A 72,089-nucleotide genomic window follows, 5' to 3' on the forward strand; every position below is an offset into this window, starting at 1 on the left:
TGACTCGATCCTTAAAAACTCATTGAATAATAAGCAGACAATGGGGAACACAAAATAAAGTGCATTGCACAAATAGCAGGTGACCAAAGAATTACCACCAAAAATGAAACACTGAGTTGCTGCAGGTACACAAAAGAGACAGGTTAGAAATTAGCAGAGATTTCTAGAATTCAAGGAGGCTGGAATCTTAGATGATTTTCCTTCTTCTTGAAATAATTTGTATGTTCATTCTGTAAATCTTTGGAAGGCATATCCTAATTTTCAGATTTCTGTAACAGAAAATAATATGCATGAATGAAGCTGTTTATTGAAATAGCTACATTCAAACAAAATAAGAAACAAATTATTTTTCTCACTACTGACTGGGGAAACTTGAACTTCTCCAATCCTACATGATAACCCTGATAAAAAACATACAGCTTTTCTAGCAACTTTTAGGCAAACAAAGAGTCCTGTCTAATATAACAAAATTACTTGCAGCTATTTGATTCAAACTTCTCCCTTGCTCCAACTAAGAGCACTTAAGGGAAAGTTGAGTTGGAATCTTCATCTTTATTTATCCACCTTGCTCCTCGATTTCCTCATTCATTGTACTGAATCTGGTCTGATTAATATTGCAACAGGAGAAGGCAAGGGAAAGAAGGGTCAGAAAGTTCTTGTTTGACAGACTGGGTATCTTAGATTTCAAAGGTGACTTTATTTTTTGTGGAGTAGTTTGTATCTTCTTGAGAGACACGTACAATGCCCCTGACCTACCTGCCACTCTTAGCTCTGTCAAAACAGACAGATTCAGCCAGCCAATGTCACTGTTTTCACTTCATAGAGAAGCACATCAGTCTGCTGCCAAAAGCAAGGGAGTTGGCATCAGAACAAGAATAAAAATCCTTTCTCTTCTACTTTTTACCCATTCAGATTGTGCAATCATTTTACCTGTTTACACCTCAGTCTTCTCTAGGAATATTTAGGGATTACTGTGAAATATAGGATTATTACAGGCAAGATAAATAAAACAGAGTCTGTGTGTAGGGTTTCTTTTCCTTTCATCTATCCTCTCCCTTTCTAATGACTAGTATCTGTAGTTAGATGATCATGTTGATAAAGCATTCTGCTCCATTTACATTATTTGCCTAAACTTATAAGAGAATTGCCAAATATAAAATTAGTTGATTTTAAAAGAAGAATATTTAAGAAAATTCTGAAATGTTATCAGAATTTTTTATTACCAAATAATTGAAAAGAATACTGGTGGATATTTTAATTAATATTTTTTATCCATTGCCCCGATTTACAAGAGGCATAAACATGCTGCAAAAAGATTTTAAGAAACTTTTTAACAGTTCTTTGAAAAAAAAATACCAAGATACTAAAATAACCAAATGTTTAACATAAAGCTTTCTTTTTATAAGCATAAGATCTTATTAATTCATGGAATTATATTTTTCTCAATAAAGAACATTTTAAATAGTCTTATATATAAGTAGAAAATAGTTGACACAACTTGTGGGCTTTGTACCCAACTGCCTATATTTGAACCCAAATTCCAGCATCCACCAGCTAGTGACCTTAGGCAAGTTACTTCACCTCCCTGTTACTCACTATTCCCCTAGAAAAGGGAGACATTTCAATACTCACCCACTAGGCCTGAGTCAATGCATGTGAAGTGCTTGCATGAATACCTCACAATGAGTAACTGCTCATAAATGTTAACTATTATTTTTTATTTAGAAATATTTTTGTTTTAAATATATGTCAGCTAATAATATGAGGAAATTAGTATCAGAACAAAATTAGAACTCTGTTTTCTTAAGGCAAAATATAAGCACTGTTTTTCTGTGCCACAAGAATGTTACTCTAACCCTTCATTAAGCAACTGAAGAAAACTAGAAAATTTAACTTATCCAAAGTTACCCAATAAGTTGGTGTCAGAATAGAAAAAAAACATCAAACCACCAACTGAGAAGGTATTAGTTACTTTATTTAAAGCTAATAAAAAAAGGTAGTCCCCAACCTGGATTCCGGCTGTAAAAGAACACTACAAAACAGAATATCCAAACCCTGTGGGACAACTCCAAAAGGTGAAATGTACATGTAATGAGAATAACAGAAGGAAAAAAAAAAAAGAGAGAAATGCCCAGAAGAAATAATTCAAGCAATAATCACTGAGAATTTCTCCCAAATCAATATTAAACATTAAACCAGAGAATTGAAGATCACCAAGCAGGATACATGCTTAAAAAACGACACCTAGGCATATCATAGCCAAACTTCAGAAAATCAAAGATAAGGAAAAAGTCTTGGCAAAAGCCAAAGGGGTGGGGTGCGGGGGGGTGGGGGCGTGGTTAGAAACACCTTACCTATAGAGGAGCAAAGCTAAGAATTACATCTGATTTCTCCAGAAATCATGCAAGCAAGAAATTAATTAAGTGAAACATTTAAAATGTTGAAAGGAAAACCCCACTAACCTAGAATTCTGTACCTTATGAAATTATTCTTCATAAGTGAAGGCAAAATAAAGACTTTCTCAGACAAACAAAAATTGAGGGAATTTGTTGCCAGAGATCTGTCTTGCAAGAAATGTTGGGAGCAAAGAAAAAGTGGATCTCATGGAGGTGAAGAATCAATGATGGTTAGAAGAGGCTGGGAAGAGTAGTAGGGAGGGCAGGAGGAAGAGAAGCTTTTTACAGGGTATGAAAATACAGTAAGATAAAAGGAATAAATTCTAGTGTTTGATAGCAGGATGACAATAGTTAATAATAATTTATTGTATATTTCAAAGTAGCTAAAAGAAAAGACTTGTAATGTTCCCTAAACAAAGAAATAATGAATGTTTGAGGTGACAGGTATTCTGATGACTCTGATTTGATCATTACACATTGTATGCATGGATGAAAATAGCACATGTACTCCATAAATATTTACAATTAATATGTATCGAAATAAATAAATATTTTAAAATGTGGTATATATACACAAGGCAATACTATTCGTCCTTTAAAGGGAAGAAAATTCTGTCATTTTCAACAGCATAAATAAATTTAGAAGACATTATGCTAAGTGAAATAATCCAGGAATGAAAAAACTAACAATCCTTTATCCAACTTATATGTAGAATCTTAAACAGCATAACTTACAGAAGTAGAGAACAGAATGGTAGTTAGAGACAGGAATCCCAGAGACTGGGACTGAGGGGAGAGCAGGGAAAGAAGACACAGTAGTCAAAGACTAAAGCGTTTCAATTGGGAGAAATAAACTCTGGTGAACTATTGCACAGCATGGTGACTGCAGTTTTAATAATGTACTGTATATTTCAAAATTGCTAAAAGTATGGATTTTGAATAGTCTCACCACAAAGAAAAGATTAATGTGTGAGGTGATGGCTGTGTTAATTAGCCTGACTTAATCATTCTATATTGTATATGCATATCATAACATCATACTATAGCTCATAAATATATATAATTATTATTTATCTATTAAAAATAATGAACTTAGAAAACAATAAGTCATTAGCTAAGCTAACTAAGAAAATAGAGAGAAAACACAAATTACTAACATCAGAAGTGAAAGAGAATATCACTATAGATCTCATGAACATTAAAAGGATTGATAAAAGAATAGTATGAACACTGTCTTTGCCCACAAATTTGATAATCTAGATGAAACAGACCAATTCCTTGAAAGACACAAATTGCAATAATAAGAAAATAAACATCCTGATTTAAAAATGGGCAAAAGATTGAAACAGATGCTTCACCAAAGAAGATACAAGCACATGAAAAGATTTTCAACATGCACTAGGGAAATGCAAATTATGAACACAATAAGGTATCACTACACACCTAATAGAATGACTAAAATTTAAAAGACCCTACCAAGAGTTGCCTAGAATGAACAGCAACTAAAATTCTCATGAAGTGCTGGTGTAACTTAAAATGGCACAATCACTTTGTTAAACGGTTTGTCAGTTAATAAAAAATATAACTGTACACCTATCACACCACCCACTCAACTCTTAATTATTTACTCACAAGAAAAGAAAGCCAGTATCTACAACAAGACTTGTAAAAGAATATTTGTCTTTATTTATATTAGCCAAAAAACAGTAAACAAACTAAATGGCAAATGGATGAACAAATTTAGCGTACCCATACAATAAATTACTACTGAGAAATTAAAAGAAATGGAGTGTTGAGGTGGGCAAAAACACGAGTGAATGTCAAAATAAATACATTGAGTTGAAGATGCTAGACAAAAAAGAGTGCATACTATATGATGCCATCTATATTAAATTCTAGAATGTGCAAACTAACCCATAAAACAGGGGTTTGAATCATCATTCTGAAAGATACAATCCTGAACACCACAATCCCAAATGCTGAAATTCCAGAAGATCAAAAATGCCTAAAGTCCAAATTCCTACAGTCTAAACTCTCTAACGTCTAAAATCCCCCAAATCACAATCACAAAATAGTTGCATCACGTTTGATTGACTTATTACCTTGTTATTGTCTAAATGCAGAAAAAAAATTCAATTGAGTCCCCAAACCATAATGACGGATTTGGAATTAGATGTGATCAAAGCTTCTAAAAGTGAGTTTCAAAGTGTTGTCAATAAAGTTTGTTTTGCTCCATTCAACCCAATGCATTTGTTAGAAAATTCAGAGAAGTGGATTGGCCATGAGATAATGGCAATGATAAAAACTGCTGTTTAAAAATGTGCCATTTTCCTGCATTGACATTCCTTGTAGCTGATGACCTCTCAAGAGATTTTAATTAATTGAAACCACATTTGCCTGAAGAAGCCAGTGAAGTCACTGACTGGCTTTAAAACAATTATGTGCATGGTAGGATGAGAAGGCACTTATGCAATGGTGTTGCTGTTTGATCACCAGTATTATTTCCAGCAAACTTGTGGTCTGTGTATGAGTACGTGCAAAGTGGGTTTTCAAGTGCCAAAAACAACATAGCAGCATAGCATAGAAGATAGAAACACTAGTTTCAGTGTATATCAAATCACAGAAGAATTTCACAAAGAGAAAGACCACATAGAAAATGAATGTGAGTGTATTCTCCAATGGCTATGTCAAAAAAGAAAAACAAAAAGGCAGCTATTTATCATGTTGTAAGGCCTCAAAATATAGTTAATAATCATGAAGATCAGCAACCTCTTATGGACTGTCTGCTTGCAATTACTCCTAATCTATCCCTGTCACCCCGTCATACACTTTTTTACATGTTGAATTTTCTTTTCAGCTTTTTATTTTTTCTTTTATTTCATTTTTTCCCACTATCTTAAATCGTCAGCATTAGTTTTTACAATTCACTGTGCTGTGTATTCCATCTCTGCATCATTTCCAATACTGGAGGCATAAGTTGTGTTGGACTATTAGTGAGTTCAAATTCATTTTATACAGTTTTTGCAAATGTGCATTATCATAAGGTTGACTGTATGTAAACATGATGCATATACATTAAAAAATGGAAACTTCCTTAGTAAGTGAAGAGATGTCCTTTTTGTATATCTGCATTTGTGACAGATAAAATTCACGAGACCTTGGGTCTTTGGAGGGCTGGCTCGGTGGTGATGCTGGCATTTGGTTGAGCTGGTCAAAAACTTCAGTTGTCCATCACAGTATTTCAGATGACTGCAATTATAAAGCTAGGTACACACAATTACCACCCATAGTAATAGGTTTTATACATTTTGGTTTTTTGACTATTTCTTTATGAATATAGTTCATCTGCTCATAACTACTATACCCATGTGACTGTCATTAGTATACCTCAGTGTTTATCCTTACAAAAATATGTATGTTATTGTTGCCTATTTTTTTGCATTTTTGCATAAAGTGATCTATGAAGTATTGTCATGCTTTTATATGTTTCTCAAATAAATCCATTTTAAAAAGATAAACAAATATATTTTTACACATCTTTAAAATTTTTTCCAAAATTTTATTTCTAGGATTTTGAGATTTGGGGATTTCAATATTTGGGATTATGTCATGCAGGATTGTGTCTTTTGGGACTGTAAACAGCTCCCATGGCAAAAAACCTATTAGACGTGCCAGAGGGACAGCACCGGAGAGAAGGAGAGTCAGAGAAGTTGGAGGGGAGAATTACAAAAAGGAAAAAGAAACTTTAGGGTGTGCTAAAATGTTCATTATACTGACTGTGATACTTTAATGTGTATACATATGTGTCATAACTTGCCAAATTTAATATTTTTAATATGCACAGTTTATTTCATGTCAATATACCTTGATGAAGGTATAAGTAAGTAAAATATTACTCACACAACATGCTGATGTGATAGCAAGTATGCTCTAAATTACAAAAAGAATACATAGTTCTCAAAATTAGAAGTGTTTTCAATACCTTTAAAAAATAATCAAACGTATTTACTACAAAATGTCAACATTAAGAGATTTCTTCCTGGCCTCTTAGTCACATTTAAACGTAAAATGTATATTTAAATGTAAAACATTTTTAATACGTTTCTGAAGTTTTAACACCTTAGTGGAAAAAACTTATTCTTAATATACTTAAAAAACCCAAACGTCATGCCAAATAGCATTATTTTTGAGGTTTGAAGCCTTCCTCCTTGTAGATGTTTTCAAAGTGAATTTTTTTCTCCTAAGTAACCCATATTTTATACAACCAACATTCGCTTGACATTCTTACTCTTTAATGTACATTAGTTTGTGAAAACCTAATTAAACATTCTGAGTTAAATCAAAGCAAGGATGCAAGTAGATTCTTTGATCTTTGTTCTCATTTTCCAAAATCGTAAGTCCAGCAAAGTAGTATATATGAAAATTTTCAGGACAAAATTTTTTAATAAGAAGCAAGATCTTTTATTTTACGATGTCTTTTCACGGTCTCCGCCATTTGCTGTAAGTCTTCTTCCAAAGGATATTTTTGCTTTAATGAACTCAGCGTCATAATCTCTATACATGTATAATAAATACACTTCCATTCTTTATTATTACCCATTGATAACATGATTAATGTGCCTTTCAAATACCAGTGACCCGCAGTGCAAATATAGAACACTCTACCTCACACCTCTAACCTCAGGCGCAAGCTGACCCTTTGTAGTCAGATTTTTAAAATCATTTGGCTATCTATCTTGCTCAGCATTTACTATGATTTCAGTTTGCATTGAAATGAGAAGTGCAAAGAGTTAAATAATCAATAACAGAGCTAGTATATTCTATTTTGTAGCATTAACATATCTTCATGTTTAAAGGCAGAATGCCATTCTTTCTCACTATTCCAACTACAAGTATTTAGAAGATGATTATCTTAAAGATCTTTAAGCATTTTTTAAAAGTAGGCTAAATATTTTAAAAACAATTTTAATGTAAATGTCTTTAGACAGGCATGCACTCTCCAAGTAGTTGCATCTCCACCACTCTCTATAGCAAGCCAGTCATTTCACACATTTCTATGATGGCTGGTCCACAAGGCATTTCAGTTTTTCACACCTAATGTATAAAGCATTAGAAGTTTTAGATTGAAAGACTGTTAGAGTTTAAAGGATCTTAGAAATATATGCCCAACCTTCTCACTTTACTAGTGAGACACAGATAAAAGATTTGTTCAACACTAAACATTAAATTAGCAGCAGAATAGCAGATAAATCAAACTTTCTCACTCCTAATATTCCTTTTCCATTACAATACTCTAGTCTTTCTAGTTTAAGGTCTTAAACCTAAATTTTTCTCCCCATATAATGTAAGCTTCAAGAGAGTGGGCTATTTATCTCTGAAGTCAAAAACAATCAGAACTTTCAAACAAAAAAGTGATTATTAATTTTTGATAAATATACGGGTGATGCTTAGTCAGAAGTTGTATGAGCAGCAGGAGAATTAATATTAACTGACTTAAGTTACTTCCCAGGTATTTCATATATGTAATTGCATTGAACCCTTCCAAAAACTGCAGGAGAGAAGGTATTGCCCCATTTTATAGATGAGTAAATTAAATATAGTAGGTGACAGTATATACAGTGTGCCTGATTCTAAAATCTCATACTCTGTTCACTACAATGGTCTATAGCTATAACGCAAAGAACCAGTAGTGACATGCTTGGTTTTAACATATTTATGATGTCTACACAACATAATAAGAGCACTTGTAATATGGTAGACATTGTGGGTAAATTTTTGTGGCTTTAGTGCTATTATCTTACTAAAATGGAGATTTTTATCCTCATTTTCCAGATAAGAAAATGAGGCAAGACAAATGTTAAAACTTGCTTAAAGTCAATCTAGGACATGGCAGGATCAGACAGCCATGCAAGGAAGTTGGCTCCAGCGTTCATGCCTATGACCAGTACACTGAACTACTGCATAGACAAAAATGATGGTTCTGAAAGGATGGTTCCCTGAAGAGCAGCAGCAGCAGCAGCATCACCTGATAATTTGTTAGAAAAACAAGTTATTGGGCACCACCCAGACCTATTGAATCAGAATCTGTGGGGCTAACACTGAGCATTCAGTATCTTAACAGCCTTCTGATGCACACTAAAGTTTGAGAACCACTGAATGAAAAACATGATATAATTGTTTTTAAGATGCTTTTACTCACCTTTTCATATATACACTTCTAGAATTTTTGTAAGCATGTACATACTTTCAAAAATATATATCAACCTGTACTGTTTTGTCATTTTTTTTCTAATTGATGTGCCATGAACATTTTTGTATATTGATAGTATTTTTCGAGATCATAACTTTCAATAGCAGCTTAGTACTCTTTCAAATGCACTTAACTTACTAGTGAAGTCCCTGTTGTGTCAAGAACCACGAAGAGTCTGAGATTTTTACCCCACTAGTAAGCTAACAAGTTAACTTGTTACTGATTCACAGATGGTGACAGAAGACACAAGACTGTAAGTAGGAGAAAAAAGATTTTATCACTCACAGGACAGCAAGAAATAGAATCATATGCATACTTCCATTGTCCTCCCCTCCCATCAAGTCCCAGGAAGGTGTACCATGCTTTCAGCTGACACCTGTATACAAAAAAAAAAAAAAAAAAAGATTGCATTACAAGAGAAGAACCTGGGACCAAAAGTCTGAGGCTTTTTGACAAGCTGCCAGTCACTGTAGCCAGCAACACGTAAGCCAGGCTTTCTCCTCTGAAGGTATGTGCTGTTATAAATTACACGGTGGTCAGGTTGTGGTCATCTTGACCTACTCATTTGACTGTGTGACTAGCTGCATAAGCTACTCAGAACACAAAACATATAAGCCTTGCAATCTGGAACACTTTCCAAGAATGTGGAGGAATACTCAGGACCCGTGGAGGATACCTCTCTCAACAATTGTTGGACATTTCGAGTATTTTAAATTTTTTATTGTTTTAAATAATGTCACGGTAAACCATCATGTGCTTAAAATTCTTAATTTCTTGTTATTTATTTAGGATACATTCCTGGAAATAAAATTGTATGGTCAAAAGTCTCTTTCTCTCAGCTTTGACTAATACTTCACTTAGATTATGTGAGGCCGGGCACGGTGGCTCAAGCCTGTAATCCCAGCACTTTGGGAGGCCGAGACGGGCAGATCACGAGGTCAGGAGATCGAGACTATCCTGGCTAATACGGTGAAACCCCATCTCTACTAAAAAATACAAAAAAACTAGCCAGGCAAGGTGGCGGGGGCCTGTAGTACCAGCTACTCGGGAGGCTGAGGCAGGAGAACGGCATGAACCTGGGAGGCGGAGCTTGCAGTGAGCTGAGATCCGGCCACTGCACTCCAGCCTGGGTGACAGAGTGAAACTCCATCTCAAAAAAAAAAAAAAGAAAAAAAAAAAGAGATTATGTGAAAAACCCCAATTTGTGCAAATTCTTACCAACACTAGGTAGTTTTTTGTATTATTAAAATTTGGAATGTCTTTTTTAAAAAATCACATTATTAATGCTAATCATAATTAGCACTCTTTGGTTATCACTAAAGTAAACTTTTTAATACATGTATTAGAATTTGTATTTCTTCTGTGTGTTACCTGTAATAGTAATTGCCATTTTTTCTTAAGATTATATATTTGAGGGGGGCGGAGCAAGATGGCCGAATAGGAACAGCTCCAGTCTCCAACTCCCAGCGCGAGCGACACAGAAGACCGGTGATTTCTGCATTTTCAACTGAGGTACTGGGTTCATCTCACTGGGGAGTGCCGGACAATCGGTGCTGGTCAGCTGCTGCAGCCCGACCAGCGAGAGCTGAAGCAGGGTGAGGCATTGCCTCACCTGGGAAGCGCAAGGGGGAAGGGAATCCCTTTTCCTAGCCGGGGGAACTGAGACACACAACACCTGGAAAATCGGGTAACTCCCACCCCAATACTGCGCTTTAAGCAAACAGGCACACCAGGAGATCATATCCCACACCTGGCCGGGAGGGTCCCACGCCCACGGAGCCTCCCTCATTGCTAGCACAGCAGTCTGTGATCTACCGGCAAGGCAGCAGCGAGGCTGGGGGAGGGGCGCCCGCCATTGCTGAGGCTTAAGTAGGTAAACAAAGCTGCTGGGAAGCTCGAACTGGGTGGAGCTCACAGCAGCTCAAGGAAACCTGCCTGTCTCTGTAGACTCCACCTCTGGGGACAGGGCAATAACAAACGCAGCCGAAACCTCTGCAGACGCAAACGACTCTGTCTGACAGCTTTGAAGAGAGCAGTGGATCTCCCAACACGGAGGTTGAGATCTGAGAAGGGACAGACTCCCTGCTCAAGTGGGTCCCTGACCCCTGAGTAGCCTAACTGGAAGACATCCCCCACTAGGGGCAGTCTGACACCCCACACCTCACAGGGTGGAGTACACCCCTGAGAGGAAGCTTCCAAAGCAAGAATCAGACAGGTACACTCGCTGTTCAGAAATATTCTATCTTCTGCAGCCTCTGCTGCTGATACCCAGGCAAACAGGGTCTGAAGTGGACCTCAAGCAATCTCCAACAGACCTACAGCTGAGGGTCCTGACTGTTAGAAGGAAAACTATCAAACAGGAAGGACACCTACACCAAAACCCTATCAGTACATCACCATCATCAAAGACCAGAGGCAGATAAAACCACAAAGACGGGGAAAAAGTAGGGCAGAAAAGCTGGAAATTTAAAAAATAAGAGCGCATCTCCCCCAGCAAAGGAGCGCAGCTCATCGCCAGCAACGGATCAAAGCTGGACGGAGAATGACTTTGACGAGATGAGAGAAGAAGGTTTCAGTCCATCAAATTTCTCAGAGCTAAAGGAGGAATTATGTACCCAGCGCAAAGAAACTAAAAATCTTGAAAAAAAAGTGGAAGAATTGATGGCTAGAGTAATTAATGCAGAGAAGGTCATAAACGAAATGAAAGAGATGAAAACCATGACACGAGAAATACGTGACAAATGCACAAGCTTCAGTAACCGACTCGATCAACTGGAAGAAAGAGTATCTGTGATTGAGGATCAAATGAATGAAATGAAGCGAGAAGAGAAACCAAAAGAAAAAAGAAGAAAAAGAAATGAACAAAGCCTGCAAGAAGTATGGGATTATGTAAAAAGACCAAATCTACGTCTGATTGGGGTGCCTGAAAGTGAGGGGGAAAATGGAACCAAGTTGGAAAACACTCTTCAGGATATCATCCAGGAGAACTTCCCCAACCTAGTAGGGCAGGCCAAAATTCAAATCCAGGAAATACAGAGAACGCCACAAAGATACTCCTCGAGAAGAGCAACTCCAAGACACATAATTGCCAGATTCCCCAAAGTTGAAATGAAGGAAAAAATCTTAAGGGCAGCCAGAGAGAAAGGTCGGGTTACCCACAAAGGGAAGCCCATCAGACTAACAGCAGATCTCTCGGCAGAAACTCTCCAAGCCAGAAGAGAGTGGGGGCCAATATTCAACATTCTTAAAGAAAAGAATTTTAAACCCAGAATTTCATATCCAGCCAAACTAAGTTTCATAAGTGAAGGAGAAATAAAATCCTTTACAGATAAGCAAATGCTTAGAGATTTTGTCACCACTAGGCCTGCCTTACAAGAGACCCTGAAGGAAGCACTAAACATGGAAAGGAACAACCGGTACCAGCCATTGCAAAAACATGCCAAAATGTAAAGGCCATCAAGGCTAGGAAGAAACTGCATCAACTAACGAGCAAAATAACCAGTTAATATCATAATGACAGGATCAAGTTCACACATAACAATCTTAACCTTAAATGTAAATGGACTAAATGCTCCAATTAAAAGACACAGACTGGCAAACTGGATAAAGAGTCAAGACCCATCAGTCTGCTGTATTCAGGAGACCCATCTCACACGCAGAGACATACATAGGCTCAAAATAAAGGGATGGAGGAAGATTTACTAAGCAAATGGAGAACAAAAAAAAGTGGGGGTTGCAATACTAGTCTCTGATAAAACAGACTTTAAACCATCAAAGATCAAAAGAGACAAAGAAGGCCATTACATAATGGTAAAGGGATCAATTCAACAGGAAGAGCTAACTATCCTAAATATATATGCACCCAATACAGGAGCACCCAGATTCATAAAGCAAGTCCTTAGAGACTTACAAAGAGACTTAGACTCCCATACAATAATAATGGGAGACTTCAACACTCCACTGTCAACATTAGACAGATCAACGAGACAGAAAGTTAACAAGGATATCCAGGAATTGAACTCATCTCTGCAGCAAGCAGACCTAATAGACATCTATAGAACTCTCCACCCCAAATCAACAGAATATACATTCTTCTCAGCACCACATCGTACTTACTCCAAAATCGACCACGTAATTGGAAGTAAAGCACTCCTCAGCAAATGTACAAGAACAGAAATTATAACAAACTGTCTCTCAGACCACAGTGCAATCAAACTAGAACTCAGGACTAAGAAACTCAATCAAAACCGCTCAACTACATGGAAACTGAATAACCTGCTCCTGAATGACTACTGGGTACATAACGAAATGAAGGCAGAAATAAAGATGTTCTTTGAAACCAATGAGAACAAAGATACAACATACCAGAATCTCTGGGACACATTTAAAGCAGTGTGTAGAGGGAAATTTGTAGCACTAAATGCCCACAAGAGAAAGCAGAAAAGATCTAAAATTGACACTCTAACATCACAATTAAAAGAACTAGAGAAGCAAGAGCAAACACATTCGAAAGCTAGCAGAAGGCAAGAAATAACTAAGATCAGAGCAGAACTGAAGGAGATAGAGACACAAAAAACTCTCCAAAAAATCAATGAATCCAGGAGTTGGTTTTTTGAAAAGATCAACAAAATTGACAGACCACTAGCAAGACTAATAAAGAAGAAAAGAGAGAGGAATCAAATCGACGCAATTAAAAATGATAAAGGGGATATCACCACCGACCCCACAGAAATACAAACTACCATCAGAGAATACTATAAACACCTCTACGCAAATAAACTGGAAAATCTAGAAGAAATGGATAATTTCCTGGACACTTACACTCTTCCAAGACTAAACCAGGAAGAAGTTGAATCCCTGAATAGACCAATAGCAGGCTCTGAAATTGAGGCAATAATTAATAGCCTACCAACCAAAAAAAGTCCAGGACCAGATGGATTCACAGCTGAATTCTACCAGAGGTACAAGGAGGAGTTGGTACCATTCCTTCTGAAACTATTCCAATCAATAGAAAATGAGGGAATCCTCCCTAACTCATTTTATGAGGCCAACATCATCCTGATACCAAAGCCTGGCAGAGACACAACAAAAAAAAAGAGAATTTTAGACCCATATCCCTGATGAACATCGATGCAAAAATCCTCAATAAAATACTGGCAAACCGGATTCAGCAACACATCAAAAAGCTTATCCACCATGATCAAGTGGGCTTCATCCCTGGGATGCAAGGCTGGTTCAACATTCGCAAATCAATAAACATAATCCAGCATATAAACAGAACCAAAGACAAGAACCACATGATTATCTCAATAGATGCAGAAAAGGCTTTTGACAAAATTCAACAGCCCTTCATGCTAAAAACGCTCAACAAATTCAGTATTGATGGAACGTACCTCAAAATCATAAGAGCTATTTATGACAAACCCACAGCCAATATCATACTGAATGGGCAAAAACTGGAAAAATTCCCTTTGAAAACTGGCACAAGACAGGGATGCCCTCTCTCACCACTCCTATTCAACATAGTGTTGGAAGTTCTGGCTAGGGCAATTAGGCAAGAGAAAGAAATCAAGGGTATTCAGTTAGGAAAAGAAGAAGTCAAATTGTCCCTGTTTGCAGATGACATGATTGTATATTTAGAAAACACCATTGTCTCAGCCCAAAATCTCCTTAAGCTGATAAGCAACTTCAGCAAAGTTTCAGGATACAAAATTAATGTGCAAAAATCACAAGCATTCTTATACACCAGTAACAGACAAACAGAGAGCCAAATCAGGAATGAACTTCCATTCACAATTGCTTCAAAGAGAATCAAATACCTAGGAATCCAACTGACAAGGGATGTCAAGGACCTCTTCAAGGAGAACTACAAACCACTGCTCAGTGAAATAAAAGAGGACACAAACAAATGGAAGAACATACCATGCTCATGGACAGGAAGAATCAATATCGTGAAAATGGCCATACTGCCCAAGGTAATTTATAGATTCAATGCCATCCCCATCAAGCTACCAATGACTTTCTTCACAGAATTGGAAAAAACTGCTTTAAAGTTCATATGGAACCAAAAAAGAGCCCGCATCTCCAAGACAATCCTAAGTCAAAAGAACAAAGCTGGAGGCATCACGCTACCTGACTTCAAACTATACTACAAGGCTACAGTAACCAAAACAGCATGGTACTGGTACCAAAACAGAGATATAGACCAATGGAACAGAACAGAGGCCTCAGAAATAATACCACACATCTACAGCCATCTGATCTTTGACAAACCTGAGAGAAACAAGAAATGGGGAAAGGATTCCCTATTTAATAAATGGTGCTGGGAAAATTGGCTAGCCATAAGTAGAAAGCTGAAACTGGATCCTTTCCTTACTCCTTATACGAAAATTAATTCAAGATGGATTAGAGACTTAAATGTTAGACCTAATACCATAAAAATCCTAGAGGAAAACCTAGGTAGTACCATTCAGGACATAGGCATGGGCAAAGACTTCATGTCTAAAACACCAAAAGCAACGGCAGCAAAAGCCAAAATTGACAAATGGGATCTCATTAAACTAAAGAGCTTCTGCACAGCAAAAGAAACTACCATCAGAGTGAACAGGCAACCTACAGAATGGGAGAAAATTTTTGCAATCTACTCATCTGACAAAGGGCTAATATCCAGAACCTACAAAGAACTCAAACAAATTTACAAGAAAAAAACAAACAACCCCATCAAAAAGTGGGCAAAGGATATGAACAGACATTTCTCAAAAGAAGACATTCATACAGCCAACAGACACATGAAAAAATGCTCATCATCACTGGCCATCAGAGAAATGCAAATCAAAACCACAATGAGATACCATCTCACACCAGTTAGAATGGCGATCATTAAAAAGTCAGGAAACAACAGGTGCTGGAGAGGATGTGGAGAAATAGGAACACTTTTACACTGTTGGTGGGATTGTAAACTAGTCCAACCGTTATGGAAAACAGTATGGCGATTCCTCAAGGATCTAGAACTAGATGTACCATATGACCCAGCCATCCCATTACTGCGTATATACCCAAAGGATTATAAATTATGCTGCTATAAAGACACATGCACACGTATGTTTATTGCGGCACTATTCACAATAGCAAAGACTTGGAATCAACCCAAATGTCCATCAGTGACAGATTGGATTAAGAAAATGTGGCACATATACACCATGGAATACTATGCAGCCATAAAAAAGGATGAGTTTGTGTCCTTTGTAGGGACATGGATGCAGCTGGAAACCATCATTCTTAGCAAACTATCACAAGAACAGAAAACCAAACACCGCATGTTCTCACTCATAGGTGGGAACTGAACAATGAGATCACTTGGACTCAGGAAGGGGAACATCACACACCGGGGCCTATCATGGGGAGGGGGGAGGGGGGAGGGATTGCATTGGGAGTTATACCTGATGTAAATGACGAGTTGATGGGTGCAGCACACCAACATGGCACAAGTATACATATGTAACAAACCTGCACGTTATGCACATGTACCCTACAACTTAAAGTATAATAATAATAAATAAATTTAAAAAAAAAAGATTATGTATTTGAATTATACATAATTGACATATTTTAATAATCCTCATAAGCTTATCCCTTATTATATGTGAACACCACAAATACATTATCTATATATGTCTACAATTATTATAATAATAATCTGCTGAAAGATTGATTTTCTAATTATTGCTAAAATACCACACCACTGCAAATTTTTTTTAGCATTTCTTTAGGTAAACTACAGTTAGAAAAATCCACTTTTGAAAGATCACTCTGCCGATCAAATAAAGCATTTTTTTCAATATAATTTGGTATTGAGAGTTCTTAGTAGATTCAATAAGAGTTCAGTAGGAGGACTACAGGAAAGTTTCAATAAGTTTCTGTTGTAAATTTGCATAGATCTTTCTTTGTTAATGCTTTGGTACTGATGGTTCTTCCTCATTTCTGCCAGCAGTCAGTCCTATTTTAATGTAAGCCCATGATTTCAAAACTAAGAATTTGCACTGGCTACCAAAATCTTATTTTAACACATATGTATCAGTTTACTCTCTGCAGTAAAAGTATGAATATATTTCTTAAGGATATTTTGTTCTTTGTGGTGTCCTCTGTTACTTGTGGTTCTTGTTTCCACTTTGTGACATAACCCTGCAAACTACAGTAGAACTGTACATAAAGGAGCTATACAGAACAGGGAAGTATTATTATAAGTGAACATCTAAATGACTCTTCTCAGCTCTGCTCATCCTCCCAGTTCTGATCTGCCATCTTTATTCTTAAACCCATTGATTCTCTCTACATTTCTTCCCTGAGCCTTTTCATGGCTGACAACAGCACCATCCTAGCACCAGTCGCACTCCACGTAAAAACGCAACCACCAAAATAAAAATAAACTGCAAAAGTGCTTTTAGGAAAGAATTTGTGATGTTCCACTAAACTGCACTATTGTTCAGTGTTCATGCCCATAATTCTAACAGTTTCTAAATGGTCTTCTCATCCTCCTTCAGAATGAACCATATACTTCCTGAAGACTACAGTTCATAAAAGAAATCTTCATGAGGTAGTGCTATAATGGAAATACTGATACATTTTAGCCTTCATACAAGATCAATGGTCTCGTGAGCCAGTATTGACCTTAATATTATTTTCTATAATACTTACCTAGGATCAATAAATCTTGATTGTTGATACCAGCTTCAGTCACTATCTGCCTATTACAGTTGGAATACAAATAACTAAGCAGTTTTTTAAGTGAATATCATTAGCAGAATTTGTGTTTTCTTATTAAGGTATTGTAAATCTTGGTAAAGATTTACAAATAAATTAAAAATGTCCTAAGTCAAAAATTACTTAATTTTGGAGAATCAAGTCATTTCTTTCTGTTGTATAACAAGTATGGAACATTCTATCTGGGAATGATTACAAAAGTCAAAAAGAGAATAGCATGCTCATATTAAATTATTTGTCATGAAATGTGCCTGAGTGCATTAAAAATCCAAAGAGTTGGTCCCAGTCACCCAGCAAGTAGGAAGAAGGCCTCTGGCATGCAGCTGAGCCAAAGCTGGATGGGCAGGTATGAGAACAAATACAGCAATGGCACTGTAGACACAGGCCTGGAGGGTATGGTGTCACTCTGGAAAAGCCATGAGTTACAACCTTTCAGGTTACACGTGACCAAGATTGCTGGGTGGGCATGCAGGGGCAGTCAGGGTACCTCTGCAGACTCATTTTGCACTGTGTAGTTTCCGCATTAGGAGGACCACATGAAAGTATAAAAGAAGTCTAGGTTGGGGTTGTGAGATCACTGAGGGGGTGTGCACTGTATGCATATAGCTGAGGCTCATGATGCAACTTCAGCAGCATAAACAAAACATAGCACACCAGACCCAGTAGAACATCCCTTACCCTAGTAACATCCCTCCAGCCTAATCTACTAACAAAGCTTGACATTATGCTCATTTTAAAAGAGGAAAAGAAATTCCAACCAAAAATTTTATACCCAGACAAATTAAGTTTCATAAGTGTAGGAGAAATAAAATACCTTCCAAACAAGTAATGGTAAGGGAATTCATTACCACCAGACTTGCCTAAAAAGAAGTCTTTAAGAAAGTGGTAAACATGGATATTACAGACCATTACTGGCCACCACAAAAAAACAATGGTCTATATATGTGCTTATGTTCATAGACCATTGACACTATAAAGCAACTATGCAATCAAGTCTGCATAACAACCAGCTAATAACAAAATGACAGGTTCAAATCTGCACATACCAGTAATAGTCTTGAATGTAAATGGGCTAAAGGACCCACTTAAAAGGCACAGAGTAGTAAGCAGGATGTCAAAGGAAGACCGAACTATATGCTGTCTTCAAGAGACCCATCTCATACAATGATGCCCATAGGCTTAAAGTAAAGAGATGAAGAAAAATTTACAAAGCAAATGGAAAACAGAAAGGGCTAGAGTTGCTATTCTAATTTCAGACAAAACAGATTTTAAACCAACAATGATTTAAAAAAACAAAGAAGGGCATTACATAATGGTGAAGGGTTCAATTCAATGAGAAGACTTAACTATTCTAAATATATATGCATCCAACACAGAGCACTCAGATTCATAAAACAAGTCCTTAGAGACCTACAAAGAGACTAAGATAACCACACAATCATGGTGGGAGATTTCAATTCCCCACTGACAGTACTAAACAGATCATTAAGACAGAAAAGTAACAAAGATATTTGGGACCTGAACTCAGCACTTCACCAAACTGACCTAACAGACATCTACAGAACACTCCACCTAACAAAAACAGAACATACAATCTTCTCAGCTGCACATGGGACATGCTCTAAAATCAACTACACACTTAGCTATAAGGCAAATCTCGACAAATTTTTAAAAAATGACACCAACCACATTCTTGGATCACAGTGCAACAAAAATAGAAATTAATATCAAAAATATCTCTCTAAAATCATACAATTAGATGAAAATTAAATTAAACAATAGGCCCCTGAATGACTTTTTGGCAAACAATGAAATTAAAACAGAAATCAAAAAACTCTTTGAAATTAATGAAAATGGAGATACAACATACTAGAATCTCTGGGACACAGCAAAAACAGTGTTAAGAGGAAAGTATATAGTGCTAAATATCCATATTAAAAAGTTACAAAGATCTCAAATTAACAACCTACCATCACAACTAGAGGAACTAGAAAAACAAGAGCAAGCCAAATCCAAATCTAGCAGAAAAAAAGAAATCATGAAAATCAGAGCTGAACTGAATGAAATGGAGATTAGAAAAAATATGCAAAAGATCAATGAAACCAAAGGTTGATTCTTAATAAATAAATAAGACTGATAGACCACTAGCTAGACTAATTTTAAAAAGAGAGAAGATAAAAATAAGCACAATCAAAATTGACAAAGAAGACGTTACCACTGTTGCTACAGAAATACAGAAAACCCTCAGAGATTATTACAAACACCTGTATGTGCACAAACAGAAAACCTAGAGGAAATGGATAAAGTCCTGGAAACACACGACCTCCCAATATTGAACTAAGGAGAAATGGAAACTCTGAACAACCAATAATGAGTTCTGAAATTGAATCAGTAATATAAAAAAAAAAAAAAAAAGCTACCAATCAGTAAAAGCCCTGGACCAGACAGATACACGGCCAAATTCCACCAGATGTAGAAAGAAATGCTGGTACCAATCCTACTGAAACTATTACAAAAAATCAAAGAGAAGTGACTCCTTCCTACCTCATTCTATGAGACCAGTATGATCCAGATACTGAAACCTGGCAGAGACACAATGAAAAAAAAGAAAACTTCAGACCAATAACCCTGATGAATATAGATTTAAAAATCCTCAACAAATACTAGCAAACTGAATCTGGCAGCACACCAAAAAGTTAACCCACCACGATCAAGTAGGCTTTATTCCTGAGATGCAAGGTTGGTGTAATCTATACAAATCAATAAATGTGATTCATCACATAAACAGAACTAAAAACAAAAACTACATTACCTCTCAACAGGTGCAGAAAAGGCTTTCCACAAAATCCAACATCCCTTCATGCTAAAAATCACTAACAAACTAGGCATTGAAGGAACATACCTCAAAATAATAAGAGCTATCTATTACAAACCCAGAGCCAACATCATATAAACAGGCAAAAGCTGAAAGCATTCCACTTAACTGGAACAAGACAAGGATGCCCACTCTCACTACTTCTATTCAACAAAGTACAGGAAGCCCCAGTCAGAGCAATCAGGCAAGAGAAAGAAATAAAAGGCATCCAAGTAGGAAGAGAGGAAATCAAACCACCCCTGCTTGCAGACAATATGGATTTACACCTAGAAAACCCCATAACCTCTGCCCAAATGCTCGAACTGATAAACTAACTTCGGCAAAGTTGCAGGATACAAAATCAATGTACAAAAATCAGTAGCATTTCTGTACACCAACAACAGCTAAGCTGAGGGCCAAATCAAGAATGCAATCCCATTCACGATTGCCACAGAAAGGATAAATTACCTAGGGATACAGCCAACCAGGAAGGTGAAAGGTCTCTACAATGAATTACAAAATACTGCTCAAAGAAATCAGAAATGACACAACCAAATGAAAAAACATTCCACGCTCAAGGATAGGAAGAATTAATATTGTTAAAATGGCCATACAGCCAAAAGCAATTGACAGATTCAGTGTTATTCCTATCAAACAACTAATGACATGGTTCACAGAATTAGAAGAACTGTTGACTGAAACTCATTTAGAACCAAAAAAGAGCCTGGCTAACAGCCAAGGCAATCCAAATCAAAAACAGACAAACCTGGAGGCATCACACTAACCAACTTCAAACTATACTACAAGTCTACAATAACCAAAACAGCATAGTTCTGGGTACAAAAACAGACACAGAGACTACTGGAACAAGATAGAGAACCCAGAAATAAAGCTATACACGTACAACCATCTTGTCTTTGAAAAAGCTGACAATAACAAGCAATGGAGAAAGGACACCTTATTCAATAAATGGCTCAGGGATGACTGGCTAGCCATATGCAGAAGATTTTAGCTGGACCCCTACCTTTCACCATATACAAAAATCAGCTCAAGGTGGATCAAAGACTTTAATGTAAAAACCCAAAACCACAAAAACCCTAGAAGAAAACCTAGAGTATAACATTCTTGACATAGGCCCTGGCAAAGACTTCATGATGCAGACTCCAAAAGCAATTTCAAAAATAAAAATTGACAAGCAGGACCTAATTAAAGAGTTTCTGAACAGCAAAAGAAACTTAATAAACAGAAAACCTACAGAATGGGAGAAAATATTTGCAAACTAAGCATCTGACAAAGTTCTAATATCCAGAATCTATAAGGAACATAAATCACAAGCAAAAACCAAACAACCCTATTTAAAAATGGGCAAAGGATATGAACAGATACTTCTCAAAAGAAGAAACACACGCAATCAAAAAGCATATGAAAAAAAGCTCAGTATCACTAATCATCAGAGAAAGGCAAACCAAAACCACAATGAGATACCATCTCACACAGTCAGCATGGATATTGTTAAAAAGTCAAAAAATAACAGATGCTTGTAGAGAAAATGGAACACTTACACATTGCTGATGGGAATGTAAATTAGATCAGTCACTGTGGAAAGCAGTCTGGAGATTTCTGAAAGAAATTAAAATAGAAATGTCATTTGACCTAGAAATACCATTGTTGGGTACATACCAAAGGGATATAAAGGGTTCTACCATAAAGACACATGCACATGTATGTTCATTGCAGCATTATTGACAATAATGAAGACACTGAATCAATCTAAATGCCCCAACAGTGGTGGACTGAATAAAGAAAATATACTTCTACACCATGGACTACTATGTAGCCATTAAAAAAAAACTGAGAGCATGTCCTTTGCAGCAACATGGCTAATCTAATTTACATTCCCACCAACAGCATATAATCATTCCCTTTTCTCTGCAACCTTGTCAGCATCTGTTATTTTTGATTTTTAATAATATTAATACTTATGCTGACTGGTAGGAGATTGTATCTTATTTTGCTTTTGACTTGTATTTCCCTAATGATTAATGATATTGAGCTTTTTTTCATATGCTTATTTGTTATATGTATGTCTTCTTTTGGAAGTGTCTGTTCATGTTCTTTAGTCACTTTTTAATAGGATTGTTTGTTTTTTGCTTGTTGATTTATGTTTCTTACAGGTTCTGGATATTAGACCTTCATCAGATACATAGTTTTTCCTTTGTAACAACATGGATGGAGGCTATTATCCTAACTGAATTAATGCAGGAACAGGAAACCAAACGCTACCTGTTCCCACTTATAAGTGGGAGCTAAACACTGAGTACACATGGACACAAGGAAGGGAACAATAAATACCAGGGCCTGCTTGGAAGTGGAGGGTGGGAGGAGGGTGAGGATTGAAAAACTACCCATTGGGTGTTATGCTGATTACCTAGGTGACAAAACCATCTGTAAAACAAGCCCCATTATCTACAATTTTCCTATGGAACAAACTTTCACATGTACCCCTTAAATCTAAAAGTTCAAAAGAAAAAAAAGATTCCAGTCCATTATATTGGAGCAGGTACTGAGGGTTAATTTGGAGCTGAGAGGCATAAAGTTGATAACCATGTTGCTGAACACGTTGACACTTTGGTCATTGTTATTTATCCCTTTGAAAATTGTTCTTGTCATAATCATATTTTTCTCATGGAATACTTTTATATCTATTGTTTCTACAAATCCTTTACATGTTAACAATGCCAATTTAAATAGCTCATCATTTATATTTTGTTTATAGATTTTGGACATAGCAAAGCATTAAGTTTTATGTAGAAAAACTGTATTTTTTTTTCTTTTGTCTAAATATCTTTTGTCTATATGCTTAAACTTTTCCTATTAAGATCAGACAAATAATTGCCTACATTATCTTCTGCTCTACTTTCTTTTTATTTAAAATTTAAACCCCATAGGGAATTCTTTGATATATGATATGAAATAGTAATCTAATTTTATTCTTCCCCAAGTGTTTTCCAATTATCTCGAAGGCTAAAAGAGCTATTTTTCCTTCTAATTGTCTTTATTTTATGTCAAATTATTAAATAATTGATGTTTACAGAAACAAAAATTGATTTTATATATACCTATGAACCCGTCACATATATGTAACAGATGTTACCAACATCACACATATGTAACAAACTACATGTTACAATGTAGTCATAAATTTTTAAAGGAAATAAAATGTTATATACAGAGCTATAACCCCCCTCTGTTCTCTGTTTTTTCCTTTCCTTTTTTTTGAAATGGAGTTTCACTCTGTTGCCCAAGCTAGGGTGCAGTGGTGTGATCTTGGCTCACTGAAACCCTTGCCTCTCGGGTTCAGGAGATTTTCCTGCCTCAGCCTACGAAGGGCTGAGATTACTGGCACCCGCCATCACACCCAGCGAATTGTTGTATTTTTAGTAGAGATGGGGTTTTGCCATGTTGGCCAGGCTGATCTCGAACTCCTAACCTCAAGCAATCAGCCCTCCACGGCCTCCCAAAGTGCTGGGATTACAGGCATGAGCCACTGCACCAACACTCTGTTCCTCCTTTCTGCCCCCCTCATTTCCCAGAAGTAACTGACATCCTTATATTGGTATATAATGTTAGGCTGTGTGTTTTAATATTTTATCACATATATATGTATACTTATTTGAGTGTTTTGTGAGTGTATGTAAATGGTATACGCTATACATCCTTTAGCAATTTGCTTTTTTTTACTCAACATTATGCTTTTCAAATGTATCTAAGTTGATAGATACACACACACTTCCTTTTAGTACCGTGTAATGTTCTATTTTATGAATAAATCACATTTATTTTTCCTTTCCCTAAAACTTAGAGACAGTGTGAACCGAAATGGTTTTAATGACTTAACATCTCACCTACAACACATGAAGTTTGCCTTTGCGCCACAACTCTACAGATTGATATTATCAGAAATTTATTTTTGTTGATGAGTTGGGTATAGAAAATGATCTCGTTTTTATCTAATTTGTGTTTTCCTAAGTACTAGTAAGATTATATGTATTGACCACTCAAATTTAATTATCCATGAGTTTCCGACCATAAACTTTCCCATTTTTCTTGGAGAAATGTACAAACAGGACGTCAATTGTTGCGGTACAGAGAGCCATGGGTTCAAGGTAGACTAATTTGCATAGAGACCCCAGTTTCTTTCCTATAGAAAAATACTAGAGACACTAAGCTCTGCACTACAGCAAACTTGAAATGTTGCTATTCTCCAGGAAAGGATTACTGCATCACTAATAGTAATAATAGCAGTCACAGTGATAGTAAGAGCACACATTTCCTGCAAATCTTGGAGGTGCCAGGCAGTTTGCTTGATACGTGTTGTGTCATTTAATTTTCACAATACCACTATCAGATAAATTCTATTATTATCTTCATTTTATAGAGGAGGAAACTGAGGCTCAGAAAGTTCAATAACTTAAGTCACACAGCTAAAAAGAAGCAAAGGCAATATTCAAATTCAGTTCACAGGACTACAGAACTCAGAATCTTAACCAGACACCCTCTACATTAACCCAAGAGTGCAGGGAACCCAACGTAGGAACTTAGACTAGAAAGGCGTCACCACAAACTGGTGAACATTTATGGAAGTGGACAGAACCAACCTTCAATAATGGCGTCATATGGCAATGGGAAACTATAAATAGAAGATTAACACAAATTTGCAATTACCTTGGAAATATGACTGCTAGCTTTTGGTCTGAGAAAGCCAGCTGAACAATCTGGAATGACCAGGAAAAAAAGCACTCCATCGGGAGATGTTAGACTTCCTGCTAATAGGAAACTCCTGTTGTTTGAATGATTAATTAGCAAAATAAAAGAGATATGATATATTGCTACTCCTAGTTGGTGAAGCAAGTCATTTTGTGAATGTTAACCTAATCTATAATGTATATACATGTACATTAGTGGATTTTAGATTTATAACTGCTTTTTAAAGGAAGGTGGAGATGTTTGGAACATGGCCCTAGCCTTTTGAGTTGATACAACAAATGGTAACGATATGCTGCCCTAATACAATAAAGGAAGTACATGGGACACAGTGTCAACTGGAAAGAACACATGTTAAGGTAAAGCCTCTATACTAATTATTGTCCTTAGTATATCGCTTTGCATCAGAGACTCGTCAATGACTTGTAACTCAATGTTACTTCTATAATCTTTAGGCTTTTCTACTCATGATTCACCTAGTACTGGTTTCCTAAAAAATTTAGAATACCTTGCTGCTCCCTTTTTGTTCAAAAAGGAATACCAATTTGAAATGAGCTTTACAATTTTATGCAAAAAATCTATCCATCCTTATATCAGTAGTAATTGCTCAATTATAATTAATCATTTTAGATAACACGTTATTGTTTATTTTTTATTGTTAGTTTTTGTGGGTACATAGTAGGTATGTGTGTGTATATATATATATATATATATATATATATATATATGTAATTTTTATATATCTCATGTGCCCTATAGAGAGAGTATATATATATATACACATACACACACACACACACACACACACACATAGGGTACATGGCATGTTTTGATACAGTCATATAATACCTCATAATTACATTAGGATAAATAGGCTATCCATCACCTCAAGCATTTACTCTTTCTGCTCCAACCATCCAATTATACTTTTAGTTATTTTAAATGTACAATAAATTATTGTTGACTGCAGTCACCATGTTGTGCAATCAAACACTAAATCTTATTTAATCTATCTAACTATATTTTTGTACCCACTAATTATCCCCACAACCCACTCCCCCAACCCGACCATCCAAAACACTTCCCAGGCTCTGGTAACCGTCATTCTACACTCTATCTCCATGAGGTCAATTGTTTTACCTTCTTCAGCTCCCACAGATAAGTGAGAACATGTGAAGATTTGTCTGTGCCTGGCATATTTCACTTAACATAATGACATCTAGCTCCATCTCTTCAATATACTGATTTCCTTTCTTTGGGACATATATCTAACAGTGGTATTGCTGGATTATATGGTAGCTTTTTTTGTTTTTTGAGAAACCTGCATAGTGTTCTCCGTGGTGGCTGTACTAAATAACATTCCCACCTACAATGTATGAAGGTTCTCTTTTCTCCACATCCTCGTCAGCATTTGTTGTTGCCTATCTTTTGGATATAAGCTATATTACCTGGGGTAAGATAATATCTCATTGTAGTATTCATTTGCATTTCTCTGATGATCAGTCATGTCAAGCACCTTTTCATAGATCTGATTGCCATTTGTGTTTCTTCTTTTGAGAAATCGCTATTAATATCTTTTCTCCCTTTCTAAATTAGATTATTAGATTTTTTTCTATAGGGTTGTTTGAGCTCCTTATATATTCTGGTTATTAATTTTTGGTCAGATGAGTAGTTTCCAAATATTTTCTCCTATTATATGTGCTTTCTCTTCATATGGTTGACTGTTTCCTTTCCTGTCCAGAAGCTTTTAAACTTGATGTGATCCCATCTGTTCATTTTTGCTGTGGTTGCTTGTGCTTGTGGGATATTACTCAAGAAATATTTGCCCAGTCTAATGTCCTGGAGAGTTTCTCCAACAAGTTTTAGTAGTTTCATAGTTGGATGTCTTATATTTAAGTTTTTAATCCATTTTGATTTTATTTTTGTATATGGCAAGTGATCGAGGTCTAGTTTTATTCTTCGGCATATGGATATCCAGTTTTCCCATCACTGTTTATTGAAGAGACTGGTTTTTTGCAAGTATATGTTCTTGGCACTTTTGACAAAAATGAATTCACTGCAGATGTATAAATTGATATCTGGGTTCTCTATTCTGATTTATTGTTCTATGTGTCTGTTTTTATACCAGTACCATGCTGTTTTGGATACAATAACTATGTAATATAATGTGAAGTCAGGTAATGTGATTCCTCCTGTTTTGTTCTTTTTGCTCAGGATAACACTGCCTGTTCTGAGTCCTTCGTAATTCCATGTAAATTTTAAGATATGTTTCTATTTCTGTTAAGGATATCATTGCTATATTGATAGGGATTGCATTGAATTTGTAGATGGCTTTGGGTAGAACGGATACCATAATAATATTGATTCTTCCAATCCATGAACATCAAATATCTTTCCAGTTTTTGGGTGTTCTCCAATTTCTTGCATCAACGTTTTATACTTTTTTTTTTTTTTTTTTTTTGTGACGGAGTCTGGCTCTGTCACCCAGGTTGGAGTGCAGTGGCACGATCTCAGCTCACTGCAAGCTCTGCCTCCCAGGTTCATGCCATTCTTCTGCCTCAGCCTCCCGAGTAGCTGGGACTACAGGTGTCCACCACCACACCCAGCTAATTTTTTGTATTTTTAGTAGAGATGGGCTTTCACCGTGTTAGCCAGGATGGTCTCGATCTCCTAACCTCGTGATCCGCCCGCCTCTGCCTCCTAAAGTGCTGGGATTACAGGTGTGAGCCACCACGTCTGGCCTGTTTTATACTTTTATTGTAGAGATCTTTCACTTCTGTGGTAGTCTATTCTTAGATATTGTATTTTATTTGTAACTACTTTGAATGGGATTAATTTCTTAATTTTTTTCAGATTGTTTGCTGTTGGCATATAGAAATGGTATTGATTTTTGCATGTTGATTGGTATCCCACAGTATAACTGAATTTGTTTATTGGTTCTAAGTTTCTTGTTGGAGTCTTTAGGTTTTTTCAAACACTAGATAATATCATCTGGAAACAAGGATAATTTGAATTATTCTTTTACAACTTGGATGCTTTCTTTCTCTTGTCCGATTGCTCTAGCTAGAACTTCCAGTACTATGTTGAATAACAGTGATGAAAGTGAGCATCCTTGTCATGTTCCAGATCTTAAAAGGCTTTCAGTTTTTCCCCATTTAGTGTGATACAAGCTGTGAGTCTGTTGTATATGGTTTATATCGTGTTGAGGTATGTTCCACCTATACCCAGTTTTCTTAGGACTTTTATTATGAATGGATGTTGAATTTTATCAAATGCTTTTTCAGCCTTGATTGAAATGATCATATTGTTTTTGTCTTTCATTCTATTGATATATCATATTGACTAATTTGTGTATGTTGAACCATCCTTGCATCCCTGGGATGAATCACATGTGGTCTTGATGAATGATCTTTTCAATGTGTTGTTGAATTTGGTTTGCTAGTATTTTGTTGAGGATTTTTGCATCAATGTTCATCAGATATATTGGCCTGCAGTTTTATTTTTTGACTTGTCTTTTTCTAGTTTTGATATTAGAGTAATATTGACCTCATAGAATGAGTTTGGAAGTATTCCCTCCTCCTCAGTTTTTCAGAATAGTTCGTGTAGGATCGGTATTAGTTCTTCTTGAAATCTTTGGTAAAATTCAGCAGTGAACCCAACAGGTCCTGAACTTTTTTGTTGCTGAAAGAGTTTTTATTATAGCTTCAATCTTATTACTTGTTACTGATCTGTTCTGGTTTTGAATTTCTTCATGGTTCAGTCTTGGAAAGCTGTATGTGTCTGGGAATATACCATTTCAAGGTTTTCCAATTTATTGGTATATATTTGCTCATGTAACCTTTAATGATATTTTGTATTTCTTTGGTATTGGCTGTGATATCTCCTTCTTTCTCTCTGATTTTATTTATCTGGGTCTTCTCTCTTTTTTCTTGGCTAATTTAGCTAGAAGTTTGTCAGTTTTGTTTACCCTTTTAAAAACAGCTTTTTTATTGATCTTTTGTAGTGTTTTCTTCCTTTCAATTTCATTTATTTCTTCTCTGATCTTTACTATTCCATTTCTTCTACTAATTTTGCATTTGGTTTGCTCTTGCTCCTCTAGTTTTTTAAGATGCACCATTAGGTTTTTTATTTGATGTTTTTCTAATTTTTGATGTAGGTGCTTACTGCTATAAAATTTCCTCTTAGTACTGATTTTGCTGTATTCCATAGGTTTTGGTATGCAGTGTTTTCATTTTCATTTGTTTCATGAAATTTTTTAGTTTCCTTCCTTCTTTCTTCATTGACTCACTGGTCATTCAGGAACATATTGCTTAATTCCATTTGTTTGTCCAATTTCCAATATTCCTCTGTTATTGATTTCTAGCTCTATCCCACTGTGGTTCAAAGAAGATACTGTATATGATTTCAATTTTTTGAATTTTCTCAGGTTTATTTTGTGGCCTAACTATGATCTATCTTTGAGAATGACCCATATGCTGAGAGGAGTGTGTATTCTGAAGCCATTGGATAAAATGTTCTGTAAATATCTATTAGGTCCATTTGTTCTATTGTGCAGATTAAGTCCAATGTTTCTTTGTTAATTTTATGTCTTGATGATCTGCCTAAAGCTGAATATGGGGTGTTAATGGTTTCCAGCTATTACCATATTGGGGTCTATCTCTCTCTTTGGCTCTAGTAAATATTTACATCTCTGAGTACTGCAGTGTTGGATGCATATATATTTAAAATTATTATATCCTCTTGCTGAACTGACCCCTTTATCATTAAATAATAATTTTATTTGCCCCTTTTTACAATTTTTGTATTAAAATCTATTTTGTCTGATATAAGTATAGCTACTTATACTCTTCTTTGGTTTCCATTACATCTTTTTCCATCCCTTTACTTTAGTCTATGTGTGCCTTTACAGGCGAAGCATGTTTCTTCTAGGCAACAGATCATTGGGTCTTGTTTTTTATCCATGTAGCCATTCTGTGTCTTTTGATTGGAAAGTTTAGCTCATTTACATTCAATATTATTAATGATAAGGAAGGACTTACTTCTGCCATTTTCTTATTTTTTTTTTTTTTTTCTGGCTGTTATATGGTCTTCTCTTCTTTCTTCCTTTTTGTCTTCCTTCTAGTGATGTTGATTTTCTCTGGTGGTATGTTTTAATTTCCTGTTTTTTATTTTCATTTTTTTCACATCTGTCATGTATTTGTTAACTTGTAGTTACTGTGATGCTTGCAAATAATATCTTATAATCCATTATTTTAAACTGATAACAACTTAACACTGATTTTATAAAAAAGTAAACGGAAAACTAATAAAGACTCAACACTTAAACTTCTTCCCCCCTCTTTTTAACTTTTTATTGTTTGTATTTATATCTTATTGTACTCTCTATGTATGTAAACATTGTTTTAGTTATTATTTTTGGTCATTTCCTCATTTAACCTTTCCACTAAAAAAATCAATAATTGGCACACCTCAATGAGAGTATTATAATATTCTGTGCTTTTCTGTGTACTTACTATTACCAATGAGTTTTGCACCTTTAGATGGTTTCTTATTTCACACTGAGAAATTCATTTTAGCATTTCTTGTAGAACAGGCCTGGTGTTCATAAAATTCCTCTGTTTTTTGTTTTTCTGGGAAAGTCTTTGTTAAGCCTTCATATTTGAAGGACATTTTTACTGCATTTACTATTATAGGATACATCTTTTTTTCCTTCAGAACTTTAAGTATGTCATGCCAGAGACATATTTAAAGTTTCTCATTGTAAACTTCACCTGTCTCCTGGTCTGTAAAGTTTCCACTGAGAAGTCTGCTGCCAGATGTATTGGAGCTCCACTGTATGTGATTGGTTCCTTTTATCATGCTGCTTTTAGGATTCTTTATTTATCCTGGACTTTGGGAGTTCGATTATTAAATGCCTTGAGGTAGTTTTCTTTGGGTTAAATCTGCTTGGTGGTCTATAATGTTCTTGTACTTGGATATCAATATTTTTCTGTAGGTTTGGAATGTTCTCTATTATTATTACTTTGAATACACTTTCTACCCAAATCTCTCTCCCTGCTTCTTCTTTTAGGCTGGTAACTCTTAGATTTGCCTTTTTGAGACTATTTTCTAGCTCTTGCAGGCATGCTGTAGTCTTCTTTTTTAATCTTTCCAGTTTTGTCTCTTTTTACTGTATTTTCAAATAATTTTTAAGCTCATTGATTCTTCTGATTGATGAATTCTGCTGTTAAGAGACTCTGATGCATTCTTCAGTATGTCTATTAATTTTTCAGGTCTAGAACTTCCACTTGATTATTTTTAATTATTTCAATCTCTTTGTTAAATTTATCTGATAGGATTAGAATTCCCCCGCTCTGTGTTATGTTGGATTTCATTGAGCTTCTACAAAATAGTTATTTTGAATTCTCTGTTTGAAAGGTTATATATCTTCGTCTCTTTAGGATTGGTCGCTGGTGCCTTATTTAGTTTGTTTGGTGAAGTCATGTTTTCTTGGATGTTCTTGACACTTGTGGATGTTCATTGGTGTCTGGGCATTGAAGAGTTAGGTACTCATTTTATTTGTCACAGTGTGGGCTTGTTTGTACCTTTTCTTCTTGGGAAGGCTTTCCAGGCATTTAAAGGTACTTGGACGTTGTGATTTGGGTATGCTTACTGCAGTCATACCAGCTTCACAGGATACCCCAAGCCCAGTAATGGCATGGATCTTAAAAACTCAAAGAGGTACCACCTGTGTGGTCTTGGGTAAGAGCCAGAATTCCCTGGATGACCATAGACTCTTGTTCTTTCCTTACTTTCTCTCAAACAAATGTAGTCTCTGTGCTGAGCTGCCTGGAACTGGAAGATGGTGACATGAGCACTCCTTTGGCCATTACCACTGGAACTGTGCTTGCTCAGACTAAATGCCAGCACAGCACTGGGTCTCACTCAAGGCCCACAGTGTCCAGTCCCTGCCTATTTTCTATGTTCATTCAAAGTCCTAGAGCTCTACAATCAGTAGGTGAAAATCCAGGCAGGCTTGGGTCCTTCCTTTCAAAGCAGCATGGTCCCCCAGCCCTGAGAAGGTTTGGAGATGCCGTCCAGGAGACAGGGCCTGGATTTAGTAACTTTTGGGATCTACCTGGTGCTCTATTCTATTATAATTGAGTTGGTACCCAAGCTCAAGACAAAGTCTTTCCCACTCTTCCCTCCCCTTTCCACTTTAAATGTCATGCCACTAACATATTTTAAGATTTAAGCATAGGAGTTTCTCCTTGTGGCCACCACAATCCCAGGCCGTAGCTAGTACTGCTTGGCTACTGCCAATATTCACTCAAGGCCCAAGGCTCTTCAATCGGCTTGTGGTGAATGCTGCCAGGCATGGGTCTCTCTCTTCAGGGCAATGGAACCTCCTGGCCCAAGATAGGGCCAAAAAAGTCATCCAGGAGCCACGGTCTTGAATTGGGAACTGGAAGAGCCTGCTTGGTCTTCTGCTCCATTGCAACTGAGCTGGTAACCAAGCTGCAAGGCATTGTTCCCATTGTTCTTCCTTATCTTTTCGCAAGCAGAACGAGTCTCTTCACATTGTTACCATAGTTGAGAATTCACTGGGGTCACACCTGAAACAGCACAGCTCTGAGTCACACTTAAGTCCCACTGCAAGTACTGCCTGGACCACTACTGATTATTCAGAGTCTGAGGTCTCTTTACGCAGGTAATGGATACTTCCAGAACTGTGTCCTTCCTTTCAAGGCAATTGGTTCCCTTCTGACACAAAATGTGTTTAGAAATGTCATCCAGGAGCTAGGGCCTGGAATGGGGGCCTCAGGACTCTGCCTGGTGCCCTCTCTTGCTATGACTGAGCAGTATTCAAGTTGCAAGACAAAGCCCACTTTACTCTTCCCTCTCCTCTCCTCAAGCCATGGGAAGGAGTCTCTCCTGAAGCTATAAGCTTCACTGCAGCCTGGGACTGAGGGAGAGCTGTCACAAGTACTTCCTTGGTTGCATCAGCCAGTATCTCACTATGTCACATGCCTTCCAAGTCCACTGACTCTGGGCCCAGCACAGCACCAGGACTTGCCCAGGAATTGCAGTTCATATGATCTAGATTGTCTTTCAAGTTTGCCTTTCAAGTCCTTATGGTCTAGATTGTCTTCCAAGATTGCCTTTTATTTAGGACCTCACTACCCTTTAGCCCACAGTGGCAGGGATTGCCAGAACTCATGTACCAACTACTAGGTGGACGATTTGACTCTGGCTAGAGTTGGTCTAAATGCTCCCTCTGTAGGTGTTGACTGAATTCTGTCCTGTATTGCTTCCCACTATAACAGGGCATCACTGAGTTCCAATGCAAAGTTCCACAATCTATGTGCTCTTCTTTCCCAAATCACACAGATTCTGTCTCCATGCCACATGTCCACATCCAGGGAATGGGGAGGGGTAGCATCAGCAATTCAAGGCTGTCTTTCCTACCTTCTTCAGTGTATTTTTTTCTTGATATGATGTTAAAATCAGTTATTATGATCACTCACCTGATTTTTGGTTCTCATGAAGGTGCTTTTTTGTGTGGATAGTTTTTCAGTTTGGTGTTTCTGTCAGGGGTCAATTGCTGGGGGCGTCTATTCAGCCATCTTGCTCTGCCTTTGCTGTTACTGCTTCTTATAAATCAACTGCTGCTCCTAATTTTATAAAACACATTTCAGTAACTTCCAATTTTTACCAACATCATATTTCATTTTTTAAAATATCTTTCTTAAAGTTTTAGGACTTAGAAGAATCCCATAGATCCTCTGGACCAACTTTAATGATAAGAAAATGGCCACTCAGAAAAGTTTTGTCTTTTACTAGTGGCAGACCTAGGGCAAAAAGCTAATCTCCAGACTATTTTAGTAAGGGCTCTTCCCACTACACTTCTGAAACCCCTACCTAGAATCAGAAAAAGCATGTTCACTCACATTTGTGCATGCACCACCTTCCTTCCTGCTAAATATAGATACAGATATATTTGCCTTAAATCTTTTAACCTTTTTGATTGTCCTAACTTTTCTTTCTCAGTTGCTGCACAGACAGTGGTCTCAATACTTGGCTGCAAGGAAGATCCCACCATCCTATCCTTAAAGGATCATTTTGGTTAAGAAAAGTTTTCTTTGAACACATGACTAATAATATGTTATTTCATCCAACACAACTACAAAAGAAGCAGATTGATGATTTTGTAAAGCCTTAATGACCTTAATTTATTATCCCTCCTTGTATTTAGATTATTTGCCATATGACTTTCCAGTTCCTCCCCAGCTATGTGGATTAACCAGTGGAATGTTAACAGGTGTGATGAGACCAAGGCTTGAAAAGCACCTGTATGTTTGGGTGTGCTCTTTTGTGACTTTGTCATGCTATGAAAGCTCATGCCCTGGTTAGCCTATTGGTCCTAACATGAGGATGAGAGACACATGGAACTGGGGGAACCCACTCCAGGCAAAAAAGCCTAGCACAAAACCTCTCAGGTGACCCACAGATCCATGAGAACAAATGATAGTTGTTTCAAACCACCAAGTTTTGAGGCAGTTTATTACACAGAATTTTGTGATACTAGGTTACTGATATTCCAGAGTATACAGGGTATAATAAATATATCTGACACATGCTGGACAAATACCTGCAGACTGTATAAGACATAGTGTTAGTTTCTCTTTATTATGGATTCATTTTTGAACAATCTATATTCCAATAAGAGGCTGAGGATATAATATTAGAGTAGTGATTTAGAGCACGATTGAAGTTAGATTGTCTGTCTTTGCTCCCTTCTATCTGATGACTCTGGGCAAATTACTTAATTTTTCTGTCCTCAGTTTTCTCCTCTATAATTGGAGACAATGTTAGTATCCATTTAGCAGCATATCTGTCATGTAGTAAGTCCTCAAATAATATTGGTAATTAATAATAATGTACTGTCTCATCATATAATCTTGGAGTGTTGGTTAATAAGTTTTTAATTTATTATGCAATCAATTCTCTTTTCAGCTTGATTCTGAATTCATAATAGTTTTTTCTTGGCTTCTGTTTCTAACATACATCACCTTTAGATATGTGCTTATACTTAGTAAGTTTTTATTACAAGAAACCTCTCAACGACTTACATTAATATTACAAGTAACTCTTTTATTATGCTTCTGTGCTTCTTTTATGCTAGGACTCTTAGTTAACAACTGCATGAAACTCACACATCGTTTCTTCAAATAATTCATGACAACTTAGACTTATTGATAAGTCGTATTTGGTATTTTACTCATGATACCCCGTGTCTTCTTTTCTGGTTTCCTCTTACATTTTGCTAAAGAACAACCTAGAGAAATTTTAATTTTTTCAAAGATGTTCAACTTTCCATCTTTAAAATTGTCTTTATTTTTCCTTTTCTCTTGAATAACAGCTTGCCTAATGAAGAATCCAAGATTCAAATCCCTCAGGATTTTGTAGATATGGCTACATATTTTCTGGCATTTGGCGTCAGAAAACGCCAATGTCATTCTGATTTTTCTTCCTTTTCAGATAATGTATTTTTACTCTCTAGAAAATTGTAAGACTTTTTCTTTCTCCTTCGACTTCCTAAATTCTTCCCCGGTATTCGTAGGTCCCTTGGTGCAATATTGCTGCTCTGCATTCTAATTCTTTTAAATTAAAAAAAAACAAACCCCAGTACCTTCTCTCAGTTTGAAAAAAAGATATTATTCTATTATTACTTGGATTATGTCATTCCTCCTATTCTCTCTAGCTTCTCCTTATACAAGTTTTTTTAGGAAGATTTTAGAATTTCTAAACATTTTACATACTTTGTAAATATCTAAACCTCATATACTGAATGACATCATTCCTTCCAAGTTTCTTGGACAATTTTCGTCGACAGATGAAATCATCGACAGATTATTGCACTACATTCCAAGAAAACCTCTTGGCTCGATCTTCCGTAACACTGATTTGGTGTTCAACCACAACCATTCTAATATTCAGGATTTTCTTATTGTCCTGAAGTTTTGTTTTCTTGTAGTTTCTTATTTGGCTTTGGTAACAGCGTAATGCTGGCCTCGTAAAATGAGTTTGGAAGTGTTTTCTCCTCTTTCATTGCCTGGAAAAGTCTGAGAAGGATTGGCATTAATTCTTTCAGTGTTTAGTAGAATTCGTGAATGAAGCCATCAGATCCTGGGTTTTTCTTTGTTGAGAGGTTTTTTATTACAGTTTCAATCTCTTTACTCATTATTGGTCTGTTCAGATTTTCTTTTTTTTTATGGTTCAGTTTTGGCAGATTGTATGTTTCTAGAAATTGATCCATTTCTTTTAGATACCCAGTTTGATGGCCTATAATTGCTCATAGTAGTCTCTAATGATACTTTGTATTTTTATGCTATCAGTTTTAAGGTCTTCTCTTTCATTTATAATTAAACTTGAGTCTTATCTTTTTTCCTTTAGTCTGGCTAACAGGTTGTAGATTTTGTTTATCTTTTCAAAAATCCAGCTCTTGGTTTCATTGAGCTTTTGTTTTTCTAGCCTCTATTTCTGCTCTGATCTTTATTGTTGATATTTAGTCAATTAGTGTAATATACCTCAGCAGTTAAGGAGTATGAATTTAGCCACACCTTTTGTATTTTTCAATTGCTGTCTAGCTGACACATAACTAAGTTGGCATCTCCTTCTTGAGGTAGTCCTTTCTCTCCCTAATTTCACAAGAATTCAAAGAATTTGCTCCAGTCTTTGTCTACTAAGCCACTGGACTTTTCATAAACTTGATCGGTGAGAGAGGTGCTAACAACATTGGACCTTAAAAGGGAAACATTGACCTTCATGGAAAACTCTTTCCCCATCTCATAACATTATCCCATGCAAATATTCCCATCTCCTCACCAGTAACCAACTCAGCATTTCAAAATCAGATTAAAGGCATCTTTCGTTAGCCAACATCGTCCTTATTATCTTCTTTCACCTGGACAGTGGGTTAAGGTACCCATTCAAGTGGCCCTTTTCTGAACAAAAATCAGTCCAACGTGACTAGTCTTGTTCATCTAGATGAAAAACACTTTTGGAAATTAAGAACTTTACATTCCACATCAATTGCTCTGTTATATTCGCTTCAGTAAATATATGTTTATTTTAATTTCTATGAAATTTCCTTTTTTTTTTCACTTTTTCTTAGTGGCCTATTCTAACTACGTGAATGCAGTGTCCTTCAAATATCTCTTAAGATACAAATTAAATTGTTTCAGTAAGTTTTTCTATATTTCACCAGTAATTCAATTGTTTCAAGAGTTAACTTCAGTTTGTTTACTTTGGTGGTTCATTTTTATGCTTTTTTTCTTCAATATATGGAAATTCTTAGTTGTTCATTTATATTTATAAGTAGTTCATTTATATTTACAGGTGGCTAGTGTGAAAGTTACAGCTTCTTTGATAATGAATATGATTACAAATTATAGAAGCCATCACTATAGTTAGTGAGCTAGGTGGTATCTTAGTCCATTCAGGCTGCTGTAACAAATTACCATAGATGCAAGGCTTAAACAACAGATATTTATTTCTCACAGTTCTGTAGGCTAGGAAGTTCATGATCAAGGTGCTGGGAGGTCCAGTGTCTGGTGAGGGCCTGCTTCCTGGTTCGCAGAAGGCCATCTTCTTGAGGTGTCTTCACATGGCAGAGAGCAAAGATAGAGGAAGCAAGTTTTCTCATGTCTCTTCCTATGAGGCACTAATCCTGTCATTAGGGTTCCACCTTCATAACCTAATTACCTCCAGAGGCCCCATCTCATAATACTATCCCATTGAGATTTCGAGCTTCAACCTACGAATTCTGGGGGACACAAAAATGCAGTCATGTAGTGGACGGGAGTTTTCCATTAGAAGGTGAGAAAGTCTAGCCCTGTTGGCAGCTTACATTACCCAAGAGCACCATTCCACTTTTTATAACCCCAGTAGTCACTTTAAATATCCCTTGCCTATCCCCAGTGGCAGAATCCATCTGCTCCTTTATTACCTTTCAAACTGTTCATGCCAGTTCTGTTGGATCTGGGTGGAAATGCCCTTTCCAGGTGCTTGAAACACCCCAGGTTCATTAGCCTTCCCATCAAATGCCACAAAGTTGAGTATCTTCCTTACCTCCTCATAATTATGATCCCTGGGCTTTTCCAAAAAACTCCAAACTTTTCAAACTTCTGTTTAAAATTGAACAAACTCCTTTCTTCTTCCATCGCTACTCTCTTTCATTTGTATTAACTGTACTTACCAGTTCTATTTGGTTATTTCCTCAGACTAATCCCATCTGCTTTATATCATCCAGAAATGTTTTGCTTCTGCTGGTATCACTCTTCCACATTTCCTAGTGCTGCTTTAGTGTTATGCTTACTTTTCTCCCTGGTGGAACTTTAAGGACAGAAAAGTAAACATACGTGCTTAGTCATCAAGAGGGCACTTAGCTCCCAAGTGGCCTTTTCGCTTTGTTGTTTTTCTTTTTTCCTTCCCTATTTATTTGTATTACTTCCACTGATTTAGTTTCTTTCATTTTGTTTTTATTCAAATACATTTATAAAAGCAGTACTGGCGTAGGAATTAACTATTCCTTTATTCTAATCATGTTTCTGTGATTCCTGCCTGACACACAGCAGGTACTCATTAAGTATTTTTGAGCAAATGAATAAATGAAGCAAATTATCACACACTCCCCACCCCAGACTTCAGCTTTTCCAATGTGAAATTAAGAGGCCTCTGCAAGTAATAGCAAGCTATGGTTCTTCTTGGGCTTGATAAAAAACATTTATCGTCACTGAATATCAAGCACCAAGAGGAGAGAGGCAGCCAGTGTATGAGCAACACCAACCTAAGACAGAAAACTGTGATCAAAAGCCTAAAAAGAGACCTATGACATCAGAGTCTCAGAGGAGTTCAAAACAATCATAATTAGGCTTAATAACTGACTCTCTGGTAGCTACATAACTATGATCAGGCCAGATGGCAAGTGAGCACTGACTGAGTAAACTGAGAGAGCGAGGTAATAACACAGTCTGCCTTTAAAGGACCTATGTGAAGATCTCCCTTTTCCCAAATTCCCTTCGTAAAAACCAATGTAGAAAAAATCTGTAGGGCCCTCGGGCCTGGAAACCCTCTCTGGGAAATTATTTTAACCTCCTGGATGGGAGATCTATGAGCTGTAAGTCTGGAATTAAACACTGTCTGCAAGGTTGACAATGATGATAAAGTTCCCAAGTCAAATGGTAAGTCTGACGCAAACACTCAGGTACTCCATACCACATGTGCTCATCAGAAACTATTCATTAGCAATGAAGTTGGTGGACAAAACTAAAAGTCACAATTATAACAATGTTTTCAGGAAGTCTTTTACATTTTGAATCACCTTATTACCATACTATTTCTGAGAAATCTAAGTAAGGAAAAAGAAGAAATTACAAATTTTATATCTGCTTAATATAGTGATCTTCAAACACAGTCACCTGGAGGGCTTGTTAAAACACAGACTGCTGGTCCCCACCCTCAGTTTCTGATTCAATAGGTTTAGGATGAGATCCAAAAATTTGCATTTCTAACAGATTCCCAAGAGATGGAGGTACTGCTTATCCTGGGACTATACTCAATAATTTCAAAATGTCTGCTACATCTGAGTCTGCTTTTGGTGCTTACCTTGATTTTTCACACTGCGTTTTTTTCTTGCCTTTTGACATGTGTTATAATTTTTTGTTGAAAACGACATGATTTATTGAATAATAGGAACTGAAGTAAATAGGCCTTTAGTGTGAGGTTATATGTTTATCTGCCTAGCAGTTAGGCTGAATTTAATGTGTGGTACAGCTACAGGCATCGGAGGCTTCAATCACCACTGGCCACCTTGTTTTTGTCTCCCATGTTGTCTTTGGGTTTCCCTAGAAATTCATTCTTGGATACAGTTTTTGTCTTTCAGTGCTCCAAGTTGTAACTCACTGTTATTATGTAGGAGCCCTATTGGTGTAGTGTGATGGTACTGGGAAGCATTCTATAATATTATGATTAAATTGCCATTTCTTATGGGCCTGAGTCCTCAGACTGCAACCTTCAGAAGTCTTTCTTAGACTTTTTTTCTCCCTTACTTGAGGCAGAAAGGGTACAGAGGATTCGGTTGTCAAATTGCACTTCCTCTACATAAGATAAGGCTCTAGTAAGCTAGTTTTCCTGCAGGGCAGGACTTTGATATAAAGAACACACTGGGCTTATTTCAAAATGGTTACTGTTGCCCTGCCAAAACCACAAGGGGATTTTTCTCCAATCTTCACTAAAAGAATCTGGTAGGAATCTGCTACTATATGAATGTGAGTGTACCCCCAAAATTCATGTGCTAAAATCTAACCCCTAAATTGATTCTCTTAAGAATTGGGGCTTTTGGGAGGTGATTAGGTCAGGAGACTGAATACATTATAAAAGAGATTTGGGAAAGCCTGTTTGCCCCTCCTGCCATGTGAGGACACTGCAAGAGAGACTATCCACGAGAAATGGGGCCTTCACGAAATGCCAAATCTGCTAGAGACTTAATCTTGGATATCCCAGCCTCCAGAATTGTAAGCAATAAATATATATTGTTTATAAACTACCCAGCCTGGTATTTTTGTCATAGTAGCCTGAACAGACTAAGACAGGATCCCACAAATAAATCTCACAAAAGCGTGACAGGTCCAGGTCCTCCTGAGACTGGGCTCCAGGAGTTTTTAACTCTCAAGCTTGTCCACACTCAGCTTCAGCAATTTTTCAGTTACCTTTAAGAAACACTCAAATGCTCCTACCCATTACTAGCTCCAGTTTTTTGTGTTTCTGGTAAGCTGTGATTCTCGTATTTGCCTGTCTCTTCAGCTTCCTAAACAGCAATTTACCCTGTCACCTCAATTCCCTGATAGACTAAGAAGAGTTATTGAGCTACGTTTTCTCTTGTGGTGAGGACAGGTGAGACATCTCTAAGTTATTTACATTTGTAAGAAGAAACCAGAAGTCAGGACTGTTTGGGGATTATACTTTAAGAACCACTGGTTTAGTGAGAAAATAGCCACCTTCAGTCAATCTCAAAATACATGAAAGCTTTAGGCTCCACTGCATAGCCTCCAATACCCACCTTAATTTAATAATTATTTGTAGCATTATTTTCTTCCAGCCAATGTCCTTCATGTCAAAATTAATACATGTGTCAAAAAAGGGAGAAGACCCAACACCCTTGATTGAGAGGTCTCATGTTGTACATGTCTGAGCCTGCCTCACCCTGAGTCACATCCTCACCCTAAGCCACATCCTCGAGTGTACCTGTTGGAATGCTTTTAGCTGCAAGTATCAAAATACCTGACTCAAACGGTAGGAACAATAAGAAGTGTTCTAACAGTAAGTATTGACGACATAAGAGAGACTCTGAAGCATAATGGACTGCTGGGCAGTGAACCTAAAGGCTCAACTATGTCATCAAAGCCACAGGTTCTTTCTACTTTTCATCCTGCTATTCACACTCTTTATTTTATTCTAAACTTGGTTCCCCTTATGTTTCCAGTAAGTTCTCAGTGGCAAAAAGAGGCTAAATGTTTTCCTGTTCATGTCCACTGGGAGAGAAAAAACGAGTTTTCTCCAGCAATCAAAGAACTGCTCTTTCTTTTATACTGTTTGGGACAACTTAGGTCATATGCTTACCTCTAAACCAATACAGATGCTCCTGAACTTATGATGATGTTATATCCAGATAAAACAATTAAATGTTGAAAATATTGTAAGTCAAAAATGCATTTAATACAGTTGACCTACTGAACATCATAGCTTAGCCTAACCTACCTTAAACATGCTCAGAACACTTACATTAGCCTATAGTTGGGCAAAATAATGTAATACAAAGCCTATTTTCTAATAAAATATTAAATATGCAATTTTTTGAATACTGTATTAAAAATGAAAACAAATGTTGTATAAGTATTCATCATTAATGTACACAGCTAAAAGCACCATCATAAAGTGGAAAAATTGTAAGTTGAAGCAAAAGTTGGGAATCATCTGTAACTGCTGCCACATGAAGCTATGAGCCGATTGGCTTAGGCTTAGCTTCCTGAACCACCATATTCAAGAAGTATGAGACATATACTGTGTTTTAACTAATCAAGAACTAACAAGGAGCTCAGTCAGTTCTGTAAACTACAAATGGGAAAATAAAGATCCTTACAGCATAGAATTTTTGACATAATTTTGACATGTGCTCACATGAGTCTAAATTTGAGAGTACACACCATTAGTGGCTACGAATAATTCCAGCGACACATTTTTAAAACGTCTGGTCTTAAATATAAAACGTGCCTTGGACACAATACCTGTCATGCCCACCGAAGGTATTCCTCTAAGGACATTCTCACCAGACGTGAAATCTCTTCTCCTTCCCTTAAAAATCTTCAGTTGGCTTCACAACTATTTAACAGGAGAAACAAAATAAACTTTAGCATTCCTTTCTTCTTGGACTCCTTTAGAAAGTTGTAGAGCATTATTTTCCTTTTGTATTTCAGCAATTCTGTTTGTGGGCAGCTTTTGTTTTTTTTTTTTTTTTTCTCTAAGCTGATCATTATGGATAAACATAAAATCTCTAAATAGATTTTCCTAGTCAGTTAACCATATTCTTGGGGGAAAACATAAGGTAGAATCATTATTAAAAAGCATTCTCAGTAATACACACATCTTTATTATGTCAGTCTTTTGCCAAAAAAAAATAAGATTGATAGTAAATTCCATTTAATTTTTTTCTTCACAAAATCAAGCCATCTGCCTCAAAACACACCACCAGCCTCTGTTAGATGAATTCACACATTTGAAAGCCCCGAAGTAACCATTTGAATGGAAATTGGACACTTCTTGTCATTTAGGAAGCTTTTTTAAACTGGAAAGGCTTCTCGTTTGTTCAATTAAATGTGTGTGTATGCAATACACTTTATGAAATTTATCCCAAAACAGTGAGGGCTGAAATAATATTTGAAACAGATGGCACAGCTGCTGTACTTAGAGAGCTACCCATGGACATAGATGGGGACATTGAGGGAACTATGGAGTGCAAGCCAAAATATTGTACAATCAAGACTCTTAGTCACAGCCATTAAAGATGGGAAAATCTTTTTAATGTCAACCTCTTCCATAATGGAGGTGTGTGGAAAGGGCTACGATGTAAGTCAAGTGGAATTTATATCCTTTTCTGGATGAACACTTTTCTTCTCAGTTGAGCCTTAAAATTTGAAAATACTGGATCTGCTGCCTTGGAGTTTTCTCTCTCTTGAATACTATTTGAAAACAATGCTGAAAGTATCATTCCCAAGGGAATGTTAGACAGTGGCATATGCACAGCAGAGAAAAGCAAATTATAGTGTTTAAAGCTAGAGGGAGGGAACTGATGGAAATCACAGACATCATTTCTCTAGTACCCTAATTTTATAGGTGAGGAAACAAAGGCCAAGGAGGGTTAAATGACTTCTCCTCCACCCCACAGTACTGGTCTCTGGAGACTCACTCCCAGGCAACTTCCGTCACAAATACTGCTTACTAAAAGGAAAGTTTGGGTATTTTTTTTTTTATTTTATGCCATTTTATTTCATTTCGTTTTAAATAACACTGTCACATTTTTTAAAATTCCATTACTTATGAGGCAGATTTGAAAGGCAAAGTAGAGAAACAGATCAATTTTTTCTTAAAATTGCTTTAAGGTAAATTATTTTACAAAAATGGAAGTATATATGCTCTAATTTGGGGAAACTGTGTGTGAACAAGATATTTGGCTAGATTTTTCATTTCACATTAATCATGTGGACATAATTTGCATGTTGTTTTACAACACCTAACAATTCTGCATATTAATCTAATCAAGGAGGCTAATTTTTAAACACAACATTTTTGAACTCAGAATTTGTGAGTGGGTGTAATATGCCTGTAATATTACAACCCCCAATTGTAATATGCAACCCCCAATCTTCTGCCCTACATGTAAGTCATAAGCAGTGAACAGAAGGAAAATATTCCAATATTCATAGCAACAATTCTTTTCAAATGCAGCAGTGTCTGGAGTCCAAAGGTTCATACATTTCCCTCTCTGTGGTGGCTTTACAGACATGAGTGTTGAAAGCAGATGCCTTCAGTTTCTCTCAGGGAGATCCCTGAACTACTGAAAATGACAAATCTCGGCAATCACCTTCAGGTTCCCATATTCTTCTACATTGAAAAGAAATGGGTAAAATCTTTCATAAGAAAAGCAACAAATAACTAAGTTTATCCATCATCTTCTCTGAAGTACTGCTAACGAAACAGAAATGAAGCCATATCCATCTGCAAAGGAACTTTTTCCCAGTAGACAATGATTCTGTACATCAGTGGAGTCCTCCTGGTGAGGGCAAATTGATTTTCTAGAACATTCTTGGTTATTCCAGGGAGAGAATAAAGTCGCAGCCTGACACGTTAACCTCCCACTACATTTCTAAGACAGGATCTATACACCTGGAACAGAGAAATAATTAGGGCAACTTCAGGTCACTTCAACAGAAAGTCTATTTAGGTCTGAATGACCCCAACAATTGGATTATTTACTACCTTTGCCTCACCAATTATTTCACCATGGCTCTGTGAATGCATGGTTGTAACACAGTCTTTGTCTCCGTGAAAGTCAGAGGAGTAGTTCCTGAAAAGCAATAACTGCACACAACTAACATGTACACTGATAACCAGCATGGCGTCTCTCCAAAGTAAGATTATACTTCTCTACCTTTTGCACTCAGGGAAAACAAATAAATTTCTCCAGCACCCTGAAAAGTATCAATCTATTTGTTTCCAATGCATGTTTTTGATGGGTTTTTATAACAAATTTTAAAATTAGAAAGGCTCAAATACACTGATCTTAGAACTTCTTTTAAGCTGCTGACATTTCCTTTCTCACATAATAAGTGATGAAAGCCAGTCAACAGTTAAAGGGTGTTTCCGTTTCTTTGATGTGGTCTTCTGTGTTACAAAACCTCACTGAAATTCATTCCTATGAAGTTCTACATCAGGATGTATAAGTCATCCATACAAACGCACACATTCATTCACATATATGCTAATTTGGAAAGAGGGAGAAAAGGAGAATTTTATTTGGGGAAAAAAAAAGCAGCACAGCAAACCTATCTTTGAATTACTTCTACCATTTTGTTTTTCTATTAGTATACTGGAATGTCTATCCTAGGGCAACATGGATAGCTAATCTCATATTCATTCCTGAAAGTTCTAATTAATGATCCAGGAACTCATTCTGAGGTAAGAGAGCCTACCATTTGGTGTTCCGTGTCATTTAGGGTCATTTGCAATTGAATGCTGCAGGAGATGATTTGCAGTGCTGACTTGTAAGTATTGCTCAAGTTATCTTATGTCAAACTACATACTCTGGAGGGACTGTGAGAAACTGAAAGAGAGAAATAAAAGAGTTTTAACACAAAGGACTTTATATGAAACAAGAAATGAAACCCTTTATTAGTCTCTAAATAAAGAATTGTAAGACAGATGAGGAGAGTGTCCATCCTTAATCTGTTTGATGACGGGAAGAAAAGCAAAGACGGCTATAGAGAAGAAAAATACCATCAACAATGAGTGATCAGTTCCCAAAGACCTGTGAAAGTCAGAGTAACAGTAAGAGGGGCCACAGCAGCAGGGATGGACACTACCAGGTGATGACCGAGAATTTAAGCTTCCAAACAAAATATATAGACCACCCTAAAAAATTAAAGTGGTGTTTCTTTATCCTCTACTATGCATTTGAAAGTCATCTGCTTCTACTTCTTGAAAGTTCACACTTTTCAACCCAGGTTAAGACCTTCTGTCACTTCTCCATGGGCCCCTGCTCCCTCCATACAACAACCTCCAAGCCTTACCATTGTGAGCAATTATGATAGGTGTATTTTTCTGGAGGTATATTATATCACAATGAAATAAAGACACAGCCACAAATTAACAGACAAATATGAAATACGTCAAACCACACCTAGCCAGTTCTGTTTCTGAGAAAGATGGTGAGTTGTTCAGTGTATTCTTTGCAGCCTGAATTTTTTAACAAGAGAAGATGCATCTTCCTCAGAGCTAAACCCCAGCCTCCTTCTCAGAGTTTCCTTCCTCCCTGGTCTTATTACACTACTGAACGCTACCATCTTACATGGAGCTGTTACCCATTTTTCCTTCTGTTCTGCAATCTATAATTTTCATATCACAAGTTGGCATATGAAATTTAATAATATTCTTAGATTTATTTAATTCTAATATTCAGTTTCATGTTGTGATTTTGGAAAAACATAACTTACTGGAACCAAGTTATTACTCTTAACCATGAATGTTTCAAATACCTTTCAAAGGATAAATTATCTTCTACTTTTTCCAGTTTAACCAACCCCACCCACACGGATGCACACAAAATCTTGTAAAAGTTGACAATTAAAAGGCCAACTTGAAGTGTGCTTATGAATGGCAATCTAAAGCTTGATAAAAGTAAATTAGAAATCCAATGATCAGAAAAATCCAGTTGGGATAACTCAATTCACAACCATGATCTTTAAATAATTTCTTAAAAATAAAAATCTCAGCCGGGCGCGGTGGCTCACGCCTGTAATCCCAGCACTTTGGGAGGCCCAGGCGGGCGGATCACGAGGTTAGGAAATCGAGACCATCCTGGTTAACATGGTGAAACCCCGTCTCTACTGAAAATGCAAAACAAAATTACCCAGGCATGGCAGTGGGGGCCTGTAGTCCCAGCTACTCCGGAGGCTGAGGCAGGAGAATGGTGTGAACCGGGGGGGCGGAGCTTGCAGTGAGCGGAGATAGCACCACTGCACTCCAGCCTGGGCGACAGAGCGAGATCCCGTTTCAAAAAATAAAAAAATAATAATAAATAAATACAAATCTCATTCTATACTTCCAATCAATGTCGCTCAAGCAAATGCATCATTGTACATAAAGGATTAAATTCCTCTATGTATCTTAGATGTCTGTAGCTTTTGAATGAGAAGACAATTTCTTGGCAGAAAATAGATAAAGTTCCATATGGCTCCTGTCTATTTATTTCAAAAATTCTGTTGCAATTAGGATCCCTTCTCATAATAAAAACATGATGAGACTGACAGTTTTCTGAAATCATAGCTAGTATATTAGGAAAATTTGCTCTTGGTTTTCAATAACTACAAAGCATAACAGAGGAACAAATTATTGATCAAAGAGGGCCTGAAATGTTAACCACCTTCTTAAGGAATTGTATTTACCTGAAATTCAGTTCAACTTTAGGAAGTTCTCATGTACAATGGCAACTCGTTATAAATTTCTCCATTTTTATAAATTACTTCCTGCTAAAATTTGCTTTAATTTTTTTAAAAAAAAAAAGATAAATGGAAATTTGAAAAGTAGAAAGTAGATTGGAAGATACATCGATCTTGAGAAGGTGAAGGAGTCAAATATCACATTTAAAACTCTATTTTCCAAGGTGGCCAAACATAAGCCTTCACCCATCATTTTCCCTGCAAGAACACCGAACTGGACAACTATCCACACAATAAAACATCCTCACAGGAACCAAAAATCAGGTTTGTGATCAGAGTACCTAGTTTTTTGTTTTTGTTTTTGTTTTAGACGGAGTCTCACTCTGTCACCGGGGCTGGAGTGCAGTGGCGTGATCTCGGCTCACTGCAAGCTCCGCCTCCCAGGTTCCCGCCATTCTCCTGCCTCAGCCTCCCGAGTAGCTGGGACTACAGGCACCCGCCACCAGGCCCGGCTAATTTTTTTTATTTTTAATAGAGACGGGGTTTCACCGTGTTTGCCAGGATGGTCTCGATCTCCTGACCTGGTGATCCACCCGCCTTGGCCTCCCAAAGTGCTGGGATTACAGGCGTGAGCCACCGCACCAGGCCAGAGTACCTAGTTTTAACTTTATATCACAGAAAGAGACACTAAAGAGGATGGGAAAGACAGTCTTGAATTGCCAGAGCCAACCCTCTTCCTTCCTGTGGCAGTGGTCACATAGCACTGAAAGAGAATCTGTGCACTTAGGGGAAGGAGAGCACAGTGATTGTGGGACTTTGCATTGGATCTCAGCACTGCCCTATCACAGTGAAAGCAACACCAGGCAAAACTCACCTGGTGCCCACAGAGGGAGCATTTAGTCCATTTCTAGCCAGAGAGAATCACTTATCTCAGTGGGCAGAACCAGAGTTCTGGCAAGCCTTGCCACCACAGGCTAAAGTGCTCTGGGGTTCTAAATAAACTAGAAAGGCAGTCCAGGCCACAAGGACAAAAATTCCAGGGTAAAACCTTGTTGCTGTGCTGGGCTCAGAGCTAGTGGACTTGAGGGGCATGTGACCTAGTAAAACATCAGCTGAAGTGGCCAAGGGAGTGCTTGCATCTCCCTAACCCCAACCACAGGCAGCATAGGTCACAGCTCTGGAATAGACTCTCACATTCCAAGCCCTAGTTCTTGGATGACATTTCTACAAACACCCTGGGCCAGAAAGAAACCCACTGGCTTGGATTAAGATGATGGATAGAAAGCAGGACTAGCTTGCTTCCCCAACTCAGACAGAAAGAGCAGCATGTAGAGACTCACATTACAAACTTTTGCTCCACGAACTATTACAGGAACATACCAGGAGTGACAAGAGAATCCACAGACCCTTTGAGGAAACTGGATCACTGCTGCAGGCTCCCCGAGATGCTGGAAAATTGGGAATCTGTTTGCTTTCTCAATGGGGAGGCTCGTGGTCTGGGGCAAGCTCTCAGCCCTGGTCACTGGCTTCCTGGAAATAGAATTGGTACTGTTGGGGAAGATGAGGGGAGTGAGACCAGCCTTTAGGACTGCAGGCTGTGTGGGAATGGGACGGGGCCTGTGACTGCCAGCTCTCCCCAGCTTCCATGGTGGCCTGTATGACTCAGCAGATGTGGCCATAATCCCTCTGAAAATATAATTCCACTGGACTGGGAACCATAACCCCATTCCCAACAGCAGCTGCAGCAAGCCCTGCCCAAGCTAAGGCTGAGCTCAGACATGCCCATCCCTGCCCCCACGTGGTGGTCTTTCTCTACCTGCCCTGGTAGCCAAAAACGAAGTCCATAATCTCTTGGGAGCTCTATGGCCCCGCCCACTGCCTGAGAAACCTGAATACTTAACCAGGTGTCCCTAGGGTGAGTTTGCATCCTCCTCCCTGTAGGACTGCAGCTGACGCACTATTGAAAGTGCCACCACCTGGCTGGAGGCCAAAAATTACAAAACCAGTGTGCTAAACAAAAATACAACCAAGGGCCCTCACAGAGTCAACTTCACTCCCCTGCTACCGCCACTAGAGCAAGTGCTGGTATCCACAGCTGTAAGACTCGAAGATGAATCACATCACAGGACTCTGCAGTCACTCCCCAGTACCAGCCCAGAGCCCAGTAGCTCTTCTGGGTGGCTAGATTCAGAAGACCAAAACCAATCCATACAGTTCGGCTCTCAGGAAGCCTCTTTCCTAGGAGAAGGGGGAAAACACCACATCAAGGGAGCATCCCATGGGACAAAAAAATCTGAACAGCAGTCCTTGAATCCCATACCTTCCCTCTGACATAGTCTACCCAGCTGTGAAGGAACCAGTAAAACAATTCTGGTAATACGACAGAAAAGGTTCTTTAGTGCCTCCAAAAGATCATACCAGCTCACTGGCTCACTGGCAATGGATCCAAACCAAGACAAAATCTCTGAAGTGCCAGAAAAAGATTTCAGAAGGTCAGTTATTAAGCTAATCAAGAGGCACCACAGAAACATGAAATCCAACTTAAAGAAATCAAAAACATGATACAGGATACGAAAGGAAAATTCTTCAGCGAAATAAATAGCATAAACAAAAAGCAATCACAATTTCTGGAAATCAAGGACATACTTAGAGAAATACAAAATGCACTGGAAAGTCTCAGCAATAGAATTAAACGAGTGGAAGAATGGACCTTAGAGCTTGAAGGCAAGGCTGCTGAATTAACCCAATCCATCAGAGACAAAGAAAAAAAGAATTTTAAAAAATGAACAAAGCTTCCAAAAAGTTTAGGACTATGTTAAACATCTGAACCTAAAAATAACTGGTGTTCCCAAAGAAGAAGAGAAATCTAAAAGTTTGGAAAACATATTTCAGGGAATAATCAAGGAAAACTTCCCTGGCCTTGCTAGAGATCTAGACATCCAAATACAAGAAGCTCAAAGAATACCTGGGAAATTCATCACAAAAAGATCATCCCCTAGGGACATAGTCATCAGGTTATCTGAAGTCAAGATGAAGGAAATAATCTTAAGAGCTGTGAGTCAAAAGCATCAGGTAACATATAAAGGAAAACCTATCAGATTAACAGCAAAATTATCAGCAGAAACCATACAAGCTAGAAAGGATTGGAGTCCTATTTCTAGCTTCCTTAAACAAAACAAATATCAGCCAAGAATTTTGTATCCAGCAAAACTAAACTTCATAAATAAAGAAAAGATACAATCTTTTTCAGACAAAGAATTCACCACTACCAACCCAGCACGACAAGAACTGCTAAAAGGAGCTCTAAATCTTGAAAAAAATTCCTGAAATACACCAAAATAGATCTTCCTTAAAGTACCAATCTCACAGGACTTATATAACAATAGCACAATGAAAAAAATGAGGCATTCAGGTTACAAAGAGCACGATGAATAGAATCATACCTCACATCTCATCTCAATACTAACATTGAATGTAAACGGCCTAAACGCTCCACTGAAAAGATACAGAATGGCAGAATGGATAAGAATTCACCAACCAAGTTTCTGCTGTCTTCAGGAGACTCACCTAACACATAAGGACTTAAATAGACTTAAGGTAAAGGTGTGGAAAAAGTTAATCCATGCAAATGGGCACCAAAAGTGAGCAGGAGTAGCTATTTTTATAGCTTTGAAGCGACAGCAGTTAAAAAAAGCCAAAGAGGGACATTATATAATGATAAAAGGACTAGTCCAAGAGGAAAATATCACAATACTAAATATATATGCACCTAACACTGGAGCTCCAAAATTTATAAAGCAATTAATACTAGACCTAAGAAATGAGATAGATGGTAAGAAAATAATAGTGGGGGACTTTAATACTGCACTGACAGCGCTAGACAAGTCATCAAGATAGAGTCAACAAAGAAACAATGGTCTTAAACTATACCCTACAACAAATGGACTTAACAGATATTTGCAGACCATTCTACCAAACAACTGCAAAATACACATTCTATTCATCAGCACAGGGAACATTCTCCAAGACAGACCATATGATAGGCCACAAAACAAGTCTCAGTAAATTTAAGAAAATTGAAATTATATTAAGTACTGTCTCAGACCCCAGTGGAATAAAATTGGAAATCAGCTCTGAAAGAAACCCTTAAAACCATGCAAATAAATGGAAATTTAAAAACCTGCTCTTGGTTGATCATTGGGTCAACAATGAAATCGAGACGAAATTAAAAAATTATTTGAACTGAATGATAATAGTGACATGACCTATCAAAACTTCTGGGATACAGCAAAAACGGTGCTAAGAGGAAATTTCATAGCATTGAATGATTGAATGTTTACATCAATAAGTTTGAAACAGCACAAATAGACAGTCTAAGGTCATACCTTATAGAATTGGAGAAACAAAAACAATCCAAACCCAAACCCAGTAGAAGAAAACAAAAAATCAAAGATAATAGCAGAACTAAGTGAAACTGAAACAAAGAAACAAAAACCACAAAAGACAAATGAAACAAAAAGCTGGTTATTTTTAAAAATAAAATAATACTGATTAACCATTGGGAAGATTAACCAGAAAAGAAGAGAGAAGATCCAAATAAGTTCAATTAGAAATGTAAAGGAAGATACTACAATGGATACCACAGAAATATAAAAGATTATGCAAGGCCACTATAAACACTTTTACGTACATAAACTAGAAAACCTAGAGGAGGGGGTTAAATTCCTGGAAATATGCAGCCGTTCTAGATTAAACCAGGAAGATATAGAATCTCTGAACAGACCAATAACAAGCAACAGGATTGAAATGGTAATAAAAAAAATTGCCAAAAAAAAAGTCCAGGACCAGATCAATTCACAGCTAAATCCTATCAGACATTAAAAGAAAAATTGGTGCTAATCCTATTGACACTATTCCATAAAATAGAGAAAGATAGAGAATCCTTCCTAAATCATTCTATGAAGCTAGCTTCACCCTAATACCAAAACCAGGGAAGGACATAACAAAAAGAGAAAACTACAGACCAATATCCCTGATGAACATAGATGCAAAAATCTTCAATAAAATACTAGCAAATCTAATCCAACAGCATATCAAAAAGATAATCCACCATGATATAGTGGGTTTCATACTAGGGATGCAGGGACGGTTTACTATATATGTAAGTCAATAAATGTGACACACCACATAAACAGAATTAAATCAAAAATCACATGATCATCTCAATAGATACAGAAAAAGCATCTGTCAGAATCCAGCATCCCTTTATGATTAAAACCCTCAGCAAGATCCGCATAGAAGGGACATACCTTAAGGTAGTAAGAGTCATCTAAACAAACCCAGAACCAATGTTATACTGAATCGGTAAAAGTTGAAAGCATTTCCCCTGAAAACTGGAACAAGACAAGGATGCCCACTTTCGCCACTTCTACTCAACATATCATTGGAAGTCCTTGCCAGAGCAATCAGACAAGAGAAAGAAATAAAGGGCATCCAAATCGGTAAAGAGGAAGTCAAACAGTCACTGTTTATTGAGGATATGATCATGTACCTAGAAGACCTTAAAAACCCATCCATAAACTCCTAGAACCAATAAACGAATTCATCAAACTTTCAGGATACAAAATTAATGTACACAAATCAGTAGCTCTGCTATATACCAACAGTGACCAAGCTGAGAATCAAATCAAGAACTTAACCCCCATAGTTACAAAAAATAAAATAAAATACTTAGGAATATACCTAACAAATAAACGTGAAAGACCTCTACTAGGTGAACTGCAAAGCACTGCTGAAAGAAATCATAGATGACATAAACAAATGGAAACACATCCCATGCTCATGGATGGGTAGAATCAATATTGTGAAAATGACCATACTGCCAAAAGCAATCTACAAATTCCATGCAATTCCCATCAAAATACCATCATCTTTCTTCACAGAACTAGAAAAAATGATCTTAAAATTCATATGGAACCAAAAGAGAACCACATAGCCCAAGAAAAACTAAGCAAAAAGAACAAATCTGGAGGCATCACATTACCCAGCTTCAAACTATAAAGCCATAGTCACCAAAACAGCAGGGTACTGGTATAAAAATCGGCACATACACCAATGGAACAGAATAGAGAACCCAGAAATAAACCCAAATACTTACAGCCAACTGATCTTCCACAAAACAAACGAAAACATAAAATAGCAAAAGGACACCCTATTCAAACAATGGTGATGGGATAATTGACAAGCCACATGTAGAAGAATGAAACTGGATGCTTATCTCTCACCTTAGGCAAAAATCAACTCAAGATGGATCAAAGACTTAAATCTAAGACCTGAAACCATAAAGATTCTAGAAGAAAACATCAGAGAAACCCTTCTAGACATTAGCTTAGTCAAAGACTTCATGACCAAGAACCCATGAACAAATGCAACCAAACAAAAGATAAATAGATGACCAAGCACCCAAAAGCAAAAGCAAAATAAAAAAGATAAATAGATATAACTTAATTAAACTAAAAAGCTTCTGCACAGCAAAAGAAATAATTAATGGAGTTAACAGACAGCCCAGAGTATGGGAGAAAATCTTTACAATCTATACATCTGACAAAGTACTAATATCCAGAATCTACAATGAACAAATCAGCAAAAAAAAACAAAAACAAAAACAAAAACAAAAAAAAATCCCATCAAAAAATGGGCAAGACATAAATAGACAGTTCTCAAAAGAAGATACACAAATGGTCAACAAGCATATGAAAAAACACCCACCATCACTAATTATCAGGAAAATGCAAATCAAAATCACAATGCAATATCACCTCACTCTTGCAAGAAAGGCCATAATCAAAAAACCATAGATGTTGGCATGGATGTGGTGAAAAGGGAACACTTTTATGCTGTTGATGGAAATGTACACTAGTACAACCACTGTGGAAAACAGTGTGGAGATTCCTTAAAGAACTAAAAGTAAATCTGCCATTTGATCAACAATCTCACTACTAGGTATCTGCCCAGAGGAAAGTCATTATACAAAAAAGATACTTGCACATGCATGTTTATAGCAGCACAATTTGCAATTGCAAAAATATGGAACCAGCACAAATGCCCATCAATCAATGAGTGGATACAGAAAATGTAATATATATATATGTACATATATATACCATGGAATACTATTCATTCATCAAAATGAAAAAGGGAACAAAATAATGGTATTCACAGCTACCTGATTGGAGACTATTTTCTAAGTGAAGTAACTCAGGAATGGAAAACCAAACATCATATGTTCTTACTCATATGTGGGAGCTAAGCTATGAGGATGCAAAGGTATAAGAATGATACGTTGGGTTTTGGGGACCCTGGGGAAAGGGTAGGGGGTGGCAAGGAATAAAAGACTATACATTTGGGTACAGTGTACCCTACTTGGGTGACGAGTGCACCAAAATCTCAGAAATCACTGCTAAAGAACTTATTCGTGTAACCAAATACCACTTGTTCCTCAAAAACCAATTGAAATTAAAAAATTCTTGAAAAATAAAATAAGTAAATAAAAAGAAACTCACTGACCTGAAGAGAAAGATCCAATCATGGAAAGATTCATCACCTACTGCCTAAAGAGCACCTGGGCTCTAAATAGCAGCAGTGATACACAAGCAGTACTCATCATGGGACTTGTGTGAGACTCAGAAACATGTTGGCTTCAGGTGTTATCCAGCACATTCCCAACTGTGGTGGCTACAGAGAGAGACTCCTCTGCTTGTGGAAAGTGGAAAAAAGAGAGGGAAAGGCTTCATCTTGTGGCTCTGGTGCCAGCTCACCCAGAGTAGATAGATAGATTCCTAGGGTTTTCAACTCCACCCCTGGCTCCCAGACAACATCTCTGGGCCCCTTCTGGAGCTTGGGGGAACTTGCCAACCTGAAAGGAAGGACACAGGCCAGGCTTGCCATCTGCTGATTGTAGAGCCCTAGGGCCTTGAGTGAACACAGGCAGTGACCAGGCAGTGGTCACTGTAAGCCTTGGGCAAAACCCAGTGCTATGCTGGCTTCAAGTCTGACCCAGTACAGTCTCAGTGGTAGTGACCATAGGGGTATTGATGCCACCCCTTTCTCAACTTCAGGCAGCTCAGCACAAAGAGAGAGACTCTGTTTGTTTGGGATAATGTAAGGGAACAGAACAAGAGTCTCTAACTCATAATCCAGAGAATTCTTCCAGATCTCATCCAAGACCACCAAGGCAGTACCTCTGTGAGTCTGCAAGAGCCACAGTGTTACTGGGCTTGGAGTGCTCCCTAATGCAGATATGGCTGCAGAGAGCAAAAACTTCGATTATAACACCCAAATCCCTTCAAGTATCTGGAAACCTTCCCAAGAAGGACAGGTGCATACAAGCCCAATCTGAGAAGATTATAATACATATTTAACTCTTCAATGTCCAGAAGCTGACGGATATCCACAAGCCTCAGGACCATCCAGGAAAACGTGACCTCACCAAATGAACTAAAAAAGGCACCAGGGACGAATCAGGGAGAGACAGAGATATGCCACCTTTCAGACAGATAATTTCAAGTAGCTATTTTGAGGAAGTTCAACAAAATTCCAGATAACACAGAATAAGAATTCATAATCGTATTAACTACATTTAACAAATACAGTGAAATAATTAAAAGGAAAAAAAAACAGAATTTCTAAAGTTGAAAAATGCAGGGTTGGGTCCAGATGGTGGACTAGAAGCAGGTCATGTGTGCTGCTTTCCTGGAGGGGAAACAAAAAGGCTAGTGAACACTGACCCTACAAGCAAATCATCTGGCAAGAAACCATGTCAATATCCATCAAGGTAACAGGGAGACACAGAGAACAGAAAGGAGCAAAGCTGGGCAGCAGACCATCTGGGATTGACACAGAGCCAAAAGAAGCTCCCCAACACAAAAAACAGTGAGGGAGTGATTGTCCCCTGGGGGAGCCACACTCTCCACAGGGACCTGAGCAAGCCTGGGAATAGGAGAATCCTCCATGGTGCCCCCACCCCCATGCTGTGCTTCTAAACTGAGACAGAGAGCCACTCAGAGCTTTTGCTGAGGCAACTTTCAAGTCCACAGGGACCTCTAAAAGCCTTGGACCTTGAAATACACAGGCATCAGTGTCATAGCCCAATAGAGGCAACAGTCACAGTGACTGGAAGCAGTAAGATCACTCTATCCTGTCACCAGAAAAGGCATGGTGCCAGTTGCCGGCCCAGTGGTCATGCTTCTACATGAACTAAACCAGGGACACAGTCTCCTGTTGTCCTGGGAAACTCCACCCTCCTCTGCTGCATGTAGCCAGGCAGGCTATAGCTGCTAGAGCTTCCAGGCAAGTAGTCCCACTTCCGCCAGAACTCTGCAGGCAGGTGAAACTCCATGTTCCCCTGGAAAGCACCCACACAGTGGATTAGGTGACCCTAAACACTCCCACATCTTCTATTTGAGTGGGACTTGCTGGTGTGGGCAGTGCCCAAGCAAGGAGGAGCCCTCACTCCTTGATCACTGAGAGAAATGAGACACCTGAGTTCGTGGGTCAGTGAAGGAGCAGGGTGTGCCTCCCTCTGCAAGGCTGATCCAGCAAGAATACAGACTATCTACCAACCACAAACCATGCCTGAGGGAGCCCTGTGGACCAGAATACTTAACAAATGAAATCTGGGCACAGAGCCAGTGATCAAATTGTGTTCCTCTAAGACCCAGGAGCAGACTAGGTGAGCAGGCCATCTCTCTCCCAACCCCTTCCCAACAACAAAGCACTACTGCCAACTGTGCCAAAACACAAAACAGCCATGCCCCAGAATATAAGACTGTATTAGTCTGTTTTCACACTGCCATAAAGAACTACCTGACACTGGGTAATTTATGAAGAAAAGAAGTTTAGTTGACCCATAGTTCTGCAAGCTTAACAGAAAGCATGGCTGGGAGACCTCAAGAAACTTACAATCATGACAGAAGGGCAAAGTGTAAGCAAGCATTTCTTACCATGGTGGCAGGAGAGAGAGATAAGGCGGAAGCACCACACACTTTAAACCATCAGATCTTATGAGAACTTACTCACTATCAGAAGAACAGCAAGGGGGAAATCCACCCCCATGATTCAATCACCTCCCATGAGGTCCCTTGGAAGTTCGTTACTTCCAAGATAAAATGGGGGGACGGGCATTGGGTGAATGCTCCCATTCTAAGTAGGAAAAATGGACCAAAACAAAGGGACTATAGCCCCAAAACCTAGCAGGGCAGACATTATGTCTTAAAGCTTCAAAATGATCCTCTTTGACCCCATGTCTCATATCCAGGGCACACTGATGCAACATGTGTGCTCCCAAGGCCTTGGGAAGCTCTGCCCATGTGGTGATGCAAGGTACAGCCCCCTGGCTGCTTTCATGGGCTGGCATTGAGTGCCTGAGGATCTTCCAGGCACACAGTGCAAGCTGTCAGGGGATCTACCATTTGGAGGTCTGGGGGATGGTGACCCCTTTCTCATAGCTCCATTAGGCAGTGCCCTAGTGGGAACTCTATGTGGGGGCTTCAACCCCACATTTCCCCTCTGCACTACCCTAGTACAGGTTGTCCATGAGGAGTCTGCTCCTGCAGCAGATATCTTCCTGGACATCCAGACATTTCCATACATTCTCTAAAATCTAGGCAGAGGTTCCCAAACCTCAACTCTTGCCTTCTGTGCACCCACAGGCCCGTCACCATGTGGAAGCCACCAAGGCTTGGGGCTTGCACTCCCTGAAGCAACAGCTTGAGCTACATGTTGGCCCCTTTTAGCCACCGCTGGAGTTGGAGCAGCTGGGATACAGCATGCTATGTCCCGAGGCTGCATAGAGCATGAGAACTCTGAGCCCAGCCCACAAAGCCATTTTTCCTTCCTAGGCTTCTAGGCCTGAGAATGGAGGAGTGCTGTGAAGGTCTCTGACATGCCCTGGAGACATTTTCCCCACTGTCTTAGCTATTAACATTTGGCTCTTCTTTACTTATGCAAATTTCTGCAATTGGCTTGTATTTCTCTCCAGAAAATTGGTTTTCCTTTTTTACCATATGGTCAGTTTGCAAATTTTCCAAACTTTTAAATTCTGCTTCCCTTTTAAATATAAGTTCCAGTTTCAGATAATCTCTTTGTTCATACATATGAGTGTTCACTTTTAGAAACAGCCAGGTCACTTCTTGAATGCTTTGCTGCTTAGAAATTTCTTCTGCCAGATACCCTAAGTCATCTCTCTGAAGTTCAAATTTCCTGCTTTCATGCAGGAGCAAAATGCCACCAGTCCCTTTACCAAAGCATAATAAAAGTGACTTTTAATTTAGTTCTTAATAAGTTCCTCATCTCCATCTTAGACCACCTCTGCCTGGACTTAATTGTCCATATCACTATCAGCATTTTGGTCAAAACCATTCAACAAGTTTCTAGGAAGTTCCAAACTTTCTTACATCTTCCTTTATTCTTCTGAGCCCTCCGAACTGTCCCAATCTCTGCCCATTATGCAGTTCCAAGTCAATTCCACATTTTCAGGTATCTTCATAGCAGTGCCCCACAGTCCTGGTACCAGTTCTCTGTATTAGTCTGTTTTCACACTAGTAGAAAGAACTACCTGAGACTAGGAAATTTATGAAGAAAAGAGATTTAATTGACTCACAGTTCTGCAGACTTAACAGGAAGCGTGGCTGGGAGGCCTCAGAAAACTTACAATAATGGTGGAAGGATGAAGGGGAAGCAAGCATATTTTGCCATGGTGGCAGGAGAAAGAAAAAGATAAGGGAGAAGCACTGCACACTTTAAACCCATCAGATCTCATGAGAATTCACTTACTATCATGAGAACAACAAGGGGGAGTTCCACCGCATGATCCAATCACCTCCCACCAGGCCCCTTCTCCAATTTAACATAAGATTTGGGTGGGAACACAAATCCAAACCATATCGTATCCTATCTGCCAGCTAACACTCTTAAGCACCACCTTCTGACGGCAGCCCAAAATACAGTAACAATATATTTTACCAGTATGCATTGCCTGTGAAAACTAAGGCAAAGATCCAGCCACAAATAAACATTTTGTAGAGTGCTGACCCTCTGAAAACACTCAGAAATGAAGCCAACTGACTATATTCAACCTACATCATAGTTAAAAGAACAATAACTCTTACACATGAAAAGGAATCAGAACAAGAACTCGCAACTCCAAAAGCCAGGGTGCCTCCTTACCTACAAATATAAACACTACTCTCCCAGATACAGTTCTTAGCCAGATTAAGATGACTGAAATGATGGGTACAGAATTCAGAATCTGTATGCCAAAATAGCTCAATGGGATCAAAAAGAGAGTTGAAATCTAATCCAAGGAATCCAATAAGACAATCCAAGGGCTGAAAGATGAAATAGTAATATAAAGAAAGAACCAAACTGAACTTCAGAAACTAAAAAATTTACTTCAAGAATTCTACAACATAATCAGAAGAATCAAAAGCAGAATAGATCAAGCTGAAGAAAATCTCAGAGCTTTAAGGCCAGCTCTTTGAATCAACTCAGTCAGACAAAAAAAAAAAAAAAAGAATTATAAAATGAGCAAAGGCTTCAAGAAATATGAGATTATGTAAAGAGACAAAATGTGTAACTCATTGGCATTCCAAAAACAGAAGGGTAGAGGGTAAGTAACTTGGAAAATATATTTGAGTATATAGCCCATGAAAATTTCCCCAAACTTGGTAGAGAAGGGGACATACAAATTCAAAAAATACAGAGAACCTCTGCAAGAGACTATGTAAGATGACCATCCCCAAGGTATATAGTCATCAGATTCACAAAGGTCAAAACAAAAGAAACAATCTTCAAGACAGCTAGAGAGAAGGGCCAGGTCACCTACAAAGAAAACCCCATCAGGCTAGCAGCAGACCCCTCAGCAGAAAACCTAAGACAGAAGAGATTGGGGGCCTATTTTTATCATTCTTAAGGCCAAAAAAAAAAAAAATCTAACCAAGAATATTATACACCACCTAGCTAAGCTTCATAAGCAAAGGAGAAATAAAATCCTTCTCAGACAAGTAAGCACTAAGGGAATTTATCACCACACCACCTTTATAAGAGCTTCTTAAAAAAAGTGGCAAACAAAGGACAAAAGCCTGCTACCTCAAAAATATACTCAGATAGCCCACAGACAATATAAACAACTACATAATCAAATCTTCAAAACAATCAACAACAGGATGACAGGATCAAAATCTTATCTATCAATACATTACCTTGAATATAAATGGTCTACATATCCCACTTAAAAAGCACAGACTGGCAATCTGGACAAAAAGACAAGACCCAACAGTCTGTTTCCTTTAAGAGATGCATCTCACATATGATGAGACACACAGGCTCAAAGTAAAGGGATGGAGGATGATCTACCAAGCAAACAGAAACAAAAAAGAGCAGAAGCCTCTATTCTTATATCAAATAAAACAGATTTTAAACCAACAACAATCATGAAGGACAAAGAAGGGCAGTAAACCCTGATTTAGGGGTCAATTCAACATGAAGATTTAATTATCCTAAAGATATATGCACCCAACATAGGACCACCCAGATTCACAAAACAAATTCTTCTTGACTTATAAAACTGTAGATGGCCACAAAATAATAATGGGTGATTTTAACACCACCCTCACAGCATTAGACAGACCATTGAGGAAGAAAACTAACCAAGAAATTCCAAACTTAAACTTGACACTTGACCAATTCAACTTAATAGACATTTACAGAGTACTCTACTGAAAAACCACATAATATACATTTTTCTCATTTTCTCATTCATATATGTAACATATTCTAAGATTGACCACATGCTTTGCCATAAAGCAAGTTTCCATAAATTCAGAAAAATCAAAATAGTACCAAGCCCACTCTTGGACCACATTGCAATAAAAATAGAAATTAACATCAAGAAGATCACTCAAAAACTACCCAGCAAAGTGGAAACGAAATAACTTGCTTCTGAATAACTCTTGGGTAAACAATAAAATTAAGACAGAAATCAAAAAATTTTTTGAAATAAATGAAAATAGAGATACTACATACTAATGCCTTTGGGATGCAGCTAAAGCTGTGTTTATAGGAAAATTTATAGCCTTAATCAAGAGGTTACAAAGCTCTCAAATTAACGACTTAAAGAGCAACTGGAGGAACTAGAATTAAAAAAGAACAATCCAACCTCAAAGCTAATAGAAGAAGAAAATGAACTAAAATCAGAGAACAACTGAAAAAAAGGAGATCCAAAAAATCAGTGGGAGCAAGTATTGGTTTTCCAAAAGAATAAACAAGATTGATAGACCATAAGTTATATTAACAAAGAAAGAGAAAAGATCCAAATAAGCACAATCAGAAATGACAAAAACAACTTACAACTAATCTTACAGAAATACGAAAGATCCTCTGATCTATTATGAATATGCTATGCACACAAATTAGGAAAACGAGAGGAAATAATTAAATTCCTAAAAACATACAATCTCCCAAGATTGAATCAGGAGGAAAGTGAAAATCTGAACAGACCAATAACAAGACTGGAAATTAAATCAGTAATAAAAATTCTTACTGAAACTATTCCAAAAATTGAAGGAGGAAGAACATTTCCCTAACTCATTCTGTGAAGCCAGTATCATCCTAATACCAAAACCTGGCAGAGACACAATAGAAAAAGAACACTTTAGGCCAATATCCCTGATTAACATAGACACAAAAATCATCAACAAAATACTAGCAAACCAAACCCAGAAGTACATCAAAAAGGTAATTTGGCATGATCAAGTAGGCTTTATTTCTGGGATGTAAAGTTGGTTCAGCATACACAAATCAATAAATGTGATTCACCACATAAACAGAATCAAAAGCAAAAACCATATGATTATCTCAATAGACACATAAAAAGCCTTTGGTAAAATCCTACATCCCTTCTTGATAAAAACTCTAAACAGATTAGGCATTGAAAGATGATATGGTTTGGATCTGTGTTCCTATTCACATCTAACATTGAAATGTAATCCCCTCTGTTGAAGGTGGGGTCTAGTAGGAGGTGATTGGATCATGGGGGTAGGTTTCTCACAAATGGCTTAGCATCATTCCCTTGATGCTGTCCACACAATAGTGAGTGAGTTTTCATGAGATCTGTTTATTTAATAGGCACCTCCCCACCTTCTTCCTCTTGCTTCTGCTCTGGCCACGTGCTGTGCCTGCTCCCTCTTTGCCTTTCACCATGATTGTAAGTTTCCTGAGGTCTCCCCAGAAGCTGAGCAGATGCCAGCATTATGTATTTTGTACAGCCTGCAGAACCCTGAGCCAATTAAACCTCTTTTTCTTATAAATTACCCAGTCCCACATATTTCTTTGTAGCAATGCAAGAACAAACTAATATCAAAAGAACATACCTCAAAATAATAAGAGCCATCTATAACAAACACATAGCCAACATTATACTGTTATCAAGTGTAAGACAGTTATAGAATACTAAGCAGATTTAATTGAAAGAAAACTACCTCAAGACATTTAATAATCAAACTTCCAAAGATCAAGGATGAAGAAAGAATCCTAAAAGTAACAAGAGAAGAGAAACAAATAACATACAATGAAGCTCCAATACATCAGGCAGCAGACTTCTCAGTGGAAACCTTACAGGTCAGGAGAGAGTGGCATGACATGCATAACATGCTCAGGTTAAAACACTTTTATCCTAGAATGGTATATCCAGCAAAACTATCCTTCAAAAGCTGAGGGATTTTATCAACACCAAACCAGTCCTACAAGAAATGCTAAAGGGGGGGTCCTCAATCTGAAAGAAAAGGATGTTAATGAGCAATAATAAATCATCTGAAAATAGAAATCTCACCGGCAATAGTAAGTACACAGAAAAACAAAGAATATTACAACACTGTCATTGTGGCATGTAAATTGTTAATGTCTTGAGTAAAAAGACTAAAAGATGAACCAATGAAAAAATAGCAACTACAACAACGTTTTAAGTCAGAGACTACAGAGATCTAATTTTGGATCTTATGTATCTTATCTACAAAAAGACATAAGTAAAAACAACAGAAAGTTAAAAAGCAGGGGAAGGAAGTTAAAAGGTTAAGTTTTTATTAGTTTTCTCTTTATTTGTTAATTTACTTATTTGTTTATGCAATCAGTGTTAAGTCATCTATTTAAAATAGTGGCTATAATATATTACTTGCAAGAGGCATGGAAACCTCAAATAACAAAACATACAACAGATACACACACAAAAGCAAAAAATTAAATATCACCAGAGAATAACACCTTCACTAAAAGGAAGACGGGAATAATAGAAAGAAGAAAGGGAAGGCCAAAAACAAACAAAAAACAGTATTACATTTAATGTAAATGAACTAACACTCCAATCAAAAGACATAGAATAGGTTGCACACAGTGGCTCACACCTGTAATCCCAGCACTTTGGGAGGCTGAGGCAGGCAGATCATGAGGTCAGGAGTTCGAGACCAGTCTGGCCAAAAGACCAGCCTGGCCAATATGGTGAAACCCCGTCTCTACTAAAATTACAAAAATTAGTCGGGTGTGGTGGTGGGCGCCTGTAATTCCAGATATTTGGGACGCTGAGGCAAGAGAATTGCTTGAACCTGGGAGGCAGAGATTGCAGTGACCCAAAGATCACGCCATTGCACTCCAGCCTGGGAGACAGAGTGAGACTCTGACTCAAAAACAAACAAAACAAAACAAAACAAAACAAAACAAAAGACACAGAGTGGCTGAATGGATAAACAACCAAGACTCAATGATTTGCTGCCTATAAAAAACACACACACACTGCACCTCTAAAGACATACACAGACTGAAAATAAAGAAATGGAAAAAGATATTCCACAAAAGGGAAACAAAAAAAGAACAGGAGTAGCTACGCTTATACAAAAAGATTACAAGATTTAAAACTATAAGAAGAGACAAAATAAGTAATTACATAATGATAAAAGGGTCAATTCAGCAGGATATAACAACTGTAAATATATATGCATCCCACATTGGACCACCCAGATATATAAAACAAATATCATTAGAGCTAAAGAGAGAGATAGCCCCCAATACAATCATAGCCAGAGATGTTAACACCTCATGTTCAGCATTGGACAGATCATTCAGACAGGAAATCAACAAAGAAAATCAGACTTAATCTGCATTATAAAACAAATGCACCTATTATATATTTAAAGAATATGTCCTCTAGTGGTGCATAATATGCATTCTTCTCCTCAGCACATGAAACATTCTCAAGGATAGGCCATATGTTAGGCCACAAAACAAGTCTTAAAACATTTTTTTAAAATTGAAATTGTATCAAGTAACTTCTCTGACCACAATGGAATAAAACTAGAAATCAATAACAAAAGAAATACTGGAAACTATACAAACACATGGAAATTAAACAATATGTTCCTGAATGACCAGTGAGGCAATGAAGAAAGTCAGAAGAAAATTTAAAAATTTCTTGAAGCAAATGATAATGAAACACAACATACTATACCCTATGGGATACAAAGAAAGCATAATAAGAGGAAAGTTTATAACTATAAGCACCTACATCAAAGAACCAGAAAAACTACAAAGGAACAACCTAATGGCATGTCTTAAAGAACTAGAAAGAGAAGAGCAAACCAAACCCCAAATTAGTAGAAGAAAAGAAATAATAAAGATCAAAGCAGAAACAAATGAAATTGAGATGAAGAAAACAAAACAAATGGTCAAACAAAAAGTTGTTTTTTTGAAAATACATTTTAAAAAATCGACAAATGTTTGCCCAGAATAACTGAGGAAAAAAGAAAGAAGACTCAAGTAAATAAAATCAAGGTGGAAAAGGATACATTACCACCAATACCACAGAAACCGAAGGATAAACAGAAGCTACTCTGAGCAACTGTATGCCAATAAATTGGAAAACTTAGAATAAAAGCATAAATTCCTAGACACATACAGCCTACCAAGACTGAAACACGAAGAAATCCAAAACCTGAAAAGATCAATAACAAGTAGTGAGATCAAAGCCATAATGGAAACAATCCCAGCAAAGAAAATCCTGGGACCTGATGGATTTACTGCTGAATCTTACCAAACATTTAAAGAAGAACTGATACAAATCCTACACAAACTGTTTCAAAAAATTGAGGAGGGAATACTTTTAAATTCATTCAATGAGGCCAGTATTGCTCTGATACCAAAACCAGACAAAAACTCATCAAGAAAAAAAAAAACTATAGGCCCATATCCCCAATGAACATTGATGAAAAATCCTCAACAAAATATTGGTAAACCAAATTCAACAACACATTAAAAACATTGCTTATCATGACCAAGCAGGATTTATCCCAGGGATGCAAAGATGGTTTAACATACACAAATCAGTCTATGTGATACACTATATCAACTGAATAAAGGAAGAAATCAATATGACCATTTCAATTGATGCCAAAAAAGCGTTTGATAAAATTCAACGTCCCTTCATGATAAAAAATCCTCAAAAAATCTGGGGATAGAAGGAACATACACAGTAAAAGCCATTTATAACAGACTCATAGCTAGTATCATACTGAATTGGGAAAAACTAAAAGCCTTGCCTCTGAGATCTGGAAGAAGACAGGGATCCCCACTTTTACCACTGTTACTCAACAGAGTACTGGAGATCCTAGCTAGAGCAATCAGACAAGAGAAAAAGGAAAGGAAGGGAAAGGAAGGAAAGGGGAGGGAAGGGGAGGGGAGGGGAGGAAAGGGAAGGGAAGGGAGAAAAAAAAAGAAAAGAAAAGAGAAAAGAAAAGGCATACAAATTGGAAAGGAAGAATACTAAGTATCCTTGTTTTCATATGGTATGTTCTTATATTTGGAGAAACCTAAGGACTCCACCAAAAACTATTAGAATCGATAAACAAACATAGTAAAGTTGCAGAATACACAGTCAACATAAAAAATTAGTACAACTTCTATGTGCCAAGAGCTAACAACCTCAAACAGAAATCAAGAAGGTACTCTTATTTACAGTAGCTACAAAAAAATAAAATAAAATACCTCAAAATTAACTTAAGCAAAGAAGTAAAAGGTCTCTACACTAAAAACTATGAAACATTGATGAAGGAAATTGAAGAGGACACCAAAAAATGGAATGATATTCCATGTTCATGGATTAGAAAAATCAATATTGTTAAACTGTTCATACCACCCAAATCAATCTACAGATGCAGTGGAGTCCTTATCAAAATACCAATGATATTCTTCTGAAAAAAAACAAACAATTTTAAAATGTATATGGAACCACAAAAGACCTAGAATAGTCAAAGCTATCCTGAACAAAAATAACAAAACTGGAGGAATACATTACCTGACTTCACATCACGCTGCAAATGTATATTAATCAAACCAGCACGGTACTGGCATAAAAAAAAAATAGACCAATGGACAGAATAGAGAATGCAGAAACAAATCCATACATCTATGGCAATCTCATTTTGATAAGTATTCAAGAACATACACTTGAAAAGGGACAATTTATTCAATAAATAATGCTGGGGAAATATTCATATCCATATGCAGAAGAATGAAACTAGACCCTTATCTCTCATGATATACAAAAATTGAATCAAAATGGATTAAAGACTTAAATCTAAAACATCAAGCTATGAAACTACTAAAAGGAAACATTGAGGGAATTCTCTAGGACATTGGACTGAGCAAAGATTTCTTGAGTAATATCCCACAAACACAGGCAACCAAAGCAAAAATGGATAAATAGGATCACAACAAGTTAAAAAGCTTCTACACAGCAAAGGAAACAGTCAAAGGTGTGAAGAAATAACTCACAGATATGGAGAAAATATTTGCAAACTATCCATCTAATAAAGGATTAATAACCAGAATACATAAGGCGCTTAAACAACTCTACAGGAAAAAAAATCTAATAATCTGATTTTAAAATGAACAAAAAAATCTGAATAGAAGTTTCTCGAAAGAAGACATACAAAAGGAAATCAGGTATATAAAAAGGTGTTCAACATCATTGATCATGAGAGAAATAAAAAAAAAACCACAATGAGATATCATTTTACCCAGTTAAAATTGCTTTTATCAAGAGACACATAGACCAATGGAATGGAATAAAGAGCCCAGAAATAAGGCCACACACATCTATGACCATCTGATATTTGACAAAGCTGACACAAATAAACAATGAAGAAAAGACTCCTTATTCAATAAATGGCGCTGGGATAACTGGCTAGCCATATGCAGAAGATTAAAGCTGGGCTCCTTCCTTACACCATATACAAAAGTCAATTCAAGATGGATTCAATACCTAAATGTAAAACCCAAAACTATAAAATCCCTGGAAGGCAACCTAGGCAATACCATCCTGGACATAGGAACAGGTAAAGATTTTATGACAAAGACACCAAAAGCAATCACAACAAGAGCAAAAAATGACAAATGTGAACGAATTAAACTTAAGAGCTTCTGCACAACAAAAGAAGCTATCAACACAGTAAACAGACAACCTACAGAATGGGAGAAAATACTTGCAAACTATGCATCTGACAAATGTCTAATATCCAGCACGTTTAAGGAGCTTAAACAAATTTACAAGAGAAAAACAACTCCATTAAAAAGTGGGCCAAGGACATGGACACTTCTCAAAGGAAGACATACATGCAGCCAACTGGCATATTTTAAAAAAAGCTCAATATCACCGATCATTAGAGAAATGGAAATCAAAACCACAATGAGATGCCATCTCACACCAGTCAGAATGGTGATTACTAAAAAGTCAAAAAATAACCAGTGCTGGTGAAGTTGTAGAGAAAAGGGAACTCTCATACACTGTTGGTGGGAGTGTAAATTAATTTCGCCATTGTGGAAAGCAGTATGGTGATTCCTCAAAGAGCTAAAAGCAGAAATACCATTCTACCCAGCAATCCCATTGCTGGGTATATACCCAAAGGAATATAAAGCATCCTACAATAAAGATTGTGCACACAATGTTCATTGCAGCACTATTCACAACAGCAAAGACATGGAATCAACTAAAATACCCATCAATGACAGACTGGATAAAGAAAATAGGGTACACATACACCATGGAATATTTTGTAGTCATAATAAAAAACAAGATATCTTTTACATGAACATGGATGAAGCTGGAGGCTATCTGGCAAACTAACACAGAAACAGAAAACCAAATAGTGCATGTTCTTACTTATAAGTGGGACCTAAATGATAAGAACTTATGAACACAAAGAAGGAAGCAACAATCACTGAGGTCTACTTGATGGGGGAGGTTGGGAAGAGGGAGAGGAACAGAAAAGGTACTCATTGGGTACTGGGCTTAATACCTGGCTGATGTAATAATATGTACAACAAACCCCCATGACATGTATTTATCTATGTAACAAACTTTCACATGTACCCCCAAACCTAAAATGAAAAGTTTTAATTAAAAAGGTATAGTAAAAGTAATTATAATTTTAAAAAGTAAAATAAATAAAACGGCTTTTATCCAAAAGACAGGCAGTAACAAATGCTGACAAGGATAAGGAGAAATGGGACCCTTGTACATTGTTGGGTGGGAATGTAAATTAGTACAACCACTATGGAGAAGAGCTTGGAGGTTCCTCAAAACTAAAAATAGAGCTACTATATGATCCAGCAATCCCACTGCTAGGTATGTACCCAAAATAATGGAAATCAGTATATTTGAAGAGATAACTGCACTCCCATGTTTATTGCAGCACTATTCACCATAACCAAGATTTGGAAGCAACGTAAGTGTGCATCAACAGATGACTGTATAAAGAATATGTAGTACATATACACAATGGAGTAGTATTCAATCATACAAAAAATGAGATTCTGTCATATGTAACATGGATGGAACTGGAGATCATTACGTTACATGAAATAAGTGAGGCACAGAAAGACAAATTTCACTTGTTTTCACCTATTTGTGGGAGCTAAAACTGAAAACAATTGAATCTCATAGAGAAAGGAAGTAGAATAATGGTTACTAGAGGCTGAAAAGGGTAGTTGGGTGAGGGGCCAAGGGGAGATGGCTAATGGGTACAAAAATATAGTTAGATAAAATGAGTAAGACCTAGTGTTTGATAGCATAACAGGGTGACTATAGTCTACAATAATTATTATATATTTTCAAGTAACTAAAAGTATAATTGGATTCTTCGTAACACAAAGAAAGGATAAATGCTTGAGGTGATGGATACACCACTTACTCTGATGTAATTATTATGCACTGGATGCCTGTATCAAAATAGCTCATATATTCCATAAATATATATGCCTGTTACATACCACAAAAGTTAAAAATAATTTTTTAATTCCAAAAAGCCTCAGAATTTCATATTCTCCTAATGATATGGTTAAGCTTTCTGTCCCCACCCAAATCTCATCTTGAATTGTAATCCCCAGGTGTTGAGGGAGGGACCTGGTGAGAGGTGATTGGATCATGGGGACAGATTTCCCCCATGCTGTTCTCGTGATAGTGAGTGAGTTTACATGAGATCTGACAGTTTCATAAATGGCAGTTTCCCCTGGACTTTTCACTCACACTCTCTCCTGCCACTTTGTGAAGAAGGTGCCTGCTTCTCCTCCCGTCATAATTGTAAGTTTCCTGAGGCCTCCCCCCGTGAAGAACTGGGAGTCAACTAAATGTCTTTTCTTTACAAATTACCCAGTCTCGAGTATGTCTTTATACCAGTGTGAAAATGGACTAATATACGTAAGCTGAGAAACTTGAATATGTTTCAGTGACACAAAATTATGTCTACTGCCTTTTCCAGGTGTTTTCCATCAGCTATCTGCTTGAATCAGTCTTATTATTGCAAGGCTGTCTTTAGCTTCATTTTTCAACGACAGGTTCAGGCTTCTGATTTTGATACCATATGCCTCTTTCTCTCCCTATAACTCTTTAACTTTGGTCCCAGAAACACTGACTTCTACTATTTATTGAAATTGTACAGCCACAGCCCTTTTCCAGATCCTAACTACTTTACTCTTAAATACCATAAATTATTATGACCAATAACATTATCAGCATTATATTCATAATAACAAAAAGCTTACTACTTCAAAGTTATTTTAATATAAAAGTAGAACTATCCCAAATAGCATCATATTAATAAAGTCAAGTCTGATGTCATAACTTTATACATTTACACCTCAAGTCAGGTGAATTCTATGTCTGAATCTGTGTCCCAGAATTCCCTTAGTATTTAGCGCCATCTGTAAATTTTTAACCAATGCTAAATAAAAACGTAAATTTAAATAGCTACCTCCAGTCTAATGCATGCAGACTTTATTATGGTATTTTATTCAGACTCGATTGTCAATTATTATTGACTATTTTTGACAAAATTCTCAGGAAAAAGTAATTCACTATCACTCAATTTAGAATGATATCATTGATAGTGAAGCACAAAGAACTCACATCCTCCCCTGAGAAGATTTCTGAAGTAGTCAGAAGAAACAAATGCTAGTTTGAAGGTTGCTATTTAATTTTCCAGTGCTATTATACAATCTGCACAGTAGATAATACTGGAAGAGAGGAAGCTAGGTCAAGCCATAAAAGAAGAAAATATCTGTAACATTGAATAAAAAGATGTTTAGATCTAATTGTCTTCCTCTTCCACAGGGTAATCACAACATAAAGGCAAACAAAGCAGCATTTTTATTTATGAGGCTTTCATCTCTTGTCAGCAGGAAAAGCCAAGAAAGCTCTCAGATCAAGATGCTAATCTAATTCCAAGGAAACTAATGCATTTGATCTAAGTTCTATGAGAAGGATGGCTTATGAATATAGCCAGATGGAAAGCCACATAACTTTGCAGGGGAGAAATTCACATGAGAATTACAATGTGAGGATGAGAGGAACCCCTACAAAGTTCCGGTTTCCAAAACTTCCCAGCATAAATTTAAGCAAATTAAAAGCTTTGGGTACAGCTGAGATAGCCAATACTATGAAGAAATATATTAGAGCAAAAGCTATTTAGAAGTATTGAAGTATTCCCAGACTATACCAATATGGGTGCATATCAGCTTTTTCATTCACAAAGACTATGCTTTCATTACTACCCATTCCCATAAACTCAGAAGAGAAAAAGAGTACTTGAATTTTCTGTTTTTCTTGGGATACGCAGCTCAGGCTGAGGACTTTTAATTCTAGTGGCAAAGTGGCAGCATGTGGAGAGCAAATATTGTATGCTTGGGCCAGTGGTCCCAATTACCCATCTTCCCCATACCCACAATATCTGCTTCCCCCCAAACATGTATGATTTTGTTGGCAGAGTTCTCATTTCTTTAAACTGGCTCAAGTAGTTTGGCAAAATCTGGATGTGTTAGACGATTACAAAATAGGTTTGTCAAATCTTCATAACTCAGGCCAGTGAGAAGGTCAATGAGTCCGAGAGTAAGAAAAACGTTAGCTTACAGTTGCTGCAGTACGGCAGAAAGAGAACAGCCTCTGGGAGTCCATCAGTCTTCGCACCAATAGAAGCAAAGGAAGATTGTCAAAGATAATGGACACAGCAACCTCTCCATGACCTTTTTCTTTCTTTAGCCCTCTTTCCTTCTTCATATATCCAGTCAAATTACTCTCTCATGCATGTTCACCTCTAAAATTATCCTCCCTATATGTTGATGGCCAAATTTTATTTTCTTAACCTTTGATTTAGGTTTGGGGGTGCATGTGAAGGTTTGTTACATAGATAAACATGTGTCATGGGGGTTTGTTGTACGTA

At 37.2% G+C, this 72,089-nt stretch overlaps 1 long non-coding RNA gene across 1 annotated transcript; it reads right to left on the reverse strand.

Moving 5' to 3' along the window:
- Positions 1 to 8,745: 8,745 nt before the first annotated feature.
- On the reverse strand, positions 8,746 to 42,478 carry LOC123571761 (uncharacterized). The gene is made up of 5 exons (XR_006695970.2): positions 42,352 to 42,478; positions 38,265 to 38,401; positions 33,532 to 33,678; positions 21,823 to 21,880; positions 8,746 to 9,022 (listed from the first exon to the last, which is right to left on the reverse strand). It is a non-coding gene; the product is annotated as an uncharacterized lncRNA (long non-coding RNA).
- Positions 42,479 to 72,089: the final 29,611 nt, after the last annotated feature.

The sequence above is a fragment of the Macaca fascicularis genome, chromosome 2 (assembly GCF_037993035.2).
Source record: "Macaca fascicularis isolate 582-1 chromosome 2, T2T-MFA8v1.1".
Lineage (NCBI taxonomy): Eukaryota > Metazoa > Chordata > Mammalia > Primates > Cercopithecidae > Macaca > Macaca fascicularis.